At 37.1% G+C, this 71,598-nt stretch overlaps 5 protein-coding genes and 1 long non-coding RNA gene across 10 annotated transcripts; 3 read left to right on the top strand and 3 right to left on the bottom strand.

Annotated features, from left to right (window-relative positions):
- Positions 1–653: 653 nt before the first annotated feature.
- On the top strand, positions 654–12,162 carry nr5a1b (nuclear receptor subfamily 5, group A, member 1b; the record flags this gene model as incomplete). Its single annotated transcript, XM_083563485.1, has 6 exons — positions 654–755; positions 968–1,109; positions 1,270–1,952; positions 7,834–7,953; positions 10,850–10,997; positions 11,327–12,162. The coding sequence occupies 6 exons, from the start codon at positions 654–656 to the stop codon at positions 11,578–11,580; spliced, it is 1,449 nt and encodes a 482-aa protein (XP_083419611.1). The 3' UTR covers positions 11,581–12,162.
- A 2,199-nt stretch (positions 12,163–14,361) lies between these two features.
- wdr41 (WD repeat domain 41) lies at positions 14,362–28,453 on the top strand. 3 transcript variants are annotated; one of them, XM_083565205.1, is made up of 14 exons: positions 14,362–14,586; positions 17,406–17,485; positions 18,377–18,495; positions 19,376–19,424; positions 19,807–19,935; positions 20,449–20,511; positions 20,729–20,840; positions 20,946–21,008; positions 23,378–23,479; positions 24,660–24,844; positions 25,019–25,140; positions 25,336–25,421; positions 25,640–25,776; positions 26,868–28,453. In XM_083565205.1, exons 2-14 carry the CDS (start codon positions 17,438–17,440, stop codon positions 27,006–27,008), a joined length of 1,356 nt encoding a protein of 451 aa, XP_083421331.1. In that variant the 5' UTR covers positions 14,362–14,586; positions 17,406–17,437; the 3' UTR covers positions 27,009–28,453. The 3 variants fall into 3 exon arrangements, with proteins under 3 accessions (XP_083421331.1, XP_083421330.1, XP_083421332.1); XM_083565204.1 differs by having other exon boundaries at positions 14,364–14,580; XM_083565206.1 differs by lacking the exon at positions 14,362–14,586 and adding an exon at positions 15,071–15,447.
- LOC310739388 lies at positions 27,842–29,091 on the bottom strand. The gene is made up of 2 exons (XR_014537367.1): positions 28,192–29,091; positions 27,842–28,152 (listed from the first exon to the last, which is right to left on the bottom strand). It is a non-coding gene; the product is annotated as an uncharacterized lncRNA (long non-coding RNA).
- Positions 29,092–31,159: 2,068 nt separating this feature from the next.
- On the bottom strand, positions 31,160–46,224 carry aggf1 (angiogenic factor with G patch and FHA domains 1). Of its 3 annotated transcripts, none has more exons than XM_083565085.1 (15): positions 45,894–46,224; positions 45,088–45,495; positions 44,875–44,974; positions 40,253–40,416; positions 39,814–39,951; positions 37,372–37,563; positions 35,855–36,440; positions 34,393–34,492; positions 34,246–34,297; positions 33,541–33,642; positions 33,008–33,173; positions 32,820–32,899; positions 32,516–32,640; positions 31,755–31,854; positions 31,160–31,542 (listed from the first exon to the last, which is right to left on the bottom strand). In XM_083565085.1, exons 2-15 carry the CDS (start codon positions 45,475–45,477, stop codon positions 31,357–31,359), a joined length of 2,481 nt encoding a protein of 826 aa, XP_083421211.1. In that variant the 5' UTR covers positions 45,478–45,495; positions 45,894–46,224; the 3' UTR covers positions 31,160–31,356. The 3 variants fall into 3 exon arrangements, with proteins under 3 accessions (XP_083421211.1, XP_083421209.1, XP_083421210.1); XM_083565083.1 differs by having other exon boundaries at positions 34,393–34,495; positions 45,894–46,223; XM_083565084.1 differs by having other exon boundaries at positions 34,393–34,495; positions 45,088–46,224.
- A 3,000-nt stretch (positions 46,225–49,224) lies between these two features.
- Positions 49,225–55,011, top strand: psmb7 (proteasome 20S subunit beta 7). The gene is made up of 8 exons (XM_083565266.1): positions 49,225–49,382; positions 51,349–51,442; positions 51,633–51,730; positions 51,828–51,968; positions 52,722–52,837; positions 54,298–54,356; positions 54,441–54,592; positions 54,837–55,011. Exons 1-8 carry the CDS (start codon positions 49,321–49,323, stop codon positions 54,946–54,948), a joined length of 834 nt encoding a protein of 277 aa, XP_083421392.1. The 5' UTR covers positions 49,225–49,320; the 3' UTR covers positions 54,949–55,011.
- Positions 55,012–62,246: 7,235 nt separating this feature from the next.
- On the bottom strand, positions 62,247–64,991 carry LOC310738561 (proteinase-activated receptor 2-like). The gene is made up of 2 exons (XM_083563612.1): positions 64,799–64,991; positions 62,247–64,335 (listed from the first exon to the last, which is right to left on the bottom strand). Exons 1-2 carry the CDS (start codon positions 64,860–64,862, stop codon positions 63,236–63,238), a joined length of 1,164 nt encoding a protein of 387 aa, XP_083419738.1. The 5' UTR covers positions 64,863–64,991; the 3' UTR covers positions 62,247–63,235.
- Positions 64,992–71,598: the final 6,607 nt, after the last annotated feature.

The following is a 71,598-nucleotide window of genomic DNA, read 5'->3' as shown; positions in this document are numbered from 1 at the left end:
CATGGTTAAGCTCTTACATTCGCTAATAATTTGCTAATACATTGGTCTGAGAGAGGATTGTAAAGGTGTGTAATATACAGATGAATGGCTCCTCCCTAAGCTCTATCTCTAACTGTTGCAGATAGGTAATTGTCTTTCACTATGTCTGTCACTTTGTTTATCACTGTGTCCACATGTGCATGGGTGTGTGTGTGTGTGTGTGGTGAATATAAAGGGATGTCACGCAAGTGACCAGGAGCAGTCAATCTACATAGGTGTTACAACCCGAGCAGTTGCAAACTTTCTTCCTTTGGACTAGTGCTCTTTTGACGGATGACAGTTTCTCACCATTCTGCCTGTCTTTCCACAGGAAAACAGTGACAGTGGACCAACAGGTAACTGACATAGAGCTAGGCCTGTTTTGTGCTTAATTCCTAAATGGGTATATGTGGTATTTTGCATTTTTAGTGATGGATGAATTGATGGTTTCCATTTATCATCATTGATTACAATATCAAACTAAATATAGCTTATTAGAACTAAAAAATAGCAGTATATCTAAACATTGAATGAAAATAGCTCGCATTAAATATGAAAAAAAAATAATGATTTCTGTCAGCAATAACAATTTGTAGATCTAGTTTCTATCATCTTACTGTGTGTTGTAAATTAGGATGGAATGCATCTATGGTGTGGATTTGGAAGAGTTGTGTCCAGTGTGTGGGGACAACGTATCAGGCTATCACTATGGTTTGCTAACATGCGAAAGCTGCAAGGTACAAGTTAACTTACTAAAAATAAAAATTCATTAAGATTTTTAAATTGCTGTGAATATGCATACATTTGAAATAACTATCTATCCTCCAGCCTTCTCCAATCAAAAAAATTGGAATTTATTGCGATATAAAAGCTAGATTTAAAATGTGTTTCTGTGTCTTGCTGTGTATAGTCTTAAATATTCAGAATTTTATATGACTTCTGTTTAAAGGGTTTTTTTAAGAGGACAGTACAAAACAATAAGCGCTATACCTGCGCAGAGAGCCAGGAGTGTAAAATTGACAAGACCCAAAGAAAGCGTTGTCCTTTCTGCCGTTTCCAGAAATGCCTCACTGTGGGCATGCGACTCGAAGGTAAGCATGAATCTAAACACATTGTTCTCTAAATAAAGTCCGCAATTACCATAAATAGCATTTGGTTAAATTAGATAGGACATCTGCAGGAAGACAAGTACATCCTTGAAGCTTTTGGAAAAGTGGATTTTCAGAACTTTTTGTTCCTGTTAATTTCCAGCAGTTCGTGCAGACCGAATGCGTGGAGGCCGAAATAAATTTGGGCCAATGTACAAGCGAGACCGGGCTTTAAAGCAGCAGAAAAAAGCTTTAAACCGGGAGAGTGGGGTAAAAGTGGAGTCCATGCCACCAGTCATGTCACCTGACCAGACAGACTATGCCCTTAGTAACACATTGCCCAATCTCACAGACATTTCCACACCTAAAAACATCATGCTGAACATGCCATCCTCCAACACATCAGCAGAGTATGAGCAGGGCCTGTACACTACACCTGGCTGCATTAGCATAGGTTCCCACAGTCCACTGCAGTCTCAGTATCCACACCAATCTTTGCCCTGTCGCACTATCAAATCTGAGTTTCCTAAACATTACGCGAGTAGCAGCTCACCTGGTTCCACTGGGGGATACACCTACACTTATCAGACCCAGACTATGAACTCACCTACACCCCACACTGGCCTGGACTTGCCCGCACTGGTTTTGGAGATTGTGCACTGTGAGCAGGATGAGCTGCTGGTACGGAGTAAGATCAGCACACACCTGGCTCTTCTGCAACAGAACCAGAACTCTGGCAGCAATGAAGCGCTCTCAACCTTTGCTATAATGTGCCACATCGCAGACCAAACACTATTCTTCATTGTGGAGTGGGCACGGAGCTGCAGCTTCTTCAAAAAACTCAAGGTAAGGAAGAAACCAATGACAAGAAGATTGGAAGGGTGTATAAATTGATTTTTACAATGCAGTAAATGAAATCTAACATAATAAACAGCTCCTGATTGTTAAAACCTCAAAACTAATATTAGCACTGGATTTTCATCTGTATGGCCACAATACACAATACCCCAAGACTAACACTAATAAACATTCCTTACACCATTAAAACAGAAAACATGATTATAGTATAGTTATCGTGCAGTGGCATGATCAAATTTGCAGCTGATATAGTCAAATAGTGTTTGGAGGCTTCACTCAGCAGTTTCATCTTGTGTGTTTGTGTCTGTCCGAGTCAGTTTGCACATATGTGTGTGTGTTCTCCCAGGTGTACAATATGGCTTTATGACAATGGCAATCTTGTTTCTAGAGTTCTGGCCCTAATAGAACACAGCTCATCCTGATAATGCAAAGTGCACCAATACTATGAGTTGTTTATTTAATACAGAATTTTGCAGTACTGTAATTTTAGGGATAAAAATAGCAAGTTACTGGCAGAGTAATATTTGGTAAATGTCAGTTGCACTCTTGACAAATTATTCTGAATGCTGTGAGTATTTTCTACTGTTGTTGTGGCATTAATTGATAATGTGACATATTATAACGTGATGCTATAAATGGGTATTGTTTATACTGGAAGCTTTTTTGTTTAAATTTTACCCATCAACTACACTCTGAAAAACAGGGCTACTAAAGAAAAATATATTTTCACTGACAAATTATAACAACAAGTAGGAATTTGCAGAACAAAACTGGATTTTTTATTTTTGTATCTTTTTTTTAAAATATATATTCAGTTTTTAAACATTTTTCCATTTAAATATATTATAAAACTGACACACTTGCAGTGTCAGTTTGTTTAATCAGCATTCATTGTAATGCTATAATAACTAAAGGGATTATTCATTAAAAATTAAAAATATATAAATGAGCACAATGAAAAAACAAGTTTTACAATGTTTTTTTTAAAAATATATATATAATTAAATGATTATTGGACGTACAACCAAAGACACCAGAAAAAATTGAGAAAAAGAAAGAAAATTAGTCTACATTTAACAATTCATTTATTTTTTGCTATTGTTGAAATTTGTTTACACCTAGCAACATAACAAGAACACTTTATTCCAAATAACAAATTTGCTTTCATACTGTTGTTAACCAACATCTCTACTAACTTTATAACATTTGAATTTATAGTATTTGGTTCATTCTGTTCATAATTCAATTCTTCTTCTTCTTCCTTTTTTAAAACCTGCTTAAACATATTTTAGCAGGCATGTGACAGGATAAGAATTAAGTTTCTGTCACCAAAATATTAAATATAAACCTATATACCTTTTTAGTGTTCTATTCATGTACAGACATGAGACAAAGTACTACTTCTTCTTGCTACTGAAATGCATGAAATGAGCCTGTTAGTGGAGCAATGCTATGGGATCTGGGGGAAACAAACATCATTGTTCAGCAGATACTTTGGGTGAACCCAAACAAAAATGAGCTTCATTATCATTGGTTTGATTAATTGCCTCTAGGCATGAATAGGTATATGAGGTTTCTTGTAATAGGCAGGTATTTCCCTGTGGTTTTGACCAGAATGCGGCATTTGCTGATTATTAAGGAACTTATGAATGACATTTTATGTGAAACCCATGAATATTTGTGTATTTTCGCAAAATTCTGAACCAGTTTCTGAATCTCAATAAATATCAAATGTCGAAATAACTGTAGACTGCAAATTAAATCAAGCTCAAACTTGGTACACTGCATCTTTGCACTAAATCTACAAACGGGTTTCTGATTTCACCTAACAGATTAGCTTTTAGCAGCTATTTCACAGGGTTTAAAATTGAGCTGTCTTTGCAAAATCTTCATAAGTGTGATCATGCTATCATTCCATACAACTTTGCAAGAACTGGCCACTGGTGCCTTTTGTGTTGAGTGCAATTTATTATTTGTATCTGTAATTGTTTTTGTTGTTAATCATTTTGAATGTGACAATAGCAGGGTAACAATTACGACCATTTATGTCAAATCATGTATATTTTGCTAAAGTTTCCAGGAGATTCAAACAAATTAATGAACAAAAATTGTGGAAGGAAAATTGGGTGAAAATTTGTCCAAAAAATAGAGGTAAACTAATTCAGAGTTTTTTCAGCAGAAAAACAAACGTTTACTTTGTCACCTGTGCATAACACACACACACACACACACACACACACACACACACACACACACACACACACACACACACACACACACACACACACACACACACACACACACACATCTGCTGCCTGCTATAGATTATCCTGTCATCTTTGAGTCATCACTAGCTCAGCTACAGTCAAATCTATCTGCATTTGAGTCCAGATACTCAGTGCAATATTCAGAGTTGACTTAAGTCATGGCAGTGTTTATGGTGAGAAAAGTGCTTGCATTCAGGTTTGGCGTATGTTTTTAATTAGTGGTTCTTTCAGGTTCTTAGAAGAAAAAGGCAGACTGAAATCAGGTAGAACAAGTAGAGTGAAAGCAATTTAAAAATACAGGAAGGTTGTCCCATTTGTGTGTGGTACAGGATTCTAGCTGCTTAGCAGTTCTAGGTCTTTTTTGTGTAATTGTTTTAATGGTGCACCAAAATATATCAATTGGGGAAAAGTTGGGATTGCAAGCAGGCAAGTTCAGCACCTGGACCTTTCTATAAAAAAGCCATCCTGTTGTCTTAATATGTATGGCCTTCCCTAAAAAAATTTGTCCAAAAAATAGAGGTAAACTAATTCAGAGTTTTTTCAGCAGAAAAACAAACGTTTACTTTGTCACCTGTGCATAACACACACACACACACACACACACACACACACACACACACACACACACACACACACACACACACACACACACACACACACACACACACACACATCTGCTGCCTGCTATAGATTATCCTGTCATCTTTGAGTCATCACTAGCTCAGCTGCAGTCAAATCTATCTGCATTTGAGTCCAGATGCTGCTAAGCTCAGTAATAATGGCTGTGGGAGCGGATTTGGGTTTAGCAACAGAGTGCATGAAAACTGCTTTCATTACTCTCGCTGTGCTGATGGACTGTTTCCACCTTATATTGTCACACCTGGCCAGGAGAACTAAACACACATATTAAATTTCCCCACAGATAAACAGGTTCTGGATATGAACAATTACATTTGGTATGTGGAATCAAGAGTATAGTGGGTTACACTCTTACATTGTCTTTATACTCAGTGCAATATTCAGAGTTGACTTAAGTCATGGCAGTGTTTATGGTGAGAAAAGTGCTTGCATTCAGGTTTGGCGTATGTTTTTAATTAGTGGTTCTTTCAGGTTCTTAGAAGAAAAAGGCAAACTGAAATCAGGTAGAACAAGTAGAGTGAAAGCAATTTAAAAATAAAACAAAAAACTAATAAGATGATATATTAAGGAGAAGAAAAATGTAAATTGAAGTCTATTATTTTGCCAATATACTGAATTACTGCATGATTAACCCTAGTTGTAATTATCCCATCAATCATGGCACATTTAGTTTGTCATAATATGCCCTCTATGATATTGGCAGGCTATAAAATGGCAATTAATCAAGCATATCCTACAATTTGTATTTGTCTCAATAGGCAGGATTAGTCTTGCTCTATTAGGTATTGCAACAATGGAGGCAAGCAGACATCATATCATTTTGTTTGAAACCAACAACCTTTGCCGTCTTGGACAGATACTCATCACACGGAACCAGAATGGATAAAGCTGTATTTTGGGTCACTCCCAGAAGCACCATTACCATGTCAGGATATAAAAAAAAATAATAATAATCATCTGGTCCTTATCGGGTTTTAGAATTGGGTAAATACAACCTCAGATGAACACATGCCATATTACACCGTCATTATTTATTTGACAGAAATAAAGCCAAAATTGGAGTATCCATGTGTTGACAATCGAAGTTTACCTTATAATTTAACATCTTGTAGCTATAATTTTAAGTAATCGTGTCTCTATGACTTTATCAGTCTCTCACATCATTGTGGAAGAATTTTAGTTCACTCTTCTTCACAATGTTGTTTCAGTTCATTGAGCTTTGTGTGCATTTGTTTATGCACACATCTCTTAAAGTCCGATCACAGAATTTCAGTCAGGTTAAAGTCTGGACTTTGAATGGGTCATTTCAATACCTTTTTCTTTTATTTTTTAGCCATTTTGTTTTAGATTTTCTGGTGTGCTTGGGATTACTGTCCTGTTACATGACTCACTTTGGCCAAGCTTTAACTCAAGAATTCTGTGATATACAGAGGATTTCATGGTCAACATTATGAGTGCAAGGTGCCCAGGTCCTGTAGCTCAAATCATCACCCCTTCACCACTGTGTTCGACAGTTGGTATGAAGTATTAGTTCTGATATGCTGTGTTTTCCAGAATTTCCACTTTGTTTACATGTGTTGCGAGAGGAAGGTTGTCCCATTTGTGTGTGGTACAGGATTCTAGCTGCTTAGCAGTTCTAGGTCTTTTTTGTGTAATTGTTTTAATGGTGCACCAAAATATATCAATTGGGGAAAAGTTGGGATTGCAAGCAGGCAAGTTCAGCACCTGGACCTTTCTATAAAAAAGCCATCCTGTTGTCTTAATATGTATGGCCTTCCCTAAAAAAAGATAGCATTCAGCATTGATAGGCATTAATTTAGCCCGTACTATCAAAGGCAGGTTTTTGACCTGAACACCAATAATAAGCCAAGATGGTCTACTTTGTCTTTAGTCTGGAGGATGCTCCATCAATGTTTTTCAAAAAGAATTATTTAATTAAATTCGTCTGACCAAAGAACAGTTTTCCACTCAGGTAAATGAGCCTTTGCCCAAAGAAAACAGTGGCATTTCTGGATCCTGCTCACATTTGGCCTCTCCTTTTTGCCTGATAGAGCTTTACTCTGCATCTGTTGATGACAGTGAACTGTGTTCACAGACAATGATTTCTGGAGGTGTTTCTGTGCACATTTACACAATAATGCGTTAATGCAGTGGCAAATGAGGGCCCAAAGATCACAGGCAAACAACGTTGATTTCTGTTCTTGTCCCTTGCACACATAGATTTCTCCAGATTCTCTGAATTTTTTTAAATATATTATGTACTGTACATAATGAGATAATTACAGTCATTGCATTGTGATGTTGAGGAAGATTATTCTGAAATTCTTTTACAATTTGTATATGCAGTATTTCTGCAGATTGGTTAACCTCTGCCCATTTTTACTTCTGAGAGAAGTAAGCCTCTAATCTCTAAGAACCTCTTTTTTTATACACAATAATTTTACTGACTTGTTGCCAATTAACCTTATTAGTTGGTTGTATTCGTTGTTTTATACTTTATGTTTGTATTGGAAAGGACATATTTTATCGCTTTAGGACAGAAAACTTTAGGTGCCCCAGAAAAAGATTCAGTATACCTTAGACTTAAAAGATATTCCATTTATGTGTTACAGGAGAATTTGCTCTTGGCTAGATTGAGTTTTAGACAAAGTTCAAGATTCAAGAGTAGTTTTCCCAAACACAGCTAAATGACTGAGTGACAAAAAAAGATAGAGGTAGAAAGAGCTACAAAGAGAAACGCATTGCTGGTTTTGCTAAAGCTTACAATAGTTTTCAGCCTCATATTTAATACTAATACATGTTATGTTTGGTGCTGGTATGTGCTGATATTCCTTTGACTGGAATATTACAATAATAATAATAATAATAATAATAATAATAGTAATAATAATAATAATAATAATACAATACCTTGGTATTGACCAGAATGATTAACAATTTACCACTTATTTTCCTTTTCTCAGGTGGGGGATCAGATGAAATTACTGCAAAACTGTTGGAGTGAGCTTCTGGTGCTTGACTTTATCTCCAGACAGGTGCATCATGATGAACTAGACACTATTTTACTCATTACTGGACAGAAGGTACAGTTACAAAACAAATAAACATACACAAAAAAAAAATCATTATTTTAACAGTTATTTTAAGGAATAAGTGATTGCATTTACTAATAGATAGCAAGTATATTTGGACTGATATTATTTTCAGGGTACCTTTTTTTTGTGTACATGAGAGGCAATCTTACTACTCTTGTCCCAGTTATAGTCTATACAGAGCATGACTGTCTCTGGGTGGGTCTGGAAATAGAGAGAGTCAGATTTTGTTTCTTGTAACCTGGTCAGATAAAATAAACCTTTATTCGTTCCACAGTGGGGAAATTTCTCAGAATTTCTCAGAATCTTCACCTAGAATTCAGAATGGGGAGCAAATACCCACTGTAATTGCTGGAGGAAGCACTCATCGGAAGATGATCCCTGTATATTAGCTTGGAGATATTTTAGCCAATTCCTTAGAATAGACTAGCTTCAAATCTAGAATGTTGGTGGGTTTCCTTATTTGAACTGCTTGCTTTAGGTTCTTCCACAAACATTCTATTGGATTTAGTTTAGAACTGATCTGGCTATTTCGAACTTTAACTTAATTCTTCTTTAATCATTAGACTAGTAGAATAGTAGAAAACCTGAATGCTTAGAGTTGTTGTCTTTCTGCAATCCGTTCAAGGATAAAACTTAATGATTTAATTAATTCATTGTTTCATAGAAGTTAACAAGCTCTTTTTGTCCAGGTGCATCAATACAGACCCATACATAATACATTGTTTTACAGATTGGTTCTTATGGAAATACTATTGGAAAGTAATGTTTTCCTTTATCCAATATAATGCTTCTAATTTAGAAAAAGAGTTCTATTTTGGTCTCATCCATCCACAAAGCATTTTTCCACTAGTCTTCTGACTTGTTAAGCATGTTTAAGGAAAGTATGAACAACAGGTTGTGGCAGGATGGGGAGGTGTTAGTGTAAAAATAAATCATCTTCAAACATCTAGAATTCAAATAAACAATGTTGTACCATACATACTTCCCATAATACAACAACATATAAAGTTACTTCACTTGTCACCACTTCTCCTTTCCGCTTCGGCATCAAAACGTTTATACTCAAAACCCTGCCTTTCTTGGGCCTTCAGTTCTAAGCTAATGGGTCGCTAACTGGACCAGCAATAATTGGGTGGAATCAGCACTTGTGTGCAGGAAAGAGGTCGGACAGAAGGAAGAGCAAAAGAGCAGTAGGCAATATATGCCTCTCTGGCACAGAACAAACATACAATGTAAATATCATTATTCTTTAAATTAAACAGGGCACTCACCCACACCTAAATCTCAGGCTATAGACTGAAAATAGCAGATACTAATTTCAACTTCAACTTAACTGCTTCTCCTAGAAGTTCACAGATATATAATATTTATTTCAATAAATAAATGACAATTGGGTTTAATTTGGTTCTTTTTGTCTTTTAATATTAATGCAGAAAAATCTAAGCAGTTTATAAACTTTCAAGCATCACTCTATTTTTAAGGACTAGTAAGTGTCCTCGCCACATAAAGTGCATCGTGTGCAACCTGGTGCAAACAGTGCAAAGTAAACACAGGACAGTGCAAGAGAAAACACAGGACAGTGCAAGACAACACAAGACAGTGTAAGACAACACAAGACAGTGTAAGACAAATACACAAAACACAAAATAGCTCCGCCAGTAAACCTGTTGTAACGAGACATAGTGAACAGTAGCAAAAATGTAAACAAAATATTGTGCAAAAAAGCAAATAGCAGCAATCCAGCAAAGATGTGCAAAAACGGCATGTAAACAGTGTATAGTAATTTAGTGATGTAGTGTGAGTGGTGCTGAAGTCATGGGTGTGCGAAGTAAGTACGAGTGTGTGTTGAGTCCGGGTTGTACAGATCAGTCACACAGTTGTGTGTGTGTGTGTGTGTGTGTGTGTGTGTGTGTGTGTGTGTGTGTGTGTGTGTGTGTGTGTGAGTTCAGTTCAGTTCAGTTCTTTGTCGAGAAGCCTGATGGCTTGAGGGAAGAAACTGTTACACAGTCTGGATGCTTCGGACCTGCTTTCCTGATGGCAGGAGGGTGAAGAGTGTGTGTGACGGGTGTGTGAGGTCGTCCACAATGCTGTTGGCTTTGCGGATGCAGTGTGTGGTGTAAATATCCATGATAGAGCGAGAGAGACTCCGATGATCTTCTCAGCTGTCCTCACTATCCTCTTTAGGGTTTTAAGGAGAAAATTAAGGACTTAGAGATTTGGAGTTAGTCTATTTTGGTTCATAGAAACTGTCACTATGTGGTCCCACGAGATGCGAATGCTAGTGAAGAAAGTCATCATTATAGTGAACAAAAAAGTATCAAAAGGAAAGGATGTAATGACATAGTCATTTATGGCTGCCAATTAAACTGGGTCACTGTTGTTTATTGATAAAAATGACTGCTGCTTAAAATGTGTAAGGTTACACATTCCGTTTAGATTCGGTCACAAGCTGCAAAATCGTTCAAGAACAATGTCTTTACCTTAAGAAGAGCAACTTAGGGTAAAGAGATTGTTCTTAAATTATAGCTATCTGACCTTAACCAAACTGAGCAGGTTTCTAACTTATTGGAGACAAATTTGTAGGCGGTAACCCATAAGCAAAACAAGCAACAACCACAGTAAACAGTAAAGGCCTGGCAAGGCATCTAAAGGGAGTGAACTCAGCATTTTATGAGTAAAGTTTGGCTATTATGTTAGTTTGTCCAATTATGTTTAAGACAGATGGATGCAGATGGATGTGCAGATGGATGTACTATGTAAACATCTTCTTAATAGTTAATGCAGTATTTTTTTTAATTGAAACTGAAAGTTTACATTTCATTCACTTCACTGCAGTTATATGTTGTAGGGTTGGTGCAATATAATACAAACATATTTTTTTTAGGTGGGCCTGACTTCTTTGCTGACACAGGCAGGGGTGATCCTAGGTGAGTTTGTACGAGGGGCACAGCAACTGGTCCAGAGTCTTCAGAAGCTACATTTAGACTGCAGGGAGATCACCTGTTTTAAGTACCTCATCCTGTTTAATCCTGGTAAGGCCAAACATACATATTTTCTGAAAATGAGATATACTTAAACAGATGATTTTTGTATTTCATGTTTACCATATTATGTTTAAACGCAGTTTAAACGCAGAACTATTCCTACTGTAGTATTTAATGGTAGCTTGGTTATTTGATACTATAGTGTAATGATGATAATGATGATGTGTGTGTGTGTGTGTGTGTGTGTGTGTGTGTGTGTGTGTGTGTGTGTGTGTGTGTGTGTGTGTGTGTTTGTGTTTGTGTGTGTGCTTATTGCTATTCACCCTCACTGAAACTGTCTGCTCTTTTATCTCTGCTCACTATTCATTTATTGCCAGATGTGAAGCTATTGGAAAACCAGGAATATGTGGAAAGTGTGTATCATCAGGTGAGTGGGGCATTGCTGGAATACACATTGTCTGTGTATCCGCAGTATGTGGACAGATTTAGTCAGCTGCTGCTGCATCTGCGAGAGCTACGAGTTCTAAGCACTCAGGCTGAAGATTATCTGAGCTATAAACACCTCAATGGAGAGGTACCGTGCAACAAACTGCTCATAGAGATGCTGTATGCCAAAAGACCCTGTGACTGACACATAGACACAGACCTTTACATTTGTAAAAACACCAACATATACCACACAAACACAAACCTTGGTTTGTGCCTCCAGAAAAAAATATGCATGTATGTGTTGGGGAACCACTTAAGTGAATCTAAAATGGAATAAGCAATGCACAGACATGTTGTACTTCATTTCGAGCTAATATTATCTGCCTAAACCAAGAAAAAAGGTCCTATTTATACTGCAAATATTTAATGTTTAAGGACTATTCTAAGTTAACTTACCACTAAGTATATGATTTTTCTTCCTAACGCTTTCTTATTTTTGTTTAAAGATTGAGCTGAAATGAATATTTCTCATAAGCTTTGTACCTACTTGTCTAGTAACTAACCTGGGATTAAAGTCTTACTGTGAATTAAAGGTAAAAGTCTATATTTTTTGTTGGTTGTGTAAATAAAGGTTGGATTTTTGCAAAAAGGGCGAGTAAATTAATATCAAAATTCAACATAATATTAAATGACAGAAAGTACAAACTACATTTTCCTACTTTCAAATGGAATTTATTTATGTTTCTGGATTGGTAGTTGGTTCATTATGTCTCATAGGCTGTAGGTAACCTTAGCATATGTGTGATTACTACTAACAATACTTGTGACAATCTTTTGCTGTCATTTGAAAAAATTGTAAACTCTTTTGTATACAGTTGTTCAACTCTGTCAATAAACCTGTATGTGCAATATATTTTTGTAGAATGCATTTCTGAATTTTATTTAAAGGTATATGTAATGACTGTAAATACTGTAGATATAATTCAGAGTCAGGAATGTTTGTTTGAGTTACCAACATTGACAAGAGGGTGAAATTCGAATATCTAACCCTGATCAGCTTTAATGCTCGGTTATTATTAAATCTATTCATCTTCAGTATGTCCTTTACCCTAGTCAGGGGTGTAGTGGTTTCAGAATACTGGACAGGAATACACCCTGCATAAAACACCAGTCTGGTATAGGACACCATGAACACACATTCACACCCAGGGTGAATTTACCAAAGCCAATCCTCTTACCAGCAATTTGGATCTATGAGAACATGAATACGAGGACAGCATGCAAAACTCCACACAGCTAATAACTGGAGCTTGTGATCAAACCAAGAACCTTGAGACTGTGAGGATGCAACTCAACCTTATGATGTAGTTTTAAATTGACCTTATACTGTGAAATATTTTACACATCTACAGTTTTGATTAGTAACTACTGTATCTCAGCTCAGTTGAATAAAAGCATCTGCCCAATGATTGTAATAAGTATATTTTACAATCTGTTTGAAACTACACCTCTCAAAATGAGTGATTGTTTTTCAAATATAATTGCACATGATGTGTTACTGTCCATGTCTACAAAAGATTCCATGCATAGTTTGCATTGTCATTTTAGATATATTTATTGTGAGAGATGCAGCGATCAACTCACTCAGACACATCTAGTTACAATGGCATTACAGGCACATAGAGTTGGAAATACAAGTGCTAGTATACTTGAGCTATAGTAATTGGTCCAATGTTTGTTTTGGGTGGCTATGTTGACTCTCCCTATAAAACATTGTGCCAATGTTGGGCCAGTTTGCTACTTGGGAAATAATACATTATAACATATAGATATACTGAAAAAAGCCTCTAATCAGGGCTATTGTAAAATATCTCTATAACTACATAAGCAAACATTATGTATATGCTTTTTTTTTTTTAACCAATTCTATGAATATAAGTTATCAACATTTGAACAACTTGTTTCAAGTTGTGTTGTTTTATGGTGATAAAAAAATCACAGCTACAGTATCTGTTCAGATTTCTTTCCTACCATATATGAGATTATTGTTGTTGTTATTATAAGTACTAGTTCCAGAATTAACACTCATTTTTGTCATTACTATTGTAAAACATGGAGTGTGTGTGTGTGTGTGAGAGAGAGAATGTAGTATTATTTTGGAAAGCAATGTTTTAATTAATAAAATATATAAATATGCATTAAGAAATATTCAAACTTACCATTAATGCAGCTATATATTATTATGAATGCAGTTACTGATAGATATGTTCAACTTGCAAACAAAAGGAACTAAAAGTAAATCCAAAAAACCTTTTGTTGAATTCTAAATTCAGGATGTTTGTGTTGGTGGTTATTAAGTGTTGTTTTAGACAGAATTTTTTAGTGCAGAGGAGGACACAGACACCACATTTCAGCTGCTGGCCCAGACCTCTATGTGCAGAATATGCTCCTTTAAGAATACAGTATACCCTTAAATTATTTAGTATGTATTGCATGCCTTATTGCACAAGTTTGTCGAGACTGCTAAAATTTCTTAATTTCCCATTTGGATGAACAAAGTATGTATGTATGTACGTATGTATGTATGTATGTATGTATGTATCCGTCAGTTGATCTGTCTGTCTATCTCTCTGTCTGTCTGTCTGTCTGTCTGTCTGTCTGTCTGTATAGCATCACTGAACTCATGTCATGTCATGTCATGTCATGTCATGTCATGTAATGTCATGTCATGTCTGGAGGAAACCAGGCACCTCTCATCACCTGGCCATGGCAACTTTCATTTTCATATAAGTTTTAATAGTAGTAATAGTAATAGTAGTTTGGTATAATAATAAATGTACCACAGCCCTCAATCAACTTTAATTTTTGGTCCTTTCATAAAATAGTCTGACATGGTAAGAAAGCACAGGTAGTAGCCAGATACCTAGTAGCTACCTGCTGCACCACTGTGGTTATCAGCATAAAATATAAATAAAAAAACAGAACGGGCTTTTATTTTGAAAAACATGGCGACTATTGTGGCAAATGCAGGAGAACCACAATGCTGAGAAATCCAGGAAATTTGGACTCGGTAGTTTTATTGCGCTCCTGTTGAGTCTGTCGTTTATTTCATTTTAAAACAGTGGTTGAAAATGTGAGTGGATAACTGACACTCTCCGGCTTCTATGAAACAGGCGCTGGATGACTGTCTACAGATTTAAAGGTGAAGGTGTGTGTATGTGTGTGTTTGTTCCTGGAGCTTGCAGTGTTCAAGTCTTCATAAAACAGTGCTGTAAACAGTGCTTTGATCCTATACTTATACTTATACTTATATATATATATATATATATATATATATATATATATATATATATATAGAGAGAGAGAGAGAGAGAGAGAGAGAGAGAGAGAGAGAGAGAGAGAGAGAGTAAACAGTGTATATAGTAAACATGTGAACAGTGTATATTTGCCATGTAAACAGTGCCTTGATCCTACTGTATACTCGCTTTCATTCTTTTATATATATATATATATATATATATATATATATATATATATATATATATATATATATATATATATATATATACACACACACATACACACACACACACACACACACACAATTCCAGTAGCCATTCGTCTTTGGTCAGTTATCGCGCATACTGAAAACATTACTGGGATTATACGCAGTGATCTTGCGATTAGAAATGTTAAAATTAAAACTAGGACCATGTTGTTTATAGACCAACTAACTCTCAGACCAGGAACTAACTTGCTGTCTACCTAATCGGATCATTTTAAAACGTATGAAATAATTGTGTGCAATAAATTATGATGGAACACAATTAATTTTGTAATTGGTGTCATACGCAAGCTTCTCTGTTCCTGGGTTCTTGGCATTGCTCGAATTGAGGGGGGGATCTGCGACCCCCCATAAGGCATTAGGGTATTTATAGATCATATTTATATTTATAGATTATTTTAGTAAAAAATATTTGAATTACACAACAACTTGGGACCCCCATAAGACTTGAATCAATGCCAAGAACTTCTTGGCATTGTTCTGCTGATTGGTTCACCACTGCAGGTAGGACACCGAGAAGGAGCTAGAGAAATCAACACATGGTTTATTAAATATCTGGAGGTGAAATTCATACATTAGACACCGTGGATTAAATACTGCATCTCGCACAGACTGTTTTTTTCCCCGTTATTCCAAATCACTGTTCTCGTGGTATTATCTCCAGATCTTATTTAAAGTTGCAATACATAGTTTATAACTTTACATTTATTTTTTATTTTTATTCAGTAAGCAATGTGCTTTAATATTAACATAGACATACACACTTAACAGACCATGCATGTGCAATACGCACTAATAACTGCACACTAATAACACCTGGTTACTATAGCAATGAACCATCCCGAGGACGTTTTTAACTTGCTTCAACCCTCACCAAACACAAGATAAACATAATCCACGTTGTATGACCAAATCCAGACTATGATAAATCTTTACCGCTCCTCTCGTGTAGACACACTCGGTCTCAACTAGATAATAATACACGTGTGGATACCGTAAACTTTTAATGTTCTGAATGAAAAGTTGTCAGCTCAATGTCTGATTTAAGGGCTCCGGTAGTTCCACTTTATCATTTATTTTCAGCTTTAATAAATATATAACTGTTAAGCTAAACTTGAAAAGTATGTGTTATTCATTTTGTTTTGCTTTGGAAATGGCGCCACCGGAAATGCTTTAGGACCAGACATTCAGTAGCTTTTTGTTTTGAAGACAGCTTTGCATTCTTGGTATTAATGCAGTCAGCATCATGAAAAGTCACCTGGAATGGTTTTTTTCAACAGTCTTGAGTTCCCAAAGGTGTTGAGTGCCACTACAACTACTGTACAAATCCATATTGTGGCAAGAAACACTCAGTAAAGCAAAGAGAAAAGACAGTCCATCATAACTTCAAGAAATTAAGCTCTGTTAAGCTAAAAAATCTCAAGAACTTTTGACTCTTAAGACCAAAGGACAGTTTTCACTGATTTAATGTCTATTCCTTGTGTTTTTGTTGCATTTGGACTATGCAGGCCTGGCTCAAACTGTTCCCCTATACAGTGCATGTTTAAATATGTCTGCTACTTGAACTCTGGGAAGCATTTATGTAATTGGGCAGTATCTGAGGCTGGTAATTCTAAGAAACTTATTCTCTGCAGCAGAGGTAGCTCTTGGTCCTTCTTTTCTGGAAGGGTCCTCATGAGAGCCTGTTTTATTTATAGGGTTTTGGAAACTGCACTTCGGTATACATATAAAGTTCTTGATATTTTTTTTTTAATTGAGTATCTTCATTTCTTGAGGTAATGATGGACTGTATTTTCTCTTTACTTAACTAAGTGTTTCTTGCCACAATATGGATTTGTACAGTAGTCGTAGAAGTACCAATAAGACTCTGCAATCACTCTTTCTTCTGCACACAACTGATTGTCTGAAGCACATTAAAAAAAAGAAAAGGAATTTCACAAATGAACTCTTGACAAGAGACCTGTGAATTGAAAACTATTCCAAGAGACTTGTGAATCTGATGAGAGACTGGCATGAAGGTAGCTACTTGGACAATCTAAAATATAAAACATTATGGATTCTGCATAATTCCTTATGGGTTCTTTCAAATTTTGGATGTCTTCAGTATTAATGTATAATGTTGACGATTATAAAAATAAAGAAAAAAATAATGAGAACCTCTACTACCAGAGCTCCCTAATATCAGATTGATCCAGGGTATTCAAGATTGTCCTGGATTTGTTACCTTATGAGTTATTTTATGTAATTATATATATTTGTATAATTATACTTAATGTTTGCCTATAAAACACTATGAAATATGAGAAGAATTCCTTTTAATGGGGATAAAACATAATGACACGTCCTCTAATCTGAAAAAGTCTTTTCTGGAGTGTAGTGTGAGAGTGGAAGGACTGTACTGAGCATTACCTGTTTCATTAAAAGGCATTTAAGTACAAAATCAAATATTTCTGTCATTTCAGAACCTGGTGTATTTCTATAAAAGCAGTGTGTGATGCTTCGCTGGATTCTTGGTACTCGCGGCCCACATGGCTCTGCTGAGGTAATAATGACAGTGTAACTATATGGGATTAAGAAGTACGTGGGTTTGAGAGAGAGGAGATAAGACAAGCAGTCTTATTAAGATTTTGTTATTTAATATTTCTACACATGTACAGTCACAGCTGTATGCAAAAACTTATGCAAATCTCCAGTCAGCCAATTGTATATTCAGCAGCTCACTGAATGAAATCATGCAGAAACAGGTTAAGAGCTTTAATTAATGTACACTGTGCATATCAAAATGGGCCAAAAATTTGAATGTTGCAAAGATGTGCCACAAAGACTGCTTTGAGTATTTCAGACTGAGCTGATTTCTTGTGATTTTTCCACACTTACATCTGTAGCGTTTAAGGAGAAGAATATGGAAAACAACAGTCAGAGGAAATTTGGAGGAATTGTTTAAGCTGACTGGCAGTCCTCAGTAACCCGAATAACATCTAAGACCAAATTGAGGTCCATTCCTCAATTTAATAATTAATTTCTCTCTTCTGATTCACATTTATGTGTGTTGAATCTTAATTGTCTGGCACATAATGTGAATGTGACCTGGTTTCATAAGTCGTTTATTTATTTTTTTTCTAAGCAACTGAAACTGATTCAGGGTAGCACTTACTGCTGTATTGATATTCTATAATAAATAATATTAAGTAGGTTAGGAAAAGTGAAAATTGTGAAGATCTTTCATTTTATGCTCAGTTTATAACAATACAAAAAGACTTGGGCTCAATTGAGTTCAGTTTTACAGTGATCTTGCCTCTATGGGAAGCTTCCTTAATGAGATAAACTCCCACCTAATTCAGACCACTTTAAAATGATGTGTATAACATACGTTTGATATAAAGGTGGTGGCGTGAATCCTGATCAATGCTGGATTGCACTTTGTGTGATACAGAACCGATGTGCTGCCCTTTGTATGGGAGAAGAACAGCCCAAAAATTGTTACACCGAACTGCAGGTGCTCAGAGGCCATTATGACATTGTTCGATTTCTGGTGCAAATCGATGAATTCAGGTAAACAATCCTTTCCATCTCCCCGTCTCTCTTTCTCACACTCATCTCCTCAGCTGATCCTGACTATGTCCGCTGAACTTGAACTTCACTATGTGTAAGATTTGTTGACCCCTGAACATCTCATCTCCACGGGAGTTTTCCCCAAACTGTTTCTATCAAAGTTGGAAGCACACAGTTTTATAGGACGACTGTTTATGATGTAGCATTAATGATATTGTAATAGAAAAATAGGGGGTCAAAATACAACAGCAAGACAATGTCCCTATCAAGGTCTGAAACAATATGATTTGCCCAGTTGAGGAACAACTCCAGGGGCCTGCACAGACTCGTAATCTCAACCCTATTAAACACCTGTTGGATGAATTGGAGCAACAATTGCCCCCTAGGCCTCCTCACCCACTATCAGTTCCTAACCTCACTAATGGTAATAAATAAATTGTGCATAATGCTCACAGATGCCTACAAATACTCTCCGAAATCAAGTGGAGGTTATTATAACAGCAAAAGGGACTAAATCTGGAATGGGATGTTCAGCAAGTGCATATGGTTATAATGGTGATGTCTATACATCTTTAATTATGAAGTGTATGTGTTTTGAGAACTTAATCTTGTACTTCACATTACACCAATTGTCTCAGAGTAGATACAAAATCTAACTACAACTTTGTTTTCTGTGTATTTGTGTGTGTGTGTGTGTGTGTGTGTGTGTGTGTGTGTGTGTGTGTGTGTGTGTGTGTCTGTGTCTGTGTGTGTGTGTGTGTGTCTGAGTGTGTCTGTGTGTGTCTGTGCATACTCTTACCGATGATATTGGCTGGGGACATGACATTTGGCATATATGTGTTGAAAACAGACCTTTGCTTTGTTTTTGTTTGTGTTTCAGATTTGCATCAGCAGGGGATGATGGAATGGTGCTTGTGTGGAATGTTGAGGTGGGTACCTTTACCTGTATATATGAGATTTTAAGCTTGGCACCTTTTAAATTAGACCCCAGAGACATTGATTCAGAGATGATTCAATGATGCAAATTATGCAGTTGGTCAAATTAGTTAAAGTTTCTTAGCTCAGGATCGTTTTAAAAGATAACTGCAAGACAAATCACCTAAAGATGACAATAGTTGCATAACTAGTTATTGTGATATTTGCACAAAAGCAATTTGTAACTTTTAGATATAGAAGTAAAGTATTCTTTTGATGATGAGCAAATAAAAATGTTAAAAACTTCTTTTCCAAATTCCAAAATGCAAGAAGAGGAAAAATAAGTGTTTAAATGCTATGTGTGTGTGTGTCTGTCTGTGTTTAATTGTGTTACAGACTGGAGAGCGGCTGGTAGAATTACGAGCTCATACTCAACAGATCACCGCATTGACGGCGTACACGTTTACCAGCACAGAAAAATCCCTCACAGTTCTTATAACAGCTTCATCAGACCGCATGATGTGTGTATCCTTATATGGATATGTGCATATATACACACACACACCTCCAAGGGCTGTCAATTGTTAAAAATATTTAATTGTGATTAATCGGATGATTGTAATGAGATTGTCTTGTGATTAATCAACTTAATCACACATTTTTATTCAATTACCTTAAATTAATACTTTTCAAGTTTTAAATACTCTGATAATAAGTAAAAAAAAAAAAAGGTTGGCTGATTTAAAAAGATTTTTAAAGAAAAGAGTAAAGAAAGGATGTCATGAATAAATATGTTGTCTTAAATGTTTTAATTTCACCTCTTTTATATTTATTATTTATATATTTTTTGAAAAATAGTCAAAGAAAATTGTGTGGTGCATTAATTGCTTGTTAATAAAAATTAGTGCAGTTGAAGTGAATTTGCATTAATGCTTTATTAACGTGTTAATTTTGACAGCCCTAATATATACACACCCTCATTTATTTCTGTATTATCTTGCATTGGAGTGTATTGTACGCTCCTTAACACTGATGTAGCTGTGGGATGCTGACACAGGGCACAGACTGCACTCTGTGTCCAATCTACAGTCTTCTGTTAAGGTACACTGTTTTGATCTATACAAAGTTTAACTAGTTTCTAAATCATCTGACTGTATTTCAAATGTCAGGAGGATTTTGGTCATGCGTTAGGTATGGTTTTGTTTTGAATATGAACATGAGACTGCTTTAACCATAATAAAATAGGATTCGTTTAAAAAAAAAATATATATATATATATATATTTTTTTTTATTGCATGTTGGTGCTCTTTTCAACAGTGTGTGTTGGTGTTGGATCTTCTGGATGTGTTTTTATCTGGAGGCAATGAACTGTGTGTGTGGGATAGAGACTTTCAACTACAGTGTAAGACTGTACATTACAGAGACTTAGGTATGTGCGCCGCACACGCACACGCACACACACACACACACACACACGCTGTTGTAGAAAATGAATTGCACTTGTTCCTGATGGTTTGTTTGTTTCTTTATAAAGGCATCACTGCCTTGGTGGATTTGCCCAAATGCTGTGTTGCTGCTGCCATTGACAAAGAGATTGGTAAGACGCATTACAATGAGTTTACTGTTTTTTTTTTTTATCTAGCATAAACGAAAAGTATTTCTTTTGACACTTAATTTGTGAAAGGAGCAGTGTGTAAGCTTTAAACACTCAATACCCCTGTTGATGGTGCTGCACTCTAAATCTGCTTCAACAATTGCAGTGCCTGTCAAAAACGTTGGAATCCAAAGTTTGTTGCATATAAACAAAAGGAATATGCATGTGTTTCTCAAAAACAATGAATGACTATGTATGAATGACATGCATATTCCTTTTGTTTATATGCAACAAACGTTGGTAATTTAATAATCTATAGATTTACCAGACAAATTGATTAATGTACAGACTACATGTACAATGTAAATATACAACTTTGTCAATGTAAAATCTTCCCTTATCATGAATAACATCTTTACACACTCCTCGCATCCAGACAAATGGTTTCTCCATTTGGCTGAAATAATTTGTCGTGCCTCTTGTAAAAAACGTTCCAATTTAATTTTTTACTAGTTGGATGTTTCTTTCTGACTATGCGATCCAGTTAATCCCAGAGCAGTTCAATAGGATTCAGGTCCAATGACTGGCAGCTCACTCAATCCTTGAGAGCAAATGCTCCAGCTGAATGTTTGCTCTTTAAATAATGTTTAAAATGTTTGGACATATGCTTCGGCTCATCTTGTTGTATGATAAAATTGCTTCAATTAGCTGCAGTCCAGACCTAATTGCATGCCATGGAAGTATGGTATGATCTCCATGTTGGTTCATTATTCCTGTCACCTGGAATTAGTCTCCAATTAGTTATTCACTGCTCCAAAACAACCCCAAACCATTAAGCTTCCACCTTCATGTCTGATTGTGGGTGTGAGGCAGTCTGCTTACAATCTTCTCTCCTGTTCTCTATCTTACATAAGCTCTTCTATTAGAGCCAAACATTGGACTCATTTGTTCAAGACCAATCCGTGTCATTTACTGTACAAATCTTGTGTTTTTTGCCTTTAACTAGTTTGTTGCATATAAACAAAAGGAACATGTGTCTCAAAAACGTTAAAAGACTAGATGTTTCTAAACTATTGACAGGCACTAAATGCGCAATAATTTATTTGTTGGAATTAATTTTTTATTTTAATACATTAGTCAATAAAAATTATTGATTAAATCTGAAGTTTATTCTGGGAGTAATTAAAAATTAATGATTTGAATAGGTTTGATGCTTTGAAATATTACTTTGTGAAATGTGAAATTACCAGGACTAGTTAAAGAAATGAATATGTTTACTGTCAAAGCGCATAATAGTTTTTTCTATATATATGTTTGTGATTAATTACAAATCACAGTGTGCCTTCATGCAGACAACCACATTAATAGTTTTCAAACACCAAATCAAATTGTGTTATACACTCATAAAGAAGTTTATTAGAAATATTATACTAAGAATGGGTAGGGCCTTCTGCTCTCAAAACAGCCTCAGTTTTTTGTGGCATAGATTCCATAAGATGTTGGAAATGAAATACTCTACCTTGAGGTTTTGGTCCATATCGACATGATTGCCTCATGCAGGTGCTGCAGATATTTCGGGTGCATTTTAGGATATACAGATATGCATTTTAAGCAGGTCTTATTGACATATAGCAGGTTGGGTCCATGGATTTAGTTTAGTGAAATAGATTCTAGAGACTGAGATCAGCACTTAAATCAAAATATTCATCAGTGTTCAGAAAACCAATAACCATACAACAGTCATTACCCAATAGCTGCTAGCCTGCATCTGCATTTTAAGCACTGTACTGCATAGAGAACTGCATCAATTAGTAGTTGTGTATTTGTTCCTTATCAAATACTCAATGTGTTTAATAACTGATAAAAAATATAAAAAAAATATAAAAAAAAAAATATATTTCTTCTCTGATAGAAATGTCTTGTCAAATGCATATTTGATCATAAAACCATAAAGTGTATTCATACATTTCTGACTGACATTGCTGTTCAGTTATTAAACACTCATTGAGTATTTCATGAGGAACAACTACTAAATGCTTAAAATGCAGATGCAGGCTAGCAGCTATTGGGTAATGACTGTTGTATGGTTATTAGTGTCAGAACACTAATGAAAATTTTTTGCTGATCTCAGTCTCTAGGTTTATATATATATATTATATATATATTATATATATATATATATATATATATATATATATATATATATATATATATATATATATATATATATATATATATATATATACTGTAATATAGGTTCATTACAAATATTATTTGTTGTGTTATACCAATATGTTTTAATAGTTTTTCTTTTGAATGCTTTTATTCTACTAGGTTGATCTGTTGACCAATAATTAAATCTTTTATTTTAGTAATCTTTAAGCTAAATTTGTCTGAACCTGAAAAGTCGATCGTGGCTATTCAACATCTGACTGACCACCAAGACACGATCCGGACACTCATCAGAGTCAACGGTGAGCCAATAAACATGCATTTATGCCACTAGACACCACATTCATCTTTTATGAGACACCAGAGTAGTAAGCATGGAATTATATTTAGGTTGCGTATTAATACTTTTATGGCTGTACAATAACAAGCCATAAAACATATATTTTCCGGATTCACTTTAAATATAAAATATATGAAGTTTTGTGGACACCTGACCATACAATCTGTGTGGGTTTTTTTTTTTGTAAGCATCCCACTTTACATTTAGTCCCCAATGGCTATTTTAATAACCACCACTCTTCTGGGGAAATGTTTCACAAGGTTTTAGAGTAATCTTGTGGAGATCTGTGCACAGGGATCACAAAGGTGTCAGAAAGTCAGCTACTGATGTAGGTTGAGGAGGCCTGGGGTGCAGTCAGCGTTCTGAATCATCCCAAAGCGGTTCATTATGGTTGAGGTCAGAGCTCTATAGCAGGCCATGCAAGATCTTCCATTCCAACCAATATGAACCATATCCTGCTTTGCACACAGGTTTTGGTTTTCTAGTTTAATTGAAGAGAAAATATAATGCTACTACACCCAAAGGCAACCGATCCTATACCAACGTTTGTGATAACAGTTTGAGGAAGAACCTAATATGGCTGGAAAAGTCAGGTGTCCCAATACTTTAAAATTAGACAAATGATAACATGTGGTAGGGGGAGTGGTGGCTCCAGCGGTTAAGGCGCTGGGTTACCGATCGGAAGGCCGGGGGTTCAAGCCCCGGTATCGCCAAGCTGCCACTCTTGGGCCCTTGAGCAAGGCCCTTAACCCGCTATGCTCCAGGCGACCCTTACGAGATAAATAAACCAAGGACCGTGACGTCGGAGCGACGTGGGGCCGCCTTCCCGTGGGCTCACCACCTGCAGGAGGGACCGTAAGGGACCGGTGCTGAGAGGATTGGGCAGCAGTCGAAGGCGGGGGAAGAAGTGGAGAAGGGTCTGGGGAATCTGCTTAGACTGCTGCCCCCGCGACCCGAATTACGGATAAGCGGGAGAAGATGAAATGAAATAAAAAAAATAACATGTGGTCTTCATAGAAATCAAAGCTTCTATGAGATGGAAAGTTTATTGCATTAATTCACCTGATTTGGAAACGTAAATATTTCATAGGTTAAGTCCTTGTATTTTTGCTGTAACCATTTCTTTTTTTCTGGGTTGCTAGATGACTTATTTGCTAGTGGCTCTCACATCGGAGAGGTCATTCTCTGGGATACCCTAGACTGGACAATCCAGGCTTATGAGCGGATTTTATGGGAGGAACCAGATCGAGAGAGCCAATCAGAGATTAGAATGGGTCAGCAGAAACAGAGTGAAGCATCCATCCAGCACCTGTACTCAAATGGAGAGGTGGGGCTTTATTCCACTGGTGACTGGATTATATTTGGGATTTTTAAAAACTGGTCAGCATATCTTTCTTACTGTCTCTCTTTCTTTTTCCTTCTTTATCTCTCTCTCTCTTTCTCTCTCTCTCTCTCTCTCTCTCTCTCTCTCTCTCTCTTTCTCCCTCTCTGTCGCACATAGCATGTAGTTGCAGCAGTGGGCAGTGGGTTGTTTGTGTATAACACAAGGATGAAGACAGTAGTGGCGTATAGGAAGTTTGCTCACGACTCTGATGTCCTATACACCACGCTGCTGCACAATGGGTACAAATTTATTATTGTTTTATTTTTATTTTTTTAAATGACCACTTAGTTAAAACTTTCACTAGAAAAAAAAAAAACTGAATGATGTTTCTCTTTTCCACCGATCTATATTCCAAGTGAAATGGGAGAAAAAGTGAATATAAAAATTCCATTCTGAGAAACACCAGTTGTGAGCTTGTGTGTGTTCTCTTTTAGACAGGTGATGTCCTGTTCTGAGGATGGTAGTGTCAGGATCTGGGAGCTACAAGAGCTTCCATTACCTGCAGAGCCTGCCTCCTCAGGTGAGACTGACACATCTACAGGATACAGTTTGTGAAGCTAAAACTACCTCATGCACATTACCCTTTTGCAATCAAAATGTAAAGTTGTTAAAGCATTATTCACCTTTTACTTCTCATGCTTCTCTCTCTCTCTCTCTCTCTCTCTCTCTCTCTCTCTCTCTCTCTCTCTCTCGCGCTCTCTCTCTCTCTCTCTCTCTCTCTCTCTAACGCTCTATCAGGGTTTTTCAGCTTGTTCGGCACCATTGGGAGATCCAGTAAACAGGGTAGTGTTCCATCTAAGAAGCTTCTGGAAGTTTCTGGTCTGTGCTCGCTTGAGTTGGTTGGTGACCTGATTGGTCACTCTGGAGCCGTGCAGGTACACAATACACTCTCAATCCTGAAGAGCACAGGACTTAAAGGTCAAACACTTATCGACTGTCAATCTTTAAATCTTTTATACACAGATTCATGACACGAACCAGCAAACATACCACTGTCAAAGTCAGCCATGGCCTAAAAATTTGATTTTGAATAGCTTTTGCCTAGGTGTATGTAAAACTTTGCCATGAAATATATGTATAATTGCCTATAACTTGGGCTGCACGATTTGGGGGAAAAATGTCATGTTGCGATCATTGTGGTCAATATTGCGATACGACCACTCGATTGGTTATCAAAGTAATTGCACACAGATTAGTGATAATGCTGAAATGTGTATTTGTAAAACTATAAAAGTTTTCAAAATTAATATTTTTTTTACAAAATGAAATAACATTTGCATTAATGTCAACATTTTTCCTCCAAGGAAAATCTGAATTTAATTAAACAATAAATAAAAACATAATTTTGCACAAAGATAAGATATTTGAAGCATTTTGTTCAAACAAATAGGGTATGCCCTGCCACTGCCTATGCTCATTTAATTATTTACCTGTTTTTCAGCTGAAGTTTAAGATACAGTATGTGTTTACATACTTGAATTCAGGCAATTTTGCAATCATTATTATTAAATCTGTTAAACTTTTTGTTCTTACACATACAATATTACTTGTGCAGGTGTATCAGACCCATTTTAGTGACTCTTTTAAGAGGTAGAATCAAGGCATGTGGGTTTAAAAAGCAAATGATTACTGAGTTATACTGCCATCTACAGGAAACTATACGTTTTTGGCAAATTTAACGTTTGGTCTGAGGATCAGGGAAGCATTGGGCCGAACTTTCTGCCATCTACAGGAAACAGGACGGTACTGTCCCGGGGGGGTAGACTTCAGCCAGGGGGGTCGGAATTAGGCACAACACCCTCATATAAACTCACAAGCAGACATCGCGATTGCGATACAATTAATCGTGCAACACTACCTATAACTAAAGATTAATGGTTTACAGAGAAAGGAAAAAACACTATTTTTTTGTTACTTTGTTTGAAATGGCTGACAAGACATTTGCTGCTGCATCTCTATATTACAGATGTTTCTGAGTTTTGGTAAGAAGGGAGTGGTCACTTGCTCAGCTGATCACCTGCTCATCGTGTGGAAAGACGGAGAAAGAGAATCCCATCTGCGCAGTCAGGCTCTGTTCCAGAAGCTGGAGGAGAAGGGAGGTCTCTGAATATTCTCATCCCTCAGTCTTTCTTTTAATGCATGCACATGGTATCAGTCTTGCGAGGTATGGAACTGGATGCTGTTTTTTATGTATGTAACCTGCAAAGGACACTGAAATCTGCTTTTATTTTTTATTTTTATTTTCTTTTAAGAAAATACAAGTCATACAGAGAAAGGGTGAGAGATAGTGATAAAACTTCTTATAAAATAAAAAAAAGTTAAGCATTAGTACAATTCAACAAAGCATTAATTCAACTCTACAATCATTATCTCACTCTGAATTTCTCTACTGTTTATTGTTGTCGTTTTAATCCTGCCTTTTATGTGAAAAGAACTGTGACAAAGAGTAGGTATAGCTGTTACTCGTAGTGTGCATGCTTCTATTGTATTCAAAATTGATTTTTTTGTTTTAAACTATAAGGCTGTTCTTAGGTTGTTCTTAGGTTGTTCTTAGCATTTCTGACAAATCATGTTGTATGAATGGTTTTATTTGATAATTTATTCAATGTATCATAGTGATCCTTTGTGGCGCTTTATATTTTATGATTTTTTTTTACTTTAGTGTTTAAAATATAAATGAATACTTCAAACAAGATGTTTAATCACAAGTTTTATTAATAGACAATATAAATGGCAAGAAAAGGAAGCTTTGTTTTGAAAGAGTCATGGGGGAAAAGTTTTTCTTTAAATGTAATGGTTTTTATATTTCTAAATTATATATAAAAAATTGATCTCTGTGATGTGTTATAGCGAGCTACGTTTGAAAGAACATTTGGTGTCGTTATCTGGGCTCTTGAATGTTGCATACGTTAATCAGCAAAATGTTTTGTTTTCTCTGGGTTGTCTAATTTCATCCCACATCAAACCAGTAGGTGGATTTGCTACACTAATTACATCATAGGTGTGAAGGGGTGTGTGAATAGTGTGTAAATGAGTGATTAATATTAATCCTGGGGTAGGCTCTGGATCCTCCACAATCCTGACCAGGATAGTCTCCCTAATCCCCTTGGTAATATGTAAATTGTATTAGATAAAAAAAAAAAAAAAGATGGGCCACGTCACTTTTTTGTATAGTTCACTAAAAGGCAAGGTGATGGAGGACAACCCCATGCTTTTAACTTTCTGAGCACAGAGAGTAGAGAGCAAGCTAGCTAAAAAAATAGGTTTGGCTGTAAGGATAAGGGCTGGACCCTAGTGAAAGTTTACTAGTTCTCTATTTAACTTTTGTTAGCTGTCTAAAACACAAATTACAATTATGTGATTGCCAGTGTAATTCACAGCAAAGCTTTTTTAATTTCACAAACTCTTTCAGTATTTGTTTTGATTGTTTTTTTTTTTAAATATTGCATTCTTTGGTGGAATTAAATCCCTTATTGTGGGAGTGACTTTTTCTTTGCAAACAACGAAAGCAGAAAATGCAGTGAAATAAACCATTAATTATTCCTGACAGTATATTTAGTATTTGTGTGTTTTATAACAAAACATCTAAACTGCTTGGTGGAATGTCACAGTTTTTGCCTCTAATATTATCATGGTTGCTTTTTTATTACGATAAAATAACAATGCCTTATGCACATGAATGCAGCTATGCATGCTGTCTGTTTCATCCTTTTGAAAACAAATATTCCATAGACAAAAGTAGTAGCGTTTGAGTAGGAATGACACAGTGGCATTGTGTCCTTAATTGGAAAACAAGTTCAGCAAATCATGAGTTATTTATTATGCCTGGGATCCAATCAGGACACAGGAAAATATTTGTGCAAGTGTATGCGATTTTTTTTCTTTCAGGATTAAATAAATAAAAAAGACTATGTTCAATACTTTTCCTTCATAATTGCCTTGGTCTGGACAGGGACATTTGGGTTTAAATTGGGCAACTAGTTTGTATATCTTTTGGAAGTAAAACCAAATAAAGCTTGCAGGTTTTGTGGGCAAGTACTAACAAACAAAACACTAAACTAATAGGTAAATTATGTGATTTAGGTGATTTCTGACACTGCTGTTATTTTTATGTCCTTTTTTTTTTGTTTTCTGGTGTTTATTATTTTTTGGGTGTAGGTTTATATTTAATTAAAATAAACTAAGAGAGGCTGTAGTATATTTTGTCAAACCATAACTTGTGCACAATGCTGAAAATGAAAATGTAAACACTATAGTTGTTAATACACAGTGGAACCCGGTTATCTCGCCCTCGGTTACCTCGACAACCCTATTAAGTCGACGTTTTTGAAGTGGAACCGCCAAATTCTCGCTTATTCTAAGCACTTTTTATCGGTTATGTCGACTTTTTTTTATGTCGCTGAACCCTGATACCTCGAGCACAAGGGGGGAAAATTTGCCATTTAACGTCGGTTATCTCGGTGCAGCCGCAGAAGAACTCGCGGAAGTGGCGGAAAAATCAAACCTTACAGCTGCTACAGGTGTTGTATTGTATACTGGTGAATCTCTGCTGTTAGTTAGTGCACATATGCCTTTTGTTATTAAATGTTATGCGATGAACGGGAGGCGAAAGCCGCGCTTGGCGGCGCGGAACGTGGGCTGAGCAAAAGCATAGAATGAACACCGGCAGGGGGGGGGGGGGGGGGGGGAATCCGCGATGCGCTTTGGGAAGAAAAGCGCAGCCGGTGAGAGAGTGCCGGTGGGAAGACACGTACCGGGATACACATGAGCGATAACAACGACCGCCGTGAACCAACATATACCAACAATAACGGACAGTGAGAGTGTGGAAGTTTAAATAGGAGCTGGTGATGATGATAAACGAGCACCATATGTGCGTGATTAAAGCCGGGAGCTTCAGAGAAAGCGGCCGAGAAAACACCTGTCACGCTGAAGGGGGCTGAAGGGGGCGTGGCAGGTGGATTCCTGACAGATAAACATGTACTGTATGTATTTTTATAGCATGCCTTCATCAAACCAATCGCGGCAACGCTGTTGTGTAAAAAAAAAAACCCTTCAAAAACACGTGCATGCACATTCTCATTTATTAACGCACATCATGTACATCAAGAAATTTTAAACACGTTAATATACTGCCGCCATTTTGATTTTCGTTTATCTCGATCATCGGTTACCTCGATGCTTTTTGGCGACCCACTAAGACATCGACATAACCGGGTTCCACTGTAATATAAAATAATTAAAAATTAAAAAAATATAATAAAAAAATTCAGCCAAATAATAATAAAAAAAATAAATCTACTATTAACATTTATACTAATTTAATTAAAAATCATATAATAAAAAATAATTCAGCCAAATAATTAAAAAAATTAATCTTATATAATCATTTATACTGACTGAACATTAGTTTGTATACAATATATGGAGAAATTTATGGGGACATCTGATTTTCCAGCTATGTGTTCTGTTACAACAAAGTTAGAAGCACACAATTGTAAAGAAATACTTTCCAATTCTGTAGCATAAAGTTTTACCTTCCCTTGAACTAGGAGACCCAAACCTGTTCCAGTATGATAACATCTAAGTGCACAAAGCCAGCTCCATGAACATATGATTTACATGGGTTCGAGTGGAAGATCTTGATTGGTCTGCTATAAACCTCTGACCTTAATCTCACAGAACACCTTTGTTATGAATGAGGGCACCCCAAGCCTTTTTACCCTACATGAGTTCCTGACTTTACTAACACCCTTGTGACTAAATAAGGGCAAAACTTCACAAGCACACTTAAAAAAAAATAATCTAGTGGAACAACTAACCAGAAGAGTGATGTGGACTAATTTTGGTCTGGGATGTTCAAAAGACACATACGAATCTTATAGTCAGGTATCCAGAAACTTTTATGCATACAGTGTATGTGGCAGCCATTAATGAGGCAATATTTGCTATTTGCATTTATGCAATTTGGCAGACACCCTCATCCAGAGCGACTTAGAAAGTGTGTTGAAGTGTCCATCAATTAAAACATTCTAATAGATAAAGTTAAAAGTACTTTGAGATGCTTATCAGGGACAAACAAACTTACAAAGAACATATTTACTTTTAATCACCACATTATCTGTGTAAAGCTGCTTTGAGAATGTTCATTGTTAAAAGCCCTATACAAATAAAAATGAATTGAATTGAATATTGCATATTAATATTATGAGCATACATTCACACACATTTGGCATCTGTAGAAAATCCAGAGAAGAATGCAGCTTTGCACATTTATTAACAAAACTATACAAGCAGTAGATACAAACACTACAGAATATTTGTAATTTACAATTTATTCTGTAATTATTTCTTTCATATGATCTCATTTACTCAGTCCCTATAAGTTCACTTCTGGAACTGTGTCCTCAAAATGATTAATCATAGTTTTAATTTATAAGACTGCAAAGAAAGGTTTAAGGATCAGTTAGCGGTGTGTCTCCCGATTCAGGCTTGTCATGACTCGGGTCAGCATGTGCAAAGCGCTCCCTTGCATGCTCCCAGTTCTGCTGTCTTCTAGTCCGGCCAGCAGGGACCTGATCTACTGCAAAAATCGCTCCACAGCCCAGTCCGGACTGAGGCTCCCGAACCTGAACCTCAACCTAACAGAAAGTGAAAAAGAAATAAGTAATTAAAAAGGTAATAAATAGCCTTTTTTAAATGCCGAACCGTTGAGGGTCAGTGGCGTTGTTCAGTTGAGGTTTTGTCATCCATTTTATTGTATGTCCATTCATACAATATTTATACATATATATCTGTCCTATTCAGACATGCACATTGGGTATTGCAGTGTTGTGTATTTGTGTGTACTTACAGGCTCAGTAATGCCTCCTCTATCTTTGCCTAGTCCTTCTCCACTCTTCCATCCCATTCGCTCCAACATCTGACGACCCTTGTTCTTGTCACTGATCTCTCTGCACACACACACATGATAAAAGACATACAGTAATGACAAAAAACCTAGACAGATATTGATATTGAAGTGGTCAATGTTGATTTTCGAAAACCCATTACATTTGTATGATTTGAAAGGATGCAGTAACTGACTGTCTTTGGTTATGTACAATTCTTTCAACCCCCCCTTTAGACAGGATTCTAAAATCAACAATCCATCAATATCGTGATATTAAAATTATATTAAATATTAAAAAGCCTTGAGCAGAGATTTACATCTACCATTATTGGTGTAATTAGAAACCATCACACTCATTCATTCAAACCCACATTCATGATTCAAGTTTATGACACCTGAGAAGATGTTTCATGCCTTCTTAATTGCTGCATAAAACTACAGTCTAGACTAGAAAGGAATCAGTCTCAGCGTAAATTCTTCATACCATCATTTTGCTGATATGACTAATAGTAGTGTTTACAGAAAAATCCCAATATAATTAATTATAAGCAAATATTCCTATGTGGACCTCTTTTGTACTGCCAGCTCATTTATATAGAACTACCCCTGACCTATGGTGTTAAAGTGGTCCCTCTAATACCAAGGGGTCACCATGGTCCACTACCATTCAAATGCAATGTGTGTGCCTAACATCAGTTTATGGAGTATTGGAAGTGACGTACACATGCACTGATGCAGGAGCATCTTCTCTGTAGAAGGTTCCTTCACTTCCCACTTTCTGCCTCCGATTCTCCGCTCGGTCCTTGTACCTATTGCTCAATGCACCGCCACCTTCATATGCACTGTTCTAAAGACACATATACACATTTGTTACAAATAAAAAAAACTTTTGCAAAAAAAAAAAAAAAAAAAGTTTTTAGTCATTGTAAATAGATCAAAGACCGAAATTCGAGTTGATTGACTGAAAAATATAAATAAAAAAAAAAAAAAAAAAAAAAAATACTCCACACAAAAATGCAAACTTACTTTAAGGCCATATTTAAGTTTGATCTGCTTGAGCTGTCTCAGTCTCTGTGCTTCTTTGTCCTCCTTACTCAACACAGTGCCTGATCAAAAACATGTACACATCATTTTTAAAACATTACAATTATCAGTGTATATAGTGTGCTTAGTTGCAGTATCATGTGACTCCTTATAGTCTGTAACTTGTATACCCGTGTTTTCCTCTGGGCGGCGGAAGCTTATGTGAGCTCGAACTTGTCCAGGTTCGCAAGCGTCGCATGTGTCAGAACCCATGTGAATGTGAAATGATAAAACTGTTTCACCCAGCTTCACTTCATCTCCATGCGTTAAAGGACAAGGGTCACAGCGCACTTTAGGCTGACAATGACAAACACACACAGCAACAGAAAGTTAATTTTAATGATGCATTTCCTGTTTGATTTTATGAGTACCTTCTCAAGCACTGCATGAATCTTCAGTCTGGGCTTAAGAGAAATTAGTCTTAGCATTAATTCTTCATTCTATGCTGTGTAGTTTTCTAATAATCATTGCTGGTGTAGCCGAACACGTTTACACAACAATCCAAAAGAATCCACCTTAAAATGTTTCTTAACAGTGAATATTCTAAAGTTTTTAACTTTAAAAGATAGGGGTTTAGCCTGGCTAGCTCTTACATACCAAATAAATACAGTATATGAATAGAAAAGCACATAAATCGAGAAACAGGACTGATGCGGTGCAATACCTGTAGAATTCTGTTGCCATTAAGCACTGTGCCGTTCTGACTGCCCCGGTCTACCAACATGTAACATTGCTGATCCTGATCGAAATACACCTCTGCATGGCACTTTATATACACACACACACACACACACACACACACACACACACACACACACACACACACACACACACACACACACACACACACACACACACACACACACACACACACACACACACACACACACACACAATTACACCTCTTCATGGAGACACACAAATGGATATAGATAGACACTGCATAAAATACACACACACCATTACTATCCTTTAAACTCCAATGTTGGAGAGTTGTCTGGTATAAATTGAAATCTTTGCTGCACATCTTTTTTGACTGCCACTATTGCTCTTTTGCATAACATTCAATCAATGTTCACGTTACTCTTTTACACAACGCAGTGTGTAATATTCAAAAGGTTTATTGGCGGTGCTATTTTGTGTCGTGTGTATTTGTCCTACACTGTCCTGTGTTGTCTTTACACAGGTTGCACACGATGCACTTTGTGGTGAGGACATTTACTAGTCCTTAGCTCTGTGTTTTCTGGGATGTAGCTTTATGTTGTTAAATGATCAACGTTGTTTCATTTCACTGTGTACCGCGTCAGCTATATATGGTTGAAATGACAATAAAAGCTTCTTGACTAGACTTAATTCTGACAGTCAATACCTTACTGACTCCCATCTCTGGAATCCTGATGGCATGGTCCATATCCTTCTCTCTGCAAATGCATATACGATACACGTTCAATTTAAAGAAAATTATGTTTTGCTAAACCACAAACAGCCGACACACACACTCCGGCGTGTTACTGACCGGCCGATAGTGGCGATGCTGTCAGCTGTGAGGATAAAAAGAGTGCCGGGTTGCAGAACAGGAGAGCGAACCACAATCACTCTCACGCATGGAGGCCAGCCTTCTGTAAAACACATACATAATCTAAAAAGTAAACCAAAAAGTAATATTCATAGATGATAGGGCTGAACAGTAGTAAAAATGTGTGCATTTGAAAACTTGAGGTTGTCTTCATATTCAGACATCGCTGGAACAGTCCACTAGGACGTAGAACATATCTGGGCAAACTACAGCCGTGAGGCCAAACATTAATTATAGGGATGCCCCGAAAATTCGGCCACCGCAAATCTTCGGCCGAAATACATAAATCACAGAAACAATACGGCCGAAACACAATTGTAATGAAAAAAGATTATGGAATTAATTGTCTTAGATCAGTGATTGTCAACCCCATCTTTAAAACATTCCCTGTAGATCCCGAAAATAATAATTATTATAATATAATATTATTTATTACACGGCTCTTCTTAATGCTGTAGATTAGAATGTTCCATTCAAAGACCGTTGCTAATAATAATTGGCTGTCTGTCTGTCAATACTATGAATGGTAACAAATAAATAATAATAATTTATAATAATAAATAAAAAAACTTTTGTAATTGATTTATTCTTTAAATTGCAATGCATTGATTTTAGTGAGGTTAGTACATAGTCATAGCCAATCTTTTCTTTCGGTGTTTCGGTTTTCGGCCTTGGTTTCCTCCTTTTTGTTTTTCAGTTTCGGCCATGAATTTTCATTTCAGTGCATCCCTAAAATATTATCGTTGGTGTGGCCCTCAGACACAATTCAGATTTCTCATGTGGTCCCTTGTAAAAATTAATTGCCCACCCCTGACGTACAACAAAGGGAAGTTTTGCATTTTTATATATAAAGAATGGATAGAAGAAGCAAAGTATTACTTTATCAATAAAAATTACTTCTTGTGTTCTAAATCAAGTGTGGGAAGTCTCATGTTTTCTATTAGCTGAGAATTGATGGCTGCAGCTGCATATTACTGGACCCAATAATAATAAGAATTACTATTATTATTATTCCTGGCAGTGTATAGTTTGAATGCTTCTCTTTCACATCTTTTATTAGGGAGAAAACCTGAAAAACAACAAACTTTTGGGAAACCATGTGTCTAGGCTTCTTAGTTCCAGTGGAATGCATGGAAAGTCTTAATTCTATAGCATACAAAAGACATTAAAGAATCCTTTAATATGGCTATAATAGCCATGTGTCCACATTGTGCATTTTAAATCTGGACTACTGAAAAAATTATTATGAGAAAAATATTACACAATTAGATATTACAACCACAACTAACATACAAACTAAACAGCAGCTACACTGTTAATGCTAACAAACTTGCTTATTTCCACACTTATAGAATAAGGAGTTAAGTGGATCTATGACAGTAGAATATAGGATCTACTTCACCTTCAACTTGTTGCATGTCTCTCTCTGGGCTGTTTGATGCTGGAGAGGCAACTGGAGGGGGAGAAAGAGATGCTGATGAGGAGGATGATGATAATGACGATGACGAATGACCATTTTTTGCTCTGGACTGCAAGATCTCTCCTTCTTCTGGCTCACTTTCGTTGTCCATATTAGCAGCGTGTGAGCTCAAATCTCTGTGCGAGTGCGATGACTTTTTAGCCTTCTTCTTCCTCTTCTTTTTCTTCTTCCTGTCTTCAGAGCGTGTCCGGTTCCGTCTATGCAACTTGGTACGTGATCGAGATCGGCGCGTCCTGCTCCGTGAACGTGATAGACGTGTCCTGCTCCGTGAACGAGACAGGCGTGTCCTGCTCCGTGAACGAGACAGGCGTGTCTTGCTCCGTGAACGAGACAGGCGTGTCCTGCTCCGTGAACGAGACAGGCGTGTCCTGCTCCGGGAGCGTGACTGACGTGTCCTGCTCCGGGAGCGTCGTCCTTTTTTCCGCGTGACCATCTCACCCTTTTTCCCCATGCCGTGCTCCTCTTGATCTTTTACAATTTTGGGCTTCTCCTTCACCACACGGTGGTTCTGTTCGAAAGGAGACATTCAACCAAACAGGACAGAGAATTGGAAGATTTTGAATGAGAGAGGTCAGCAGAATGTAGTCAGTGCTAATCACAAGACCAAGTTGATCATATACGTTCAAAAGATACAGAGCCTGTAAAAAGTTGGAAACACCTAGTCTTTTCTCATTTTTGAGGGGTTTTAAAAATTCCTTTGTTTATATGAAACAAACACAAACACAAGAATTAAACAGCAAATGACTGGAAGAAGGTTCTGGGGACAAATTCCACATTTTTGGCTCTATCTGTAAGATGAAGAACCGGAGAGATGTTATCATACTGCCTCACACCCACAGTCAAACATGGAAAAAGGAATACTGAACCAACATGGCTACCATTCCATACTTCAACACCATGAACACCATACTTGAACACCATTTAACACCAGTGGCAAGTATTTCAGCAGAATGTTTGAAGAAACTGTCTGGATACCAGGAATGTGTTTGCAGTTTCACGCTAAAGCAGGTTTATTCAATGAAAATAAAATGTACTTTTCTATATCATGTTTGATCATATTAATCTTCATACGTTTAAATTACATAGTTTGTTGCATATAAACAAAAAGAACATGGATGTCTCTCTCAAAAACAATAAAAGACTAGGTGTTTCCAAACTTCGGACAAGCACTGTATGTCAATGAAGAAAAGCTGTTTGCATGCGAAATAGAAGCTTTATGATCAAATACAAGCTTTAAAAGAATCAATCTATTAGTTTAAAATTTAGCTATGCACAGTTTCAAGTTTTCTAACACTGCCTCTGATACAACTGATCAGCTAATTCTTATGTCCTTAATGAGCTGGACCAGATGCGTCTTGAAGCCCTGATTAAGGGATCTGTTGCACCAAAATGTTTTTAAAAGAGAACTGGTATTTGAGAAGCAGGTATAACAGTTTTACCGGGGCCTCTGGATGCTCTGGTTTCTCTGCAGCCCTCTTACTCTTCCATTTGTTGACATTCTCCTGGTCATTGTCAGTTTGGCCTAATGGTACTGTGGACAGCTCAATTCGAGAATGAAATTCATACTTTCCACTAGAATGATCATAGAAGTAGTAGATGCCTGTGTTGGCATCGTAATATAGCTGGCTGCTCTGAAAACAGAAACGTCATGCGTCAAACGTTATGGTGCATGAGATATTAATTACAATCAATTAAAGCATCAATCATTAAGCTCTTAACTGGTTAAAACTTGTTATTGCAAGTAATGTGCTGTATGAAAATTTAAACATTGACTTTTATTTAAGTGTTTGCAGATTTACAGTTTTTTCTAACTTCTACAGTTGAGACCAAATGTTTAAATACATGTATGCTACAGATATTCTATCTGTTTTTCACAACTACATATATTCCATGTTATCCTACATTGATTATTCAAGCCAGTGAAGCCACTTTGCTTACTTGAGAAAAAAATGAAGAAACTAATTATCAAATTTACTGGTGGATTTTAATTGACATGAGAATTCCAGTGGGGTGAAATGCTTATACAACATTACACAATTTAAGTTGACTATCTCTTTAGACAGTCTAGATAAATTACCAAAATTTTGTCGAGACTTTTAGAAAAAGAAAAAAAAAAAAGAAAAAAAAACACCTTTTTGCCTTTGAAATCTTGAAAAATTAAATTGAGCCATAACCTCAGGGGGAAACTATGCACACAAAAAGTGCATGCAAACATAAAAATCCTGAGTGCACAAAAACACGACATCCTTCAAGAAAATAGCAGAAATAAACTCCCAAACTTTGGTCCAAACAATTTAACTGAACCCTAAGACAACAACACATGAACAAATGATGCACATCCAACATTAAGAGCATCCTTCATCGCAGTAGGCTGAATGTCTGTAGAACAGAAGACTGCCATTAAAGTCTGAAATAAGAAAAGTCAGGCTGAAGTTTGTCATCCATTGGGAGACTTTTTTTTTTATCATATCAAACAAATACTGGGGTCAGACAGGAGTCTTCATGGACTATGATGTTTGCGGATGATATTGTGATTTGTTGTTGTAGGAGTAGGGAACAGGTTGAGAAGACCCTGGAGATGTGAAGGTACATGCTGGAGAGAAGGGGAATGAAAGTCAGTAGGAGTAAGACAGAGTACATGTGTGTGAATGAGAGGGAGGGCAGTGGAGTGGTGCGGTTGCAGGGAGAAGAGGTGGAGAAGGTGGGGTCAACAGTGCAAAGTAATGGAGAGTGTGTTAGAGAAGTAAAGAAAAGAGTGCAGGCAGGGTGGAGTGGGTGGAGAAGAGTGGCAGGAGTGATTTGTGATAGAAGGGTATCTGCAAAAGGAAAAGTTTATAAAACTGTGGTGAGACCTGCGATGTTGTATGGATTAGAGACGGTGGCATTGAGTAAAAGACAGGAGGTGGAGCTGGAGGTAGCAGAGCTGAAGATGTTGAGATTTTCGTTGGGAGTGACGAGGATGGACAAGATTAGAAATGAGTTCATTAGAGAGACAGCCCATGTAGGACGTTTTGGAGACAAGGTGAGGGAGGCGAGATTGAGATGGTTTGGACATGTGCAGAGGAGAGACATGGGTTATATCGGTATAAGAATGCTGAGGATGGAGCCACCAGGAAGGAGGAAAAGAGGAATGCCAAGGAGGAGGTTCATGGATGTGGTGAGGGAAGACATGCCGGTAGTTGGTATCGAAGAGGGGGGGGGGGGGGGGGGGATGGAGACGGATGACCCCTAATGGGAGAAGCCGAAAGAAGAAGATATTAAACAAATACTGGACTGTTTGCCATAATCATCAGCACTAAATATGGGGAGCAAATGGTGAGGCGTTTAATAAAAGAACACCAATTTATCTGTGAACCATGGAGGTGCCAGCATCACATAGGAATGTGTTATTGGAAAAGAGACATACTGATAATACCAATTGTACTAATGATCTACACATACTGAGATCTCCTTATACTACAACAATGCTTCAAGCCAGAAAACAAAAAAATGCTTCACAAAATGATTAAGGCATAACTCTTCACACTGAATGTATTGAAGTGGCCATTACACAACTTCGAGCAAATATTGTGAAAAGCTTGATGAAGTCTACACCAGGCATCTAATGCAAGCGATTAAAAGGCAATGCCATCATTTACGAACATAAAGCGTGCAAATTTCTGTCCCACTGAAAATCTCATGTAGTAACATTGTTTTTAAAATAATCTATTATAGAAATCAAATATTTTTTTTACATAAATGTATTTAAGTTTTAGTCTTGATTGCAATTATACTACAGGTGGGAAAAAAAGTGCAATTTCAATACAGTTAAGTGTATTTCACAAGAGAAGATATGGGTTATATATTTTGGGTGGTCTGGGTTAAATAAAAAAGGAGCATACCGAGTCATAGTAGAAGCCAGTAGAATGGTCATAGTACATTCCTGAGCTCTCGTCAAAAACAAAGCCCGTCTGAGTGACTGCCTCTTCTGCTGTGGCCCTCAACATGGCCGCTATTGATGAGCTGCTGCTGTCAACCACCTACACACAGACATACACACACTATATTTAATTCCAGTTAAGTAAACCACTGTTTCTTGCCCTTACCTTTTTACCAATTAGTGAATTGCTTTTGTTTATTTACAGTTCAGTCATCCCACACTTTAGACTAGTAAAAGCAGACAAGTGTGCCAGATGGTGGTTTTCCTCATACTTAATGAACTGTGAATAATGAATATTTAATTTCTTTATTGGACTTCAAGCAAATTCCTATATAGCTCTGTCCACTTAGGTGTCAAACAAAATAAACTATAACAGCACAGTGCACATACACTCCTGTTACCTCTGTGTCAGCCATGTTGGCCAATTGATCTGACTCTTGTTCACTGGCTGTTGCTGCCTCTGTTGTAACAGCATACATATCAGATGTCTCTTGAATTTCAGTGTGAGCATTAAGCATGGGCTCTGCAGCAGCCTGATAGTATCCACTGTAGTAATAACTGTAATCTTAAAAAAAAAGAAAAACAGAAAAAAAAAAACCTGTAATCACAACCATGTTAATTCAAGTACACATCAAGCAGTTTGTATTGTACAGGGACAAATTTACACTTATAAAAAACATACATTTTTTATCACCAGTTTATCTGTGTAAAGCTGCTTTGAGACAATGTTCATTGTTAAAAGCGCTATACAAATGAAAAATAATTGAATTATTGTATTCATATTGTATTGTATCTTGTATTGATTATTTAGTCATTGATCATTTTACTAATATACAGTGAGGAAAATAAGTATTTGAACACCCTGCTATTTTGCAAGTTCTCCCACTTAGAAATCATGGAGGGGTCTGAAATTGTCATCGTAGGTGCATGTCCACTGTGAGAGACATAAATCTAAAAAAGAAAAAAGAAATCACAATGTATGATTTTTTTAACTATTTATTTGTATGATACAGCTGCAAATAAGTATTTGAACACCTGAGAAAGTCAATGTTAATATTTGGTACAGTAGCCTTTGTATGCAATTACAGAGGTCAAACGTTTCCTGTAGTTTTTCACCAGGTTTGCACACACTGCAGGAGGGATTTTGGCCCACTCCTCCACACAGATCTTCTCTAGATCAGTCAGGTTTCTGGCCTGTCGCTGAGAAACACTGAGTTTGAGCTCCCTCCAAAGATTCTCTATTGGGTTTAGGTCTGAAGACTGGCTAGTCCACGCCAGAACCGTGATATGCTTCTTACAGAGCCACTCCTTGGTTATCCTGGCTGTGTGCTTCAGGTCATTGTCATGTTGGAAGACCCAGCCTCGACCCATCTTCAATGCTCTAACTAAGGGAAGGAGGTTGTTCCCCAAAATCTCGCAATACATGGCCCCGGTCATCCTCTCCTTAATACAGTGCAGTCGACCTGTCCCATGTGCAGAAAAACACCCCCAAAGCATGATGCTACCACCCTCATGCTTCACAGTAGGGATGGTGTTCTTGGGATGGTACTCATCATTCTTCTTCCTCCAAACATATTTAGTGGAATTATGGCCCAAAGGTTCTATTTTGGTCTCATCTGACCACATGACTTTCTCCCATGACTCCTCTGGATCATCCAAATGGTCATTGGCAAACTTAAGGTGTGCCTGGACATGTGCTGGTTTAAGCAGGGGAACCTTCCGTGCCATTCATGATTTCAAACCATGACGTCTTAGTGTATTACCAACAGTAACCTTGGAAACGGTGGTCCCAGCTCTTTTCAGGTCATTGACCAGCTCCTCCCGTGTAGTTCTGGGCTGATTTCTCACCTTCATTAGGATCATTGAGACCCCACGAGGTGAGATCTTGCATGGAGCCCCAGTCCGAGGGAGATTGACAGTCATGTTTAGCTTCTTCCATTTTCTAATGATTGCTCCAACAGTGGACCTTTTTTCATCAAGCTGCTTGGCAATTTCCCCGTAGCCCTTTCCAGCCTTGTGGAGGTGTACAATTTTGTCTCTAGTGTCTTTGGACAGCTCTTTGGTCTTGGCCATGTTAGTAGTTGAATTCTTACTGATTGTATGGGGTGGACAGGTGTCTTTATGCAGCTAATGACCTCAAACAGGTGCATCTAATTTAGGATAATAAATGTAGTGGAGGTGGACATTTTAAAGGCAGACTAACAGGTCTTTGAGGGTCAGAATTCTAGCCGATAGACAGGTGTTCAAATACTTATTTGCAGCTGTATCATACAAATAAATAGTTTAAAAATCATACATTGTGATTTCTGGATTTTTTTTTTTTAGATGATGTCTCTCACAGTGGACATGCACCTACGATGACAATTTCACTTGCAAAAAACTTGCAAAATAGCAGGGTGTTCAAATACTTATTTTCCTCACTGTGTATGTGTGTGTATATATATATAATATATATATATATATATTATTGTCTAATGCTGCAATCAACACAAACAAGTACTGGCAGACTTTCAAATAAGGGACAATAAAATATAGCTGTGTAAAAGGTTGTGTCAGAAAAACAATGCTTCCTTTGGAATCTCAAAAAGGGGTAATTTAATTCGCTTTAGTGGTCGCCACAGCGGATCATCCGTCTCCATACCACCCTGTCCTTTACATCTGCCTCTTTCACACCAACTACCTGCATGTCTTCCCTCACCACATCCATAAACCTCCTCCTTGGTCTTCCTATTTTCCTCCTTCCTGGTGACTCCATACTCAGCATTCTTCTACCAATATAACTCATGTCCCTCCTCTGCACATGTCCAAACCATCTCAAACTTGCCTCCCTCACCTTATCACCAAAACATCCTACATGGGCTGTCCCTCTAATAAACTCATTTCTAATCTTGTCCATCCTTGTCACTCCCAACAAAAACCTTAACATCTTCAGCTCCGCTACCTCCAGCTCCACCTTGTGTCTTTTACTCAATGCCACTGTCTCTAATCCATACAACATCGCAGGTCTCACCACAGTTTTATAAACTTTTCCTTTTGCAGATACCCTTCTATCACAAATCACTCCTGCCACTCTTCTCCACCCACTCCACCCTGCCTGCACTCTTTTCTTTACTTCTCTAAAACACTCTCCATTACTTTGCACTGTTGACCCCAGATACCTGAACTCCTCCACCTTCTCCACCTCTTCTCCCTGCAACCGCACCTCTCCACTGCCCTCCCTCTCATTCACACACATGTATTCTGTCTTACTCCAACTGACTTTCATTACCCTTCTCTCCAGCGCATATCTCCACCTCTCAAGGCTCTTCTCAACCTTCTCCCTATTCTCACTACAAATCACAATATCATCCGCAAACATCATAGTCCAGGGAGACTCCTGTCTGACCTTGTCCGTCAACCTGTCTATCACCACTGCAAACAGGAAAGGGCTCAGGGCCGATCCTTGATGCAGTCTGTCGTTCCTACTGCACACTTCACTGCTGTCACACTGTCCTCATACATGTCCTGCACCACCCTCACACTTCTCTGACACACCTGACTTCCTCATACAATAACACAACTCCTCTCTTGGCACTCTGTTGTACGCTTTCTCTAAATACACAAATACACAATGCAATTCCTTCTGTCCTTCTCTATACTTCTCTATCAACAATCTTAAAGCAAATAATGTGTCTGTGGTGCTCTTCCTCGGCATGAAACCATACTGTTGCTCACAGATGGTTACCTCTTCTCTCAGCCTGGCTTTCACTACTCTTTCCCATAACTTCATGGTGTGACTGATTTCCTTGTAGTTACTGCAGGTCTGCACATCTCCCTTGTGCTTAAAGATCGGTACCAGCACACTCCTTCTCCATTCCTCAGGCATCCTCTCACCTTCCAGAAACTTGTTAAACAATCTGGTTAAAAACTCTACTGCCATTTCTCCTAAACATCTCCACGCTTCTACAGGTATGTCATCTAGTCCAACCGACATTCCACTCTTCATCCTCTTAATCGCTGCTCTCACTTCCTCCTTACTAATCCTTTCCACATCCTGCTTCACCAACTCCACATCATCCAACCTTCTCTCCCTCTTATTTTCCTCATTCATAAGATGCTCAAAATACTCCCTCCATCTTCTCAACAAACTTTCCTCGCTAGTCAACACATTTCCCTCTCCATCCTTTACTGCTCTAACTTGCAGCACATTCTTCCCAGCTCGGTTCCTCTGCCTGGCCAATTGGTACAAATCCTTTTCTCCTTCCTTAGTGTCCAACTTCTCATACAGCTCCTAATATGCCTTTTCCTTGGCTTTCGCCACATCCCTTTTTACCTGCTGCCGCATCTCCTTGTACTCCTGCCTACTTTTCTCATCACTCTGTCGATCCCACTTCTGTTTTGCCAACCTCTTTCTCCTTATGCTCTCCTGCACTTCCTCATTCCACCACCACATCTCTTTGTCTTCCTTTCTATTTCCAGATGTCACACTTCTCTAGCTGCCACCCTCATCACTCCTGCAGTAGTTACCCAAACATCCAACACCTCTTCACCACCACTGAGCCGCTGTCTGACCTCTTCCCTGAACCTCACACTACACTCTTCCTCCTTCAGTTTCCACCATCTTAATCTTATTTCAGTCCTCACTCTCCTTCTCTTCTTCTTCGCTTCCAGAACCATCCTACAGACCTCCATCCGATGCTGTCTGGCTACACTGTCCCCTGCCAACACCTTACAGTCTCCAATCTTCTTCAGGTTGCATCTCCTGCATAGAACATAGTCCACCTGTGTGCACCTTCCTCCACTCTTATAGGTCACCTTATGATCATCCTTCTTCTTAAAATACATATTCACCACTGCCATTTCCATCCTTTTAGCAAAATCTACCACCATCTGCCCTTCTACATTCCTCTCCTTAAAACCATACCTACCCATCACCTCCTCATCACCTTGTGGCTGGCTTGAGAATAGTCCTATAAATTCAGTGTTGTGTGTGAGTGTGTGTGTGTGTAAGTGAATGAGTGAGAGAGAGTGTGAGAGACAATACCTGTCTCAATCTGGGTGTATTCGTCAGTCTGTGTCTCCACTTCCACTCGGCTCTTCTCTTTCTTCTTCCGCTCATGGAGCTCGGCACTAAGCTCCTCGACCTGTATTGCACACATGCACAGACATAATGCAATAATCTGAGAGTAATGCACCTATGCATGTAGGTAGGTAGTCCTTTATGGATAAGTGAGGCTCAAAAAAGCATTTCTGTCACCTGCTGTCTTAGGTCGTGGTTGAAGCTCTCTGTGCTCCTCTGTAACCTTAGACTTTGGTCCAGCTGCTTTTGCACTCTCTTCAGTTCAAACTGACATTTCCCCAGTTCCTGCTGCAGATTCCTCATCTCGAACTGCAAACTTGATACCTCAAATCCACAGCCTTCCATCTTCTGGCCTGCAACCTCTGACCCCAAACAAACATCCTGCAAAACTGCCGGCTCAGAATTTATTACTTCATCATTCTTCATTTTTGTTCCTATTGATGTTTCCTTCGTCTCTGGGATTGGAATCTCATCTTCCTTTAAAACAGTTGGTTCAGACTTGCACCCATCCTCCAGAGAAACAGATTTTTCTTCTGTTTGCTGAACGATGTCAGTTTCTCTCTCCATGCTCCAGACTTTTGGAAACTAGCAGTGAGTAGAGGAGAACATTTGGGCTGCTTAATACTCCTCTTTTTTATGAATGACCTAGCAACCATTTTTACTTCTCTTTACCTTGGCCATATCTTTTATTATTTTTATTCTATTATTAACAGCATTCGTTTTCTAAAACACTAATTGCTTATTTTAAGCATTAGTAACAGGAATACTTTATAGAAAAAACCACAAGAAGTTCTTCCCAACTTCAGGCTCTTTCTTACTGCAGATGAGTGTGTATAGTAGATGGAGTCAACTTTTTGTTTCATTATTACAAACACATTTAATGTCTCTCAGGTCTAAATAGTTGGAATATAACTTTCTACGAATATAAGATCCAACTAGGAAATGTAATGACAGTACAGTGGCTGAGCTGAGATCAACGTTACCTGTCCAGCAGTTCTATCTGTCTCAAAAGCGTCTACGCGGTATATAGTGTACTACATATCCAATTTGACATAAGGCCCTCGGATAGATACATACAACCTTCCAGCTAGTTTTCAGCCAATTTCATAGTCGCCTCATCTTTGGCTTAGTTTGTAAACCAACAATAAACGTCTTTGGATACATTTGTCTACGAATCTCGTTTAAATCAAATTTAGGTTAATGGTAAAGAGAGCTATAATCAGAAAAGTTGATGCATTTATATTCCTTATCGATAAATGCCGCCATTTTCAGCTAAACAAGTGGACAATTCTTCTTCGTTGGGTGTACTAGCGACTTCTACTTTTTCTCCAGCTTTACTGCCACCTAATGCAACGGACTGTGTACTGCACTCAGCCGTATTCCCCCTGAGCATCCAACAAACTGACACCAAAGCCAAAGATACTCAAAATGAGCGCACCACGGTGTTACAACCCATATTACGGTGGCCGAGAAGTGCAAAACACATTAACAAATCCAAAAACTAATTAACAAATCCAAAAACAAATTAACACCGTTAATTTGCCGCCACCGTAAATACTGGACATAAAGTATAAACACAAACAGAAAAGGACCAGATCACAACTAGGTACAAATTTACCACAAGGGGTCCATCTAGTTTTCGGATAATGAGAAGAAACCTGAAAACCTGGAGAAAACTCACACAGATCCAGGAAAACATATAGAGAAAATGGACCTAGTCATAACCTAAGAAAAAAACAGGGACCCCTGATCTGTAACATAAGCAACACTTCCCACTACACCACATGCAACCAGAACCAAAATTCTATATAAATATATATATATATATAGGGGAAATTAACAAAACAAACAAAAACAATTATTACATAACATTTGAACATGATCACATGACTTTCTTTCTTTAGTGTTTTGTGTAATTGCCATGTGTCCAGTTAAAGTCCAATAAATCCTTCAGCTTCAAAATCCAAGAGAATGGTTGAGAATAATTTCAACAAAGTGTTCTTTTATCAGAGGAATTCATAACAGATATCCGAAAAAATATACATAATATAAACAAAGCATAAAAACTTTTGAGACAAACTAAAAAGTGTTAATAATTTTTTTTTGTGTATTGACACTTTTGAGACACCCTGTAATGGTTGGTTAGTTTTGGGATTGCTTTTGTGAACTCTCGTTTTTACTGTAATACATTTTAAAAGGTATTAGGTATAGCTTTAAAATTGATTAAAATGGATAACAAACTGTCAAATTAATTCAAATATATATATTATATAGAGAAGTAGCAGAATAAGCCATACAAGAGAATCCTTAGAAAGCAAAGTCCTACAGTTTGAGACAGATCTCCACTTATCCAGAAATACGTTCTTTCTGTTGTTTTTTTATTCCCATAAAATCTAGGAGACTAATTTGATTGGACGGAACAGTGTCTATTTGCATAAATTGTCGGTATTTATTTAATATTCAATTGATATATAATTGAAATAAGGATCAAGCTAATCTTTTCTAAGACAAGAAAAAAATAAATTAACTCAATATAATCAAACATTTTATACAAAAACTAAATAAAAATCACATCTGCAAGTCAAGTCAAGTCAAGAAACTTTTATTTTCATTTTAACCATATATAGCTAATGCATTACACTGTGAAATGAAACAACATTCCTCCTGATCCCTGGTGCTACATACACCAACAATCACAGAAAACAGAAAACACAGGGCTAGTAAGTGTCCTCGCCACATAAAGTGCATCGTGTGCAACCTGGTGCAAACAGTGCAAAGACAACACAAGACAGTGCAAGACAACAAGAGACAGTGTAAGACAAATACAAAAAATGTGTGTGTGTGTGTGTGTGTGTGTGTGTGTGTGTGTGTGTGTGTGTGTGTGTGTGTGTGTGTGTGTGTGTGTGTGTGTGTGTGTGTGTGAGTTCAGTTCAGTTCTCTGTTGAGAAGCCTGATGGTTTGAGGGAAGAAACTGTTATAGTCTGAATGTAAGGCCCAAATGATTCAGAACCGATCCCTGATGGCAGGAGGGTGGAGAGTGTGTGTGACGGGTGTGTGTGAGGTCGTCCACAATGCTGTTGGCTTTGCGGATGCCGCTTGTGGTGTAAATGTCCATGATAGAGGGGAAAGAGACTCCGATTATCTTCTCAGCTGTCCTCACTATCCTCTGTAGGGTCTTGTGATCCAAGACGGTGCAGTTCCTAAACCAGGCAGTGATGCAGCTGCTCAAGATGCTCTCAATGGTCCCTCTGTAGAACGTAGTCAGGATGGGGGGAGGGAGATGGGCTCAGCTGTTTTTAGGATCCTCAGCCTTTTTTAGGACGTAGAAACATTTTGAGTTTTTGGGAGCAGCATAATAAGGCCTTGTGCAACTGTAGGGGAACAAAAAGCTTTGTGTGAAACTTTCTCATAGACTTGCATTAGGAATGGATCTTGTTGCTTTGTAAACAATCTGTAGAATTCAGGTCTAGAGATTTGTTACGTTTATAATGAAAATGACTGCAATATTGTTTTAGATTTTGCTTTATCTGCCCAATTTCTTTTTATGATAGGCAAAAAAATCTGATTTGATTTAACTGTATAATGAAAAGTAGGTAACCTGGTTCCCCTCCCTAATGATTTCATAACATTTATAAATAAAAAACAAACAAACAAATACATAATTAATTAGCAAACATTATAGTACAATAAAAACATAGCAACAATCCAATTTATATTAAAATATAGTTTAATGTCTAATAAGGTTTACTGAATCTACAAGCAGTAGCAGTACCTCAGCGAACCTTTGGTTGATTCTGATCTGACACACACTTCGTTCAAGAAGGGGTGCAGGCTATTTGTTGGTACCTCAGATAGTGAAGCTTTTTTTTTTTTACAGGCCCAACAGTTAGGAAACAGCTTTCCAATTAGGAATGAACTTGTAGGGACTAACTTCTGACACTACACTGTACATTTACAACCTACTAATTTCTGTAAAACTACTTCGGGACTGTGCCCATTGTTAAAAGTGTTATACGTTCAAATAAAATTTATTTGAAAATTAAAGCTGATCCTTATTCGTCCAAAATTAGTTTCTAAATTGGGCTAATTTAACTTAATATTGATGAATAATTGTGTCAGTGGCCATTTTATTTCCTTTTTTTCCTCTTGTCACTTATGGCATGGAGGACCAGTATCTGCTCACAGGCCCTACTCAGGACACTTGTTTCAAGAAAGATTTATTCAGCTACCAAATGGACGAGCCGGAGGAACAATCCTGAGTAAAATGTAGTCACTTAGTTCTCCTCCAGTGTTCACATATATGAGATGTTAATGACGCACTTCCGAGTTGTTACAGGAAATCGTCTCGGGCTGGAGGGTAGAGTGTATAGAGAGAAGCAGAACCGTTTCCGGGAAGTACGAGTTTCAGTAATGGCGACTGCTTGTGTGTGCCAGCCTCAAGTCGGAGGTTTCAGTTTCGAAAATTGCAAGAGGTAAGAGCAGATTACTATAAATCACAGATAGGCGGCATATTTGACATCTATGTTTGCTTTTCACTGCTTTATTTTCGCATTGTAATTCGTCTTTGCTTTTTTTCTTAAGAGTTAGCTGATATGCTAGCGGTCTGTATGAATGATTCAGCAGATTTTCTTTAAACTCATTTGCGGTTAGGAACAAAAAGAAACATGTGCGACATGTTTTTGTGAGAAAACGTAAACATTGTTTTGATGTATCAGGATTTTTTATTTTTTTTGAACGGGACCTAATTTCGTATTGAATTTATCCATGAAACCGGTGCGCTAGTTAGCCGCATGCTATATGTCCATTCCACGTAAAGCGCTTAATGTCTAAGAGAACCCTTTCAAATGAATCCCGTGTACTAGTTTTGGGAAATTATTGCCTTGCTCATGTTTAATTTGAATAACAGTAGCACATTTGTAAAGCAATGATATAAAAGGTATAAAGTTTTTTCCTCTTTCATTGTCATTTTCCCGTCAATTCTATTTAAAAGAGCCGCAGTATTTCTTTTTTTTCCCCTCCAATTAATTTAACAAGGAAACACGTTACGTTATAACGAAATCTGATTTGATTTGGGAATTTTGGAAGTTAAATTTTTTCCTGGTCATATTTAATGGTTTATTACTAAGAAAATCTAATAGAGAGATTGTTAGAGTGCAGTGTAATGCGACAGTCGGGGTTGCACTAAATAAAGATCTCAGAAAGAACACAAGATGGCGATATTAATACAGAATCTTTTTTCTTTTTTTTATTGCAATTTCTTGAACAATAGACAGAGTTTAAATTCAATCAAGACTAATTATATAAGATCAAATACTAAAAAGAAAAAAAATTATCAAAATTGCATCACATTTAATAAATTGAGCGTACATTGCACAACTGTTTATTCAGGGTGTACAGGTGAGGTGAAGAAGCAGACACACTAAAGCAGGGGTCTCCAATCTTTTCCAGAAAGGGCCAGTGTGGGTGCAGGTTTTCATTCCAACCAATCAATGGTCACACCTGATAGTCATTGAAAATGAAGATCATTAGATTTGAACAGGTAGAATTTGGTGTGGACTTGCTTGGTTGGAATAAAAACCTGCACCCACACTGGCCCTTTCTGGAAAAGATTGGAGACCCCCGCACTAAAGCATTAAAGTGCTGCTGCACTGCTCTTATGTACCACTATTAGCTAATAATAATGATGATGATGAAAGCAGCTATTAAAAGAAAAAAAACATTGTAGGTTATGTGAAAAACATTAAGGTGCAGTCACATTAGACTTTTATTCAGATGCCTTCACCAAATATTATATTTGTTATGAAAAAAAATATTTTCTTGTACTCATTAACACCGTAAACCTGAGAGGTCATGATGTGACGTATCAATCTCCCGATTCTTTCTTGTCTTCATGTGATATGAATTCGCAGGTCACTGAAGTTTTAGGTTGCAGCAAGATGCAAAATTACATTGTACTGAGTTTATTATTCTGGTGAAAATCTTGGAAAATTTGGCTGGCTTTATGTGGGAGTCAGTAAAAAGTGTGTAGAGTGACTGTTGGTTAACCAAAGAGAAAACATATTGATAAAAGAAATGCACATCAACTATTTAACGTTTCTTTCGAACATTCTAATGTTTATAGATCACGGGATCTCTTTCCCAATTATTGAAACAAAATCAGCACCACGCATGTTCTTTTCTGAAAATCCAATCTGTAATTTAAATGAAATATACTCTTCGCATTGATTTACAAAAAAAGCTTTTTAAAAAAGCGAAATAATGGAAAATCTACTTTGTGGGTGCATTTAATTTGTTTCATAGTTAATATTAAGTTTTTTGTTATTCCCAGAATTTCGCCTCATTTAAGTTTAACTCACATTATATTTGTTTATTATAAACGAAGCAGAGCATAAACAGATTGCATTCATGTTTAAATTGTTGTTTCTGTGTTTTCTTTAGAAATGCTCAACTTGAAAGTAATGCTGGGAAACTTGGATGCAGCCTGCCCTCTGCACGCAAAACTGGCACGACTATCTGTGGTGTAGTGTATAAGGTGACCCTTTCATAGCTTTCATAGCAAAATTGTCCTCTATTATTATGTCCCCTAAACGTCTTGCAGTATTGTTGTTAATATACAATATTAAACTTTTGAGTTGACAAGATTGCATGTTTTAATAAAAAAAATATTTTATTAAGGTTATTGCTGGTTCTAATTGTATTTTTAATTATTATATCCCCTTAAGGATGGCGTGGTGCTGGGAGCTGATACAAGAGCAACTGAAGGAATGGTTGTAGCAGATAAGAACTGCTCTAAGATCCACTACATCTCTCCTAACATCTAGTGAGTGCCGAATCAAACCACATTTTGTAACTGCTTATTGTTAATCTCCTATCACAAATGTATTCCAATATAATTGTTTGTCTTTCTGTGTATGTAGCTGTTGCGGAGCAGGTACAGCAGCAGACACCGAGATGACCACTCAGTTAATCTCCTCGAATCTGGAACTGCATTCTCTGTCCACCAACCGCCTTCCAAGAGTCACCACAGCCAACCGCATGCTCAAACAGATGCTCTTCAGGTGGCTAGAAAATGTTCACTTTCTCTAGAATACCACTTGCTATATATACAGTTGCAAGTTAAAATGCAAAAAAAAAGTATGCAGCAATTTGCACTGTTTTACATGTTTCAAACTCTCTTATTAGTTGTTTTGTTTAATTAAGAGAAATTATACTTCCCCCAGCAAAATGCCCACCACAGCATAACAGAGCCACAGTTTTTCCCTTTGGTTGAAGGAAGCAAATGATTGCCTTCTCCTTTCTTGGTTTGGCTGTTGTGTGACGGCATCAGGAGAATCCATATTTAAGCATTTAAACATTACATTAATAAATTGTGTACTCATTACTTTCCTTATAATTAATATATTATAAAATGATCATTTCAATTCTGCTGGCACAAATATTAAATTATATTAAAAAGGAAAGATTTATGGACAGATCATGGTTTGAATGATTAAAACAACAAAGCTTTGTCATCACATTTTTTACATCCGCTGCAGCAGGTTGAATTTACAGTCGTGGTTTTGACCTGCATTGCAGTTCTGAGAAATGTGACCCTATTTAAGCTGAACGGTAATGTGTGCATTCTGTGTATTGCTACAGATCTGGTGTGAATTAATGTCAGAAATATAGTAAGAAAAAGTTGAGCAGTGACCCACTAATTAGCATTTATTGTTTTTCTTGTTTTTTTTCCTCCCAGTTTAAATGTGTTTTCATCTTTTCTTCTTTCTATTCTGTCTATAACTGTTTACTAATTTGTGTGCATGTGCTTATAGGTACCAGGGCTATATTGGAGCAGCGCTGGTGTTGGGTGGGGTTGATGGCAATGGTCCTCACCTGTACAGCATCTACCCTCATGGCTCAACAGACAAGCTACCCTTCGTTACCATGGGTGAGTCTCTGGTGCATTTCTTTTAAACACAAGTCTTTTGTTCACTCCTCACCTAAATCTCCTGCAGCAAGGTCAATCATTGACCTGCTTTTTACTGTTGTGAAAATTACATTTGGATCTCCTATTTATTTTGCAGACCTTTAGCAGGCTAATTGTTAACCTTTAAAGAATGCACATAGTCAGTTTCAGTCATTCTTTGGAAGGAGATGGATTCCATTGTTCATATATGATCAGACTAGTTTCTGCCTCATTTAAAAAAAAAAAAAAAAAAAAAGAAAATGCCTCTTTTTTTCCCCACAATTCTGACTTTGTTTCTCATAAACATTCAACATTTCTGGTGCACCGATAACCATGTTGTCGGCCTGAAGTTTGAAGCTGTTGGTGTATGAACGAGGCTCCTCTGCTGCATCTTTTTTGCTCCTCCAGAGCTGATTGTCAGACAATTCTGAGTTCTCTCCAGGGATCGGAGGCTTCGCTTGATACCATATGATTCTATTGATTGTAGCCCATTTCATTTTCACTGTGTAAAGCTGTCTGAAACTGCAGAAAGGGTGATACTGCCCAATTGCCAAAAAACTCCCAAAAAAACCTAACTCGTAATTGCGAGAAAAAAAGCCAAAATTGCAGGAAGAAAAAAAAAACGTGGGGATTAGTCAGGCACGATGTTGGGCGAGGAGGCCAGGGGTGTTGTCAGTGTTCCAATTGATCACAAATCTGTTCTTTGGGATTGAGGTCATAGCACTCACTCTGTAAGGCCACTCTTACTTTAACTTGTAAAAGCACATGTTGATTGAGTTCTTTGTGCACAGGGGTATTCCCGTGCCTAAAGGCAAAAGTGGAAAAAAGCAGTGTAGCAGCACTTGTAAAGATCAAAATTCAGAAACAAATGACAGAAAATATGAATTACAGCAGAATTTTGTAAGAAAGTAGGGTGGTCAAAATAAACACGTTAGCGCAAATTGATGTTAACAGCACTCATTTTATTAACGCGCGATTAACAGAGCACGCATTTCTCTGACCGGTTTTATTGGAGAAATAAATAAATTTAAAAGAGGCAAAATTTAAAACCTTCAATGTAACACATTTATTCACGACAACTTATTTTTTACTAAGATATTAAAAGATATATAAACTCCACCGATTTTATTATTATTTTTTTTTTATCATTAAACTTGTTTTTACTGATGTATCAAGCTCAAATCAAGCACCAAAATCCACAGGATGCACATATCCGGCAACAGAGACACTGCTCATGTGTCTCAACCTTTGTGTTTAAAATATTGTACAAATGGTTTTTGTTTTCTGTGTAAGATGGCTACAAAAATTAGAAAAGTTTTTTTTTTTATGGATCTTTTATATATGCTAAATCAGTAATATATGCTGAGGAACTATTTATTATTTTTTTTTTAAGGTTGTGTTGTTCAGATTTAATTTTGTTTAAATTGTGTTCGCACACTTAGGCTCTGGATCCTTGGCTGCTATGGCAGTGTTTGAAGACCGATACAGGCTTGACATGGAGGTGGGTCTTTTCCTCATTGGCTTTTTAATGTGCTGTTTAATTTTTAGTGGGAAAAATCTTAATGATTTACTCTTTACTCATTAGGAGGACGAGGCTAAGCTCCTGGTTCGTGATGCAATAGCAGCTGGTATATTTAATGACCTGGGCTCAGGAAGTAACATTGACCTGTGTGTGATCACCAAAGGCAAGGTGGATTATCTGAGACCACATGACGAAGCCAACAAGAAGGGCATCAGGTGAGGAACATGTGCAGAAATTACTCTATTATTCAGTGCCGGTATTTTGTAACACTATATGTGAGGGACAGTCTACAGTTTGTTTAAATTTTTTGTTAACATTAGTAGCATTCAGAAGACAGTGGGCATCACTTGACTTACCATGTCTTGAAAAGCAGTACTCTCTCTGTAACAGCACTTTTAGATACAGTATATTCTAACCAAATCAAATCCTCCAAAAATGTGTACACTGTTTTTCCTACAGAACTGGTAACTACAAGTACAAGCCAGGCACTACAGGTGTTCTGAAAAAATCAGTAACCCCAATCCAGTTAGAAGTGGTGGAGGAGAGTATCCAGACCATGGACACCTCTTGAACACATTTTTCTTCATGTATGGCAATTATATTCTACTGTTTACAATAAAATATGTTGTGAAAAGCCTTGGTGTGTAATTAGAAAATATAGTTGTTGCCTGAGCACAAGTACACAAAATGTGCCAGTGGTATAATGTTGCTAAAAAGCATTCCTTTCAACACTAGAACACAATTATGAACCAATGAAGTACAATAGCAACATTTAATGAAAAGCAAAACATTCCATCATAGGGAAATGTTGCCAGAATGGCAGAATATAATGCCCAAATTGAGATTAGAATAATTTTGCTTACCTAATACGTTCTTCTATAGATATTTATTTGATATTAATTGGTAGACATTTCTTGGCTTCTAAATTCTAAATAAGTGTATCTGTAATAAGCGAGCCAGTGGTGACAAGGAAGAATTACCTAAATTGTATGAGAAAAATACTTGAGAGGAACCAGACAAAAAAGGGAAACCAGGAGAGAGAAAAACTTGCATTGTGGGGTATCCTTATTGTTACTTAATGGATAAGGTTTAAGTGCAGTATGATTTTGATGCAAGTAGAAACTAGGGTGTGGTTCTGGAAAAAACTAGCTATGACAGCATAAGTAAAAGGGAGAGCCAGGAGGTAATACAGACACGAGGAAGCTCTGGGAGGCAGCCTGCCACACCACTGTCATCAAACTTGAGTTATGCTAAAGTATTCTATGAAAGCATTCTACAAGCTAGAAACGTGGTGCCTTCCAAAGTCTATATGTAGGATATAAAATTAACTAGCACATGGTATTGTTAGGCATTGGCCTCTCACTGTCAACTATTTACAAACATGACTTGCTGTTGGTGGAATGTGGGAAAAGGCCATTTCAGTCTTTTTTCTGACTTTTACTGCCAGCATCTGGCACCAATAATTTTCTAAACTGGAAGTCAGATGATGCTTAAAAGTTTAAAAATAGCCCTATTTATAATCTGCTTGCTTTTGATTAAGGGACATATGAGTAACTAATCACTTTTATAAATTTTTGCTGTATTTAAATGACCATCCAAATGAATCCATGCTTTTGAATTTATAGTTCAGAAAAGTAAAAGCATGATACATGTCATTGTGGTTTTATAGAAACAACAGGGGCAATATGAACCTCTAATAAAGTCAGTGAATGATGTGATGCTGTTCATGCAAAAACTGCAGTAGTTTTACAGCCAGCTCACTGGTTGGACTGGTTATTGAATGACGAGCTATAAATGTTTTCCAGGATTCGTAGAACTATGGTTACATCCCTAACTAGCATTCTGTTTCAATACTGCTTGGACATTATCAACTATACATATGTACATACGGTCATCAGAGAAAATTTTTTAGTGCCAAGTCTGCTTATCTTTATTCTCTAATAACCATTTTGGGGGATGATTGGAAGTTTGCCATCTGATCTCAACTGGAAACTCAAACGTTTATGAAATTCTGCATGGTCAGCAGATTGATTTTCAACATTGAATGATTTGAATTGGAGAAGGTCAGTCTTAAATTATCTGGTTACCAATGCATGCAAGGTAAATATAACCAGAATATGCAGTTCTCCCTTGTTTTGTTAAAGTAAAAAAGGTGTCTTTTAGCGAGATCTTTTTTGAACCAATATTCTGTATAGGGGACCTACAACCTTGCACTAAGTTTAAGACCTAGCACTGTGACACACTGCCATGGCCACCACATTCCTAATTGGTGTATATGCAATAAATGTAATTTGTTTTCTTTTTAAGATGCATATTGTTCAGAAGGGAACTTCCATCAAAAAGCTTACAAAGCCCATGCATTAGTCATGTACTAGATATGCACTGCTGTTTCTATATTTATCAATGTCCCCGTGACCGACGGCCAAACTCCACTCCACCTGTGAAAACACCTGGAAAATATCTGCCTGAACGTTTCTCTTGACCTTGAAACCTCTATTAAAAACGAAACCAAGAACAAGGAATTAACAGCAGGGGAGTATAATGGGTGGAGGCAAGACCAAAACTGACACAACTGTTTTTACTTACGATAATGCCCAACAAAGACTATAGCAAAAAATAGTGAGATATATTGTGAGACACTAGATGGAGACATTTTTCCCTTTTGACCCCATTAAGCTTACGTGCTTTTTTTGTACATTGTTCAGTCCTTGTGTTTATGTGAGTATGTAACACTTTACCCCATGTTTCTTTTCTTTTGTGTCAAGCTTAGCCTGTGGCCCAGTGGTCAAATTGATGGGTCATCACCCATGGATGGTCGCCATCATGAATTATCTATTGACCAGTGTGTGCAAGGTGAATTTAAATGTTAAAGTAAAACGTGTCTTTCAGAGACATCTATTTCAAACCAGTATTCTGTAGAGGGGACCTACAATTTTGCACTTAGCTAAGAGATAGCACTGTGCCATGTATTAAAAACAAGAAATCAATAAAAACAATGGGTTGAGGAAGACCAATACTGACACAACAGTTTTTATTTACAAAGAAGATTGTGAATCTTCACAATAGTAAATGTGGGCTATGCACTATATGAGGTGCCCAGGTAAAGAGATCATGTGATAGAAATTCTGTGGAAACGTAGACAACATAATCAGTACGAAAACAAAATTAAATTCTTTATTGTAATTCTGCAGAAAAAAGCAGCACAGAGAGGGGTTCTTTCGCTCGATAGGTCAGGACTATTTTGGCAGCAAAAGTGGGATCAACACAAGATTAGGCAGGTTTTCATAATGGTATGCCTGATCGGTTGCCATAAAGTTTTTCCTTGCCCGGTGTACTATGCAGTACCTAACATTTTACACACACACACACACACCTTGTTTCTGCAGATATCCTATCTAACACCAATCGATTCTGAATGACCTATTCACTTATGACCTTCAATTCGGTGTTAATCTCATTTGCCTGAATCATGATTCTATATGCTAGGCTGTTTATTTTGTTTAGTGCTCCCGTAGTTTCTCCTCCTAACAGGTCTAACTATCCCACAGCTGTACCAGGAGTTGTCTATGGGGCTCCCAGGGTGTATCCATTCCACTGTGTAGACAGTAGTCCCTACTGACATTAGGGCTGCATAGCAACACCCGTTTCTGGCTTCAATCTCGTGGGATTTAATGATACGCGTTTCTTTCCGCATGCCCATACAGCTGTATGAAGTAAGTGAAGCTGATGTAATAAATGCAGTGAAAGGTTCAGGTGAATGAGAATCCAGTCCCACTTGGCAATGTCACTGAACAGTAATTTGAGGTTGCATTAGTAAAGTAAATACTCTGTTACCTTCTTACTTCACCTAAATTTCAGTTTGATCATTTCTGAGTTTGTTTCCTGCATGTGCTACTTGTGGCATGTCTTCAGGAAGTCGTCAATCTGATGTTGCAGGCACATTGGTTACAAAGTTATGTGAGAGTTAAACTGTTTTTCACAATTGGTTCATTTGGAGACAAGTCCAACAGCTCTGATTTATTTGCAGTGCCTCTCGCTGTAACTAGGCTAGAACACATTTAATTACTGTTGCATTTTGCTGTTGCTAGATGCACAGATTTTGCATCTTTTTGTTGGATGGCCTTGACATCTGCAAGTTTCACTATATCCTCATTATTTTTATCTACCACTACTTTGACAGTGATTGCATGTTAACTTGGTTACACACCAGCAGACTCCTGCACCTTTAGACAACCTCCTGACTTCCTGTCAATTCATTTTTACCTTTTTGCCACACTTGCAGAGACCTGATCATTAAATCACCAGATCACCAAATGCCCATATTTTTATTTAACACTGGACTGTGCCATCCTTGCCTTTTAACATTCTAACTCTCCATGTATTCCTTGCTTCTGCTATTTTTGGATTTGTCTGATCAGTACCTTTAGCCATCTGCTTGCCACGACTGTTCCTTGTCTGTTAGAGTGCACCTAGGAAACTTGCTCAAACATGCAAGAAGAATTTCTTAGAAATTGGGTAGACAAGCAATCCTATTGGATAGAACCTTCTTATATTTCTTGTTCTTCTCCTAATGACCTTTCACCCTTTTACACCCATTCATGCACTTGTTTCCCTTCACCAGGGTTCCAGTACACTCGTTTGATTTATCTTTGTAGGTTGTTCGGTTATTGCTTGAAAACAGGGGACAGCAGTGGGTAATCCTCTTAACTACTTAAAAAATATCACACCAGCCATGGATATTGTGGCAGGTTAGAGTCGGAAGATTGTTCCCTCATTTAATCCTCTCAAAATGTTCTGCTTGCTGTTGAACTGACTTGTAACTTATAGTCACTAACATATAAATAAAAAGCGAATAACCTCTGTAAATTTCATCTCTGTAAAGCTACTTAAAGAAACTGCCTTTTTAAAATCGCTTTACAAATAAAACTGAATTGAATAGAAGTTGTTTACAGCACTACACTCAACATCCGGAATCTAGAAAAAGGTAAAAATGAGAGAGAAAGATGAAACAGCAGGCTTTTTCAGCCTGTAAATCTGAGATACTAATAGTTCAGGACACAATTTCTCTGCATTTCATGTTTGAAAAATCTCTAATATCTGTAGAGAAAGCATGAGGTTTCAAGCTCTCTTTGCTTGGACCCATAATTATAAAAAAATAAAAAAATAAATAAAAAAATAAATAAAACTAGCTTGGTATTTGTTTAGAAATATAACTATAGCTATACAGATCAATAGAAATGAAGCAATTAGAGAATTAGGACACTATGTCTGTAGGTTATTTCTATTCTTTAAAAACTGTACAAAATGATAGAAACTTTATACAAATTATTATTTATACAAAAAAAAAACGTCAAAGGAAAGAGACAATGAAAAGGACACAGATACTATGGGGGAAAGGAGGAGAGGTAAAAAGAGTGAGACAGAGAGGGGGGAAGGAGAGTTAGCTTTTGCGTGGTGTTATTCACCAACCTTTCACAAAACTGGTCAGACCAGCCTCTGCACATTTTCCTACAAAGACAACCAGCCTATTTTTTAAAAAGGAAGGCAGTCCTCCCATTGCACATACGATCAGGGGGATCAAAAGCAGGGGAACGAAAAAGCTAAATTAGTGAAAAGAAATTAAGGAACAATGATTCAGCCATCAGTAAACACCACTAAACATTAATTAATACACTTTGGATAAGTAAGATGAAGGTTCACTATTAATTTGGAAATTAAAAAAAGTAATTTACATGGAAAAAATGTTTAGCAATTGAAACAACAGCAGGAAATAAATATTAGTTCATTAGTTTGTATCATTTACTGCTATGAAGAGGAAAACCAAGATACCATCATCATAAATTCAACATATAAACACTCACCGTGTTATTATTTATACTATAAATAAGTTAACAACGCCCTTTAACTGACCAGTCTCCTCATCCATACACTAACATTTCACTGTAGAGGGTAACTCGATTAAACGCTTCAGCAGCAACCTATTCTGTATCCACCCCCTCCTACTATTACAGCTACAGGCTACACAGACAGGCCCTTCAGTAGTATCTATTGTGACGCACTATGAGTTTCTCTCTAGTTCTATCACATGTGAGCATTCTAACCACAAGGAGTTTTAGACATTCAATCGACAAGTCACCTGGGAAAACTGTTTATCTATTTAATGTTTATCTGTTTTCCTTTTTTTTTAGATTCTAACAATGTTTAAAAGTATTTTATATTTTTATACCAACACATCTCATTCGACCTCTTTTGCAGAATAAACACACAACACAACACATACACTATCTATCTATCTATCTATCTATCTATCTATCTATCTATCTATCTATCTATCTATCTATCTATCTATCTATCTATCTATCTATCTATCTATCTATCTATCTATCTATTTTTTTTTTTATGTAAATGTTTAGTCAAATTGAGGCAAAATATGGCAGCATATCGTATTACATTTGAATATGGAAATGTCACAAAAGAACTGTGCATCCTGGACCATAACATACTTTTTCACAATTTTTCATTATCAATCCACAATATCTTTAGACAATTTTAGAACATATCTGGTTTTCAATATCTTGCATTCTATTGTTCGTTTACACCTTGTATTGTGATACAAAGTCAATGAACTGTGTACGTGTCTATTACATAATTTAAACCCCCCTTCCTATCTAAGGATAATAAGAAAGGGTTTTTTTGGACCTTTATTATATTTGGATGGTCAATAATGTATAAAAAAGATGAGAGTTAAAACAGCAGCAATGTGAAATAAACCGCCTTTTTACAGTCTTTACTCTTCAGTTACCAGGAAATGTGAGTACACACAGAAGCAAGAGAATTTTAACATGTGACCAGCAACATATCAATCATGATTGGCAATAAAACTTTGTAACAAATTTATTATTAAGGGGGTATTTAAAAAACAGATCTTATTTGGTAACATTAATCTTAAGAAACATTATTTTCATGTGCAACATTGTTTTTTATTTTTTTTTATGATCTACATATACGTTTACATAGGCAAAAATCACAAAAAAACCCAGAACTGGCACTTGAGCACTGGCATTGTTCCTGGGTTGTCAATGTTGTAAGCCACAAAGTTCAAAGCAGCATCATAAAATATAATATTGAGCAGTCTGGTTATTCTTTAACTATGCATCCAAGCAAACACACACTCTCTCTCTTAGCATTGAATGTGGTCATGGCTGATCAGTCAGTTAATCCAGAACAATTGTTAAGGATACATACTCTGTATTCTTCTATCTAAGCAGGCAGGAATTAAAGAAAATATATGTCGGAACTATAGGATTATTATGTACGCTTGTGACTTAACATAACAAATGAATTACTCACAACCGTAGGTTGAAGGTCTTGTCTGTGTTTCGCCGGAAACACAGCACATTTAGTGTGAAGCAGATCAAAGAATCAGTGCTACATTAAATAAAGGAATTCAGGTACTGGTTGTTAAGTTAGTTAAACTTGGAAAGATGGAGACAAAAGTTTTAGACAGATGTATTCGAGATAAGAAGCCTGAATAAAAGTTGTAGAAGAACCAACACTGACACAGCACACAAGTGATATAGTATAACAGCATTTTTCTTGTCAGCCTAAACTGGTTTAAAGACTTTCAGAAGAATTAGAGAATGGTGTCCGGGTGTTTGTGTGTGCGTTTGTGTGCGTGCGAGTGTGAAAATTATTTTTCATTTAACCAAGATATGTCATGTGTCACGTTTACTACGAGTTGCTTTCAAGCACTGATGTCATCATGACTCACAAGTCATGTGACACTGAGTCTCGACAACTGTTACAGGTTTATATTTAGGGTTTCAGTATATTTCGGAATGTACCAAGAAACAAAACAACAAAAACATATAATATACAAAACATTTATTAAAGCAATGTTTACATAAATATGTTACAAAAATAAATGTGGAGGGTCAAATATAAAGATGGTGTTAATTCTGAACAAGAGTCAGTTCTAGCATTCATCTGCATATATCTAGAAATATATCTTATAGATTTTACATGTGGGTGTCTGTCTTGAAGCAAAGCCTAATCTTAAAACTACAGGGTGTCTCCATAAACAAGGGAAATTACATTTATTCCAGAAGAATAATGTGTTGAAATAATTCTGATAGCTGGAACAGGCAGCTGTCGTAACGTTGCGATTGACTTTAATAAAGAAAGATAAAAAGCATATCTAACACACACACACACACACACACACACACACTGCTGCCAATATTGGGAGAAAGAAGACAAGAAAGAGCATATTTACAAAGAAATGGCAATCGTGCATGTTTTGGAGTTACAGTTTTCTAAAAATAAAAAATAAAATAACTCAATTTCCCCCTGTGAATGGAGACAATTTGGTCTTTAAATTTAGTGCTTTAAAAACAGTTATTCTTTGTGAACCTTATTTTTTGATAACCCTACAGGTGATAAAACCTGAAATTGGAAGAAAAATGCAGAAAAGTAAAAAAATGTATGATTCAGTCTATTAGAAGCAGAGAACAACATTCACATTTGAATAAAAAAATAAAAAGGTTGCAGACTTGCCTGGCTGCACCATAGATGTTTTTGTGTTAAGTTTCATTCTGTGACTCTGTTCTTATTTTATTTTTTTATTTTTTTTACACCAAGTAACATTAACAATATATAAATTACTTGCATACGCATACACACTGACAGACACAGACACGCCCTTTCTTTTGTATACACTCAGTCAAACAAATCATGGCTTCTTTCATACCAAAGTGTGCTACCTGAGAAAATCTGAACAAATAAAAAAAATTTATATATATAATTCACAGCCATCCTAAGTAATTACTCATTCTCTCTTTAAATGTACACTGCAGCTCTTAGATTGTACTACTATCTGTATTGCCTGTGCTAGATGTGTAAGTGTTACTCTTCTTAGAATACTTCATGGAACTGAAAGAGACTCTCATTCTTTCCACTGTCCGACTGCTTCGACACAGAAGAGTGTTTTTCACATGTGCCCGGAATTCCTCTGACACAAAATAGTAAACAAATGGATCCAAGCAGCTGTTGAGACTGGCCAAGCACAATGCAATGATGTAGAAGCCATATCCATTGTTAGCAAGTCCCTTCCCCAGGAGAACATAATGCACCACCAGCATTACATTGCTAGGAATAAAACAGAGCAAGAACGTAACGAGAACTGTGATGATAAGAATCATGGCCCGGCGTCGGTTCTTGCTAGCACTGCTAACCTCCATAGTGGATTGTCCCAGTTTGCGCATCATCAGGACATAAGCTGCGATGATAACCACACATGGTAAGATGAAGGCCAACCCTGCCATTACCATGAAATAATAGTATGGCTTCTCAACATCCAGAAAGGGGTTATCTATGTTTGTGATAAGGTTGACATCATGGCAAGTGGTTATGTTGAGCACTGAGACTTTGACTGTTTGCTGGTACAGGTAGAGTGGCGTGGTACTAATCCAAATAAAAACCCAGATGCTGACTGATAATGCAATGGCTAGTCTATTGTCCGTCCTTTGTTGGGTAAGTGGATGCGCCACCACCCAGTACCGCTGCACACTCAAGCATGCGATGAACAGGATAGAACTGTACATATTCCCATAGAAGAAGCCCACGAATACTTTACACATCCCCTCTCCAAAGGTCCAGTTGTTGCCTTTCAAGTGGTAGGCAATCTTCAGTGGGACCCAGATGACAAACAGCAAGTCAGCCAATGCGAGGTTGGCCATATAAATGGCAGATGGGTGGATCTTCTTTGATCTGAAGACAAAGACCCAAACTGCCATGGCATTGCTGGGCAAACCCACAGCAAACACAAAAATGTAGATGAGAGGCAGGAAAACTGTGGTCAGGCTACTCGTTAACATGCTTGATGTAGCCGAATCAACGACGACGGAGTCTGAGGTAGAATCCATAATTCCAATGAACCCTCGTTTTTGGCCATTGGTTACTGAAATGAAAATATTAAAAACGTTTAGGGCCAGCTCAGAAAGAAAAAGCATTAAAAAAATAACAAACAAAAAAGAAAAAGGCCTACACTGTGCTACAGAATAGTAAAAGTACACCGCAACACAATCCCTGCAAGCAAACCTGATATATATATATATTTATAGCATGCAATGACTTTTTACATTTATCTAAATAAGTATAAATAAATAGGGGAAAAAAAAGAAATGTGTTTGTGTGTGTGTGTGTGTGTGTGTGTGTGTGTGTGTGTGTGTGGGTGGGTGGGTGGGTGTGTGTGTGGGTGGGTGGGTGCATATCTAAAAAAAAAAAAACATGTCTTAAAATTAAGATATATATATATAGTTTACAATTATTATATAATAATTATACAAAGTTTTAGATATATACGTGTGTTACTTTTTTCCTAACCATTTTAAAAAGTAAAAAGCCTGGAACCAAAAACTCACCTGACGACGAAATACACAGTAATAGACTGAGAAACACCAGTAAATGTGGGCAAATGGAAGACATTATTCGGTAGGTAAAAAAAACGTATCTCGATCACAATAGTAAGCGTTGCGTCCGGATACCGATCCTCCCGAAACCTCTGGGAAAACTCGGCTCTCATTTTCTTTTAAACGTTTACGATGTGAGCGGAAGTTCGAGCAGGTTGGCCACGCCCTCTCCCGCAGCGCCGCGTATCGAGCAGCGCATTCTTCCACAGCACCACACACCACTCAGGTTTCGAGTAATAACCCACAGCTCAATGACCGCCGAAGTCACCTTGAATTCCTTCTACGTGTAACACTGTCCATGGAAATAACTGTCCCACCATATCAACAATGATAACTTTTTATTGTCAAAATGCAAGGCCTTTATTATTATTATTATTATTATTATTATAATTATTATTATTATTATTATTATTATTATTAATGATTTCATTATTATTGTTTGTAGTATCAGTAGTAGTAGTAGTAGTAGTAGTAGTAGTAGTAGAATTATGACAACACAAATACTTTAAAGGCACTGATGATGCATAGCCACACCATTTGTTATTATACCTTTTTAGAAGAAGAAAAAGAAGAAGAAGACTAAACACCTTTAGTGCTTTGCCCCTCTCTTTTTCTTCTTCTTCTTCTTTGCCTTTGTGACTTTGTTTGTCTTGTTTTATTTTTGTCCAGGGTGTCTATGGGAACCCACAAAATTGTCTGGTGAAAATCTGAAACATTTGGCACACTGATTTATGGAGGGTCTAAACATTCAGGACAATTCAGAACAAAGTGGGACCCATATCAGACCTAATTTGAGCTTATTATAACTTTTTAACTTTGTGTCGAAGTTTATTCCAGGATTCAATGGTATCGATTGTAATGTCAGGTTATTAGATCGATTTATTTATTCGTTTTTGTCTTTTTTACACTTCTCCTTCAACAACAATTGTTCGATTATCTCCAAATCTGGTCTGGAATTTAGATACTGTTTGTTTTTCTGTAACTGGCTTGCAAGAAACTAGTATAAACTTTCTTTTCGGCTTCTTCCGTTTGATTTGGCACATGTTTTACGCTGGATGCCCTTCCTAACGCAACCCTCCCCAATTTATCCGGGCTTGGGACCGGCACTAAGAGTGGCTGGGGATGGTTCCCTGACCGGGAATCGAACCCGGGTCGCAGCGGTGGGAGCGCTGCATCTTAACCACTAGACCACCAGGGGACCTTGCAAGAAACTAGTATATAAGGGTGAAACTTGATTAGCAGCTTCAGGACCATCCTCTGAATATATCAAAGGTATGTGATTGCACCACCTGGTGGTAAAGGACTGTAAAAAATAAGATTTTTAAAGAGCAGCTCAAACTAAATATTTAGCTTATATAAACACAATTTTGTTTATTTAAAACATTTGTTAATCTAGACCGTTTGTCCTACATTTAGTAAATTCCACCACTGTCATCTTTAAACACCTTTGTCTAAAGTAATGGGTCTTCTTTCCTGTGATTAGTCAACAGCTGTACAATAGCATAACTATGTCAAATTATTATTGTTGTTGTTGTTTGATTATGTGGAACATCCACTATACAATGCCCTAAAAATGGGTTACTACAAAAAACATTTCAAAAAGAAACTTCTTTGTGTGCTCTTGATATGTTCCATGACCTGATTAGAAATATAGCTATATATATTGTATTTTTGTTTGGCAGGTGACAAGTGGTATCTGCCACATGACCTGCCATTAAATCCACCACTAAACCTCATTTGGTACCCTTTTTCTTCTGAATCTAGTGTGTGACCACATACGTGACTAGAATCAGGCTAGAGAACATCACACACAGGGGCAACAACAGCCAACCACACCACTGCAGGAATTTGTCCCTAAGCTACACTTAATACACTTAACACAATGTTTTAAATGCACCGTGTATCCATGGTATATGGTGCATGTATAATGAAATGACCAAAATATGTTAATCTATGTTGTGCATTATTATGCTGGTACAAAACCACAAGCCACAATGCATATACATATATATACACACACAGTGGTGTGAAAAATAGTTTTTGATTTCCTGGTTTCTTATTTTTTTGCATGTTTGTCACACTTTAAGGTTTCAGATAACACAAGTGAACACAACATGCAGTTTTTAAATTAAGGTTTTTATTTTTGAGGGAAAACAAAATCTAAAACTACATAGCCCTGTGTCAAAAAGTGTTTACCCCTAAATCTAATAACTGGTTAGGCCACCCTTTGCAGCAACAACTGCAATCAAGTGTTTGCGATAACGTGCAATGAGTCTGTTACAGCGCTGTGGAGGATTTTTGGTCCACTCATCTATGCAAAATTGTTGTAATTCAGGCACATTGAAGGCTTTTCGAGCATGTACCGCCTTTTAAGCTCATGCCACAGCATCTCAATAATAATCAGGTCAGGACTTTAACTAAGCCACTCCAAAGTCTTCATTTTGTTTTTCTTCAGCCATTCAGAGGTGGACTTGCTGGTGTATTTTGGATCATTGTCCTGCTGCAGAACCCAAGTTTGCTTCAGCTTGAGGTTACAAACTGTTGGTACGATGTTCTTTTTCTGAAATGCGGTGTTACTTTTACGGCAGACGTAATGGGACACACACCTTCCGTAAAGGTTCAACTTTTGTCTCATCAGTCCACAGAGTATTTTCCCAAAAGTCTTGGGGATCATCAAGATGTTTTCTGGAAAACTGAGATGAGCCTTTATGTTCTTTTTGCTCAGCAGCGGTTTTCATCTTGGTTTTCATCTGGCAGACCATTTTTGCCAGGTCTCTTTCTTATGGTGGAGTCATGAAAAATGACCTTAACTGAGGCAAGTGAGGCCTGCAGTTTTTTGGATGTTGTTGTGGGGTCTTTTGTGACCTCTTGGATGAGTCGTCGCTGTGCTCTTGTGGTAATTTTGGTCAGCCGGCCACTCCTGGGAAGGTTCTCCACTGTTCCAAGTTTTTGCCATTTGTGTGTCCCGAAGCTTTAGAAATGGCTTTATAACTTTTTCAAGACTGATAGATCTCAATTTCTTTCTTTTTAATTTGTTTCTGAATTTCTTTGGATTTCAGCATGATGTCTAGCTTTTGAGGATCTTTTGGTCTACTTCACTTTGTCAGGGAGGTACTATTTAAAAGATTTTTTTATGTCGAACAGCTGTGGCAGTAATCAGGCCTGGCTGTGGCTCAGGTGTGATAAACAACACTTTTTCACACAGCGCCATGTAGTTTTGTCTTTTGTTTTCCCTTCATTTAATAATAAAAACCTTCATTTAAAAACTGCATGTTGTGTTTACTTATGTTATCGTTTACTAATATTTAAATTAGTTTGATGATCTGAAACTTTAAAGTGTGACAAACATGCAAAAAAATAAGAAATCAGGAAGGGGGCAAAAAATGTTTTTAACACCACTGTATATGTGTGTGTATCTTGTATAAGAGCGGGTAACTTGGGTGCTTGGGTGTTCACCTTTTTTTGCCATGGCACCTCTGTATGCATTTGTATGACCAGGGTCATACAGATGTTTTCCAAGACGGGTTCCACTAGGAACAGGCCTTGCAGGGGTCGATCAAAGAAGTGTGCGTCAGGTGTAGAAGCTGGCATTAAAAAATAGACGGTTTGCATGGCCGTTATCCCATAAGGAAGCCTTTTCTGAAGCTGGCTCACAAGAAAGCCAGCAAACAGTTTTCTGAACAACCTGTCTAAGAGCATGAATTACTGGAACCATGTCCTGTGGTCTGATGAAACTAAGATAAAATTGTGAGGTGTACCAAGAAAATAGTGTCTTGCTTACAGTCAAGCATGGTGGTAGCATTATGGTCTGGTGCTGGCCAGTGCTGCTGGTTCTGGGGAGCTGCGATTCATTGAGGGAAACCCAAGTATTGTCCCTCGAGAAGATATACTAAAATAGGTGCTGATATGTGAGAGGTGTACTCACTTTTATATATAACACAAGTGAAGTACAAGGAAGAACTAGCTTCCAGGGTGCAGTGTGGTTAAATGTTCTACTTTCCTAAACAAATCTTTACTTCCCAGAGCTTTACTGTGTACTGAGTAACTCTTCTCTTTCATCGTTTTCTTACTTCTGAAATATTTTATTTACTATTATTAATGCAATGATATACACTATAAGGTTTTTTCAGGTTTTATAGAAATATATTTTATATATTGCACAGCCTTAAGAGCATGCATATCATGAATGCTGAGTCTTGTTTGTTTTCTGAGAATCTACTGCACCTACTGGTAACTTGTTTGCCACGTAGCAATAAAAAATATACTAAAAACCTGGATTATTCTGGTTGGTCACATTGTACTGCTATTATTTTGAACAATACTGTATGTGTATGCTGTAAAAAGATTTGTTTGATGCAGTGAAAATTTGAGATCCCATTTATCCCAACAGCATTTACTCAGCAATATTTTAAAATTGGTCATTTCCAGTTTGGATTATTGTTTGTGTCGAGTTGTTGTGGATACCCTTCCTTTGTCTGCATATGTTTCCTCCGACCACTCAGAAACATGCCAGGAAATAGAAGACTGTGGTTAAGTCATTTTCTGATAACTTCTGGATTTTTTGTGGCATCCGGGAAAAAAGCTTGTCCAGATAAGAAAAGGTGAGCGACACATCATTCCTGTGTCATGCCAACAGTAAAGCATTTTTTCAGTCTCACTCACAATTTTGCCTAAGAACACAGCCATGAAAAAAGAATGGTACAAAAACATTCTCAGACAGCAACTTCTCTCAACCATGCAAGAACAGTTTGGTGACTAACAATGCCTTTTTCAGCATGATAACGAACCTTGGCATTAAGCAAAAGTGATAACTAAATGACTCGGGGAACAAAACATCGAAATCGATTTCTCAGACCTTAATCCCATTGAAAACTTGTGGTCAATTCTCCAGAGGCAGGTGGACAAAAAAACACAAATTCTGAAAAACTCCAAGCATTGATTATGCAAAGAATTAGCTACTATAAATCAGGATGTGGCACAGAAGTTGATTGAAAGCATGCCAGGGCAAATTGCAGAGGTTTAAAAAAAAAAAAAAAAAGGGTCAACACTGCAAATATTCCTTTTTTCATAAACCTAATGTAGTTGGCAATAAAAGGTTTTGACAATTATGTAATGCTTGTAATTATACTTCAGTGTACCATCTGACAAAAAGGTCTAAAATCAGTAAAGTGGCAGACTTTGTAAAAAAAAAAATAATAATAATAATAAAATAAATAAATAAATTTTTTGTGTAATTTTTTCCATTTTTTTATGGAGGGTCTAAACATTCAGGACAATTCAGAACAAAGTGGGACCCATATCAGACCTAATTTGAGCTTATTATAACTTTTTAACTTTGTGTCGAAGTTTATTCCAGGATTCAATGGTATCGATTGTAATGTCAGGTTATTAGATCGATTTATTTATTCGTTTTTGTCTTTTTTACACTTCTCCTTCAACAACAATTGTTCGATTATCTCCAAATCTGGTCTGGAATTTAGATACTGTTTGTTTTTCTGTAACTGGCTTGCAAGAAACTAGTATAAACTTTCTTTTCGGCTTCTTCCGTTTGATTTGGCACATGTTTTACGCTGGATGCCCTTCCTAACGCAACCCTCCCCAATTTATCCGGGCTTGGGACCGGCACTAAGAGTGGCTGGGGATGGTTCCCTGACCGGGAATCGAACCCGGGTCGCAGCGGTGGGAGCGCTGCATCTTAACCACTAGACCACCAGGGGACCTTGCAAGAAACTAGTATATAAGGGTGAAACTTGATTAGCAGCTTCAGGACCATCCTCTGAATATATCAAAGGTATGTGATTGCACCACCTGGTGGTAAAGGACTGTAAAAAATAAGATTTTTAAAGAGCAGCTCAAACTAAATATTTAGCTTATATAAACACAATTTTGTTTATTTAAAACATTTGTTAATCTAGACCGTTTGTCCTACATTTAGTAAATTCCACCACTGTCATCTTTAAACACCTTTGTCTAAAGTAATGGGTCTTCTTTCCTGTGATTAGTCAACAGCTGTACAATAGCATAACTATGTCAAATTATTATTGTTGTTGTTGTTTGATTATGTGGAACATCCACTATACAATGCCCTAAAAATGGGTTACTACAAAAAACATTTCAAAAAGAAACTTCTTTGTGTGCTCTTGATATGTTCCATGACCTGATTAGAAATATAGCTATATATATTGTATTTTTGTTTGGCAGGTGACAAGTGGTATCTGCCACATGACCTGCCATTAAATCCACCACTAAACCTCATTTGGTACCCTTTTTCTTCTGAATCTAGTGTGTGACCACATACGTGACTAGAATCAGGCTAGAGAACATCACACACAGGGGCAACAACAGCCAACCACACCACTGCAGGAATTTGTCCCTAAGCTACACTTAATACACTTAACACAATGTTTTAAATGCACCGTGTATCCATGGTATATGGTGCATGTATAATGAAATGACCAAAATATGTTAATCTATGTTGTGCATTATTATGCTGGTACAAAACCACAAGCCACAATGCATATACATATATATACACACACAGTGGTGTGAAAAATAGTTTTTGATTTCCTGGTTTCTTATTTTTTTGCATGTTTGTCACACTTTAAGGTTTCAGATAACACAAGTGAACACAACATGCAGTTTTTAAATTAAGGTTTTTATTTTTGAGGGAAAACAAAATCTAAAACTACATAGCCCTGTGTCAAAAAGTGTTTACCCCTAAATCTAATAACTGGTTAGGCCACCCTTTGCAG

Source organism: Silurus aristotelis (genome assembly GCF_946808225.1).
Source record: "Silurus aristotelis genome assembly, chromosome: 16".
In the NCBI taxonomy this organism is placed as follows: domain Eukaryota; kingdom Metazoa; phylum Chordata; class Actinopteri; order Siluriformes; family Siluridae; genus Silurus; species Silurus aristotelis.
This window is presented reverse-complemented; position numbering and strand designations above follow the sequence as displayed.

Coding starts and splice junctions, on each gene's coding strand:
- psmb7 (XM_083565266.1), top strand. CDS start 49,321: ATGGCGACTGCTTGTGTGTGCCAGCCTCAAGTCGGAGGTTTCAGTTTC. Junction 51,443..51,632: donor TCTGTGGTGTAGTGTATAAG/GTGACCCTTTCA, acceptor TATCCCCTTAAG/GATGGCGTGGTGCTGGGAGC. Junction 54,593..54,836: donor GCCAACAAGAAGGGCATCAG/GTGAGGAACATG, acceptor TTTTTCCTACAG/AACTGGTAACTACAAGTACA.
- wdr41 (XM_083565205.1), top strand. CDS start 17,438: ATGCTTCGCTGGATTCTTGGTACTCGCGGCCCACATGGCTCTGCTGAG. Junction 18,496..19,375: donor GTGCAAATCGATGAATTCAG/GTAAACAATCCT, acceptor TTTGTGTTTCAG/ATTTGCATCAGCAGGGGATG. Junction 25,422..25,639: donor TGCAGAGCCTGCCTCCTCAG/GTGAGACTGACA, acceptor ACGCTCTATCAG/GGTTTTTCAGCTTGTTCGGC.
- LOC310738561 (XM_083563612.1), bottom strand. CDS start 64,862: ATGTCTTCCATTTGCCCACATTTACTGGTGTTTCTCAGTCTATTACTG. Junction 64,336..64,798: donor ACTGTGTATTTCGTCGTCAG/GTGAGTTTTTGG, acceptor TTTTCATTTCAG/TAACCAATGGCCAAAAACGA.
- aggf1 (XM_083565084.1), bottom strand. CDS start 45,477: ATGGAGAGAGAAACTGACATCGTTCAGCAAACAGAAGAAAAATCTGTT. Junction 33,643..34,245: donor CAGAGATGGGAGTCAGTAAG/GTATTGACTGTC, acceptor GTGTATATAAAG/TGCCATGCAGAGGTGTATTT. Junction 31,543..31,754: donor GAGGAGGCATTACTGAGCCT/GTAAGTACACAC, acceptor ACTTTCTGTTAG/GTTGAGGTTCAGGTTCGGGA.